At 33.8% G+C, this 71,376-nt stretch overlaps 6 protein-coding genes and 2 long non-coding RNA genes across 12 annotated transcripts in view; 4 read left to right on the top strand and 4 right to left on the bottom strand.

Moving 5' to 3' along the window:
* Nucleotides 1–4,231: 4,231 nt before the first annotated feature.
* Nucleotides 4,232–8,147, top strand: LOC107878726 (G-type lectin S-receptor-like serine/threonine-protein kinase At4g27290). Its single transcript, XM_016725822.2, has 7 exons — nt 4,232–5,758; nt 6,183–6,332; nt 6,443–6,603; nt 6,693–6,903; nt 7,076–7,313; nt 7,411–7,561; nt 7,672–8,147. The coding sequence occupies exons 1-7, from the start codon at nt 4,483–4,485 to the stop codon at nt 7,978–7,980; spliced, it is 2,496 nt and encodes an 831-aa protein (XP_016581308.2). The 5' UTR covers nt 4,232–4,482; the 3' UTR covers nt 7,981–8,147.
* A 2,774-nt stretch (nt 8,148–10,921) lies between these two features.
* On the bottom strand, nt 10,922–13,549 carry LOC124900133. Its single transcript, XR_007057896.1, has 2 exons — nt 12,912–13,549; nt 10,922–11,172 (listed from the first exon to the last, which is right to left on the bottom strand). It is a non-coding gene; the product is annotated as an uncharacterized LOC124900133 (long non-coding RNA).
* Nucleotides 13,550–32,169: 18,620 nt separating this feature from the next.
* Nucleotides 32,170–37,315, bottom strand: LOC107878725 (G-type lectin S-receptor-like serine/threonine-protein kinase At4g27290). 2 transcript variants are annotated; one of them, XM_016725821.2, is made up of 7 exons: nt 35,155–37,315; nt 34,567–34,707; nt 34,256–34,419; nt 33,499–33,706; nt 32,996–33,233; nt 32,740–32,884; nt 32,170–32,635 (listed from the first exon to the last, which is right to left on the bottom strand). In XM_016725821.2, exons 1-7 carry the CDS (start codon nt 36,434–36,436, stop codon nt 32,348–32,350), a joined length of 2,466 nt encoding a protein of 821 aa, XP_016581307.2. In that variant the 5' UTR covers nt 36,437–37,315; the 3' UTR covers nt 32,170–32,347. The 2 variants fall into 2 exon arrangements, with proteins under 2 accessions (XP_016581307.2, XP_047271572.1); XM_047415616.1 differs by lacking the exons at nt 33,499–33,706; nt 34,567–34,707; nt 35,155–37,315 and having other exon boundaries at nt 32,171–32,635; nt 34,256–34,388.
* Nucleotides 37,316–37,445: 130 nt separating this feature from the next.
* Nucleotides 37,446–41,573, bottom strand: LOC107878723 (G-type lectin S-receptor-like serine/threonine-protein kinase At4g27290). Its single transcript, XM_016725818.2, has 7 exons — nt 40,181–41,573; nt 39,601–39,741; nt 39,265–39,431; nt 38,736–38,943; nt 38,280–38,517; nt 38,018–38,168; nt 37,446–37,913 (listed from the first exon to the last, which is right to left on the bottom strand). Exons 1-7 carry the CDS (start codon nt 41,463–41,465, stop codon nt 37,620–37,622), a joined length of 2,484 nt encoding a protein of 827 aa, XP_016581304.2. The 5' UTR covers nt 41,466–41,573; the 3' UTR covers nt 37,446–37,619.
* Nucleotides 41,574–44,989: 3,416 nt separating this feature from the next.
* LOC107878724 (G-type lectin S-receptor-like serine/threonine-protein kinase At4g27290) lies at nt 44,990–50,665 on the top strand. 3 transcript variants are annotated; one of them, XM_047415617.1, is made up of 8 exons: nt 44,996–45,490; nt 45,685–46,600; nt 47,038–47,181; nt 47,320–47,483; nt 47,788–47,998; nt 48,195–48,432; nt 48,511–48,661; nt 48,762–49,225. In XM_047415617.1, the coding sequence occupies exons 1-8, from the start codon at nt 45,434–45,436 to the stop codon at nt 49,113–49,115; spliced, it is 2,235 nt and encodes a 744-aa protein (XP_047271573.1). In that variant the 5' UTR covers nt 44,996–45,433; the 3' UTR covers nt 49,116–49,225. The 3 variants fall into 3 exon arrangements, with proteins under 3 accessions (XP_016581306.2, XP_016581305.2, XP_047271573.1); XM_016725820.2 differs by lacking the exon at nt 48,762–49,225 and adding an exon at nt 50,412–50,665 and having other exon boundaries at nt 44,990–46,600; XM_016725819.2 differs by having other exon boundaries at nt 44,990–46,600.
* LOC107878722 (G-type lectin S-receptor-like serine/threonine-protein kinase At4g27290) lies at nt 49,737–53,749 on the bottom strand. The gene is made up of 7 exons (XM_016725817.2): nt 52,294–53,749; nt 51,900–52,043; nt 51,609–51,769; nt 51,075–51,285; nt 50,667–50,904; nt 50,432–50,582; nt 49,737–50,214 (listed from the first exon to the last, which is right to left on the bottom strand). Exons 1-7 carry the CDS (start codon nt 53,564–53,566, stop codon nt 49,906–49,908), a joined length of 2,487 nt encoding a protein of 828 aa, XP_016581303.2. The 5' UTR covers nt 53,567–53,749; the 3' UTR covers nt 49,737–49,905.
* Nucleotides 53,750–58,715: 4,966 nt separating this feature from the next.
* LOC124900132 lies at nt 58,716–62,052 on the top strand. Its single transcript, XR_007057895.1, has 2 exons — nt 58,716–58,886; nt 61,450–62,052. It is a non-coding gene; the product is annotated as an uncharacterized LOC124900132 (long non-coding RNA).
* Nucleotides 62,053–67,679: 5,627 nt separating this feature from the next.
* LOC107878720 (G-type lectin S-receptor-like serine/threonine-protein kinase At4g27290) overlaps nt 67,680–71,376 on the top strand; it is a 7,038-nt gene continuing 3,341 nt past the window's right edge. Inside the window, exon 1 of one of the 2 annotated variants that reach the window (XM_047415615.1) lies at nt 67,680–69,283. In XM_047415615.1, the coding sequence (XP_047271571.1) occupies nt 67,993–69,283 (1,291 nt within the window). In that variant the 5' untranslated portion in view covers nt 67,680–67,992. The remainder of the gene's footprint in view (nt 69,284–71,376) is intronic. The other variant, XM_016725814.2, reaches the window with a different exon arrangement.

Below are 71,376 nucleotides of genomic sequence, written 5' to 3'. Positions count from 1 at the left end.
ACCTTCTAACCAAATAATAATAATAATAATAATAGAGAAGAAAAATTCTACCTAAACTTTCATACTCCCTCCAATACATTTTAATGTTGACATTAAAAACATATTTTATAACAATAATTATTGTGATATTTGATTAAGTTCTGTTTAATTATAGTAATATTTGCTTAAATTAACTTTTCATATCTCGTCAAAACAAGTAAGTAATAAATGACAGTTTTTCCTTAAAAGATATTAATGCCTTCGTCTTTAAAGCAAACACTTATTTTGTAGTATTATCAAAAGCAATTATGCAGTATCAATAATGGAAGGACATTGACTTCATAAATTACTCCATCCGTTCATTTTTATTTATTTGGTCATTACACTAAAATGAGATTTTCATTTTTATTTATCCACTTTAGCACATCAAGATAAAAAAATATTTTTTTTTTCTATTTTATCCTTTACATTAACGACGCATTTTAAATCAATTCTTACCGTCTTACATCCATTAAAGACAGTACCCCAATTAATATCAATATCATAATAAACTACACACTTATTTATATTATTTCTCAAGGGAGTGCAAAGTTTATTGTAAACCACTAAAAGTGAACGAAGGAAATAAGCTAATTAGAGAAATCTAATAGTTTTATCTATGAGAGAGATGAATTAGTTAAAAAGTTAACTTTGCAGTAAATAATTAATTTGTAAGAATGTGAATTCTTTGACTTTTTCTCCATGTTTGATCTCTAATATCTCTATTGGATAATCCAACTATCACATTTTATATTTCTACTTTAGGTACCTAATTCATTTTTCTTCCTACAAAAGTCATGCAAATTGGGTGGCTAAAAGAAATAAAAACCCCACCCATACCTTTTTATTATTATTAATAAAAATATTACAGTATTTGTTTTTCAGTTGCTTTCAAAGATACCAAACCCAACTAAAAACGGAGTCTTGTAAATCTGAGAAAATCTCACAGGAGTCAATTAGATTTTCCACAACTCCCCACCCCCACCACCAAAAATAAAAAAGAAAAAAAATTACTTTGCTTTTTGTTTTATGTAGTTTTAAAAAAGGGATCAATTGGCAAATTAGTTCTTTAAGTAGTTAAAAACATATTTGCTCCCTTTATCCTAAAATAGCATGAACATCAATATGAATTTCTTTTCTAATAAAATCCGATTTTCGTATTAAAAAGTTACAATAAAATAATTTATAAATAATAGTATTTAAAAATATTTGAAAATTATTTGAAAAAAAAAAAAAAAGGTTCCCATATAAAATAAAATATAAGTCTATTATTTCAACGAAAACAACATAAAGTTCCATTGTTAATATATTCAAGTTCATGATTATCACTAAGGAGTGTGATGATATAAATAGAAATTTTTTACTATTAATTAAAGGTTTTGAATTTGAATTCTATAAATATATAGAAAAATGAAAAGAAATTTATTAAAAAATGCTTCTCCTAAAATAAATTCGACGTAATGTGAGTCTGAATTAATCCAACTGATAATTTTGAAATACCACATGATTAAAAGAAAAAATGATAAGACTTAGTGATATAGTCAAGATCTTTTATGTGCCTGCCCAATCAATAGGGTAATAGACCAAAGAAAACACGTGTTTGACCCAGTAAAACCTTTTCAATGAATAATAACTTGGTTACCAACATGGTCGTGGTACATTGGATGAAGCTGATCCATCCTTAACCAGAAATCGAGGGTTCAACTCTGAATATGGAGAAAACTCTGTTAGGAGCGCTGCCACCTTAGTGGCCCCTGCAACGTGCAATTTGAATTAATCGAAACTTCAATGCGAACATCGAAAATAGAATGGGAAACAAAAAAAAACTTGATTGATGAATGAATATCTTGGTATTTAAGTTTATGCAGATAATAACCATCGTGTGGTTCACAATAACTTGGCGTTAAAAGGCATTTTCTAAAAATAATTGAGATGTTTAAGATTGTAAGAGATAATTAATTATTTTTTGTTTAATTTATATAAATTGAAAAAAAAAAAACTGATCCAATCATGATTAAATAAAGTAATATTAGTCAATTTGAACCCTTAAAAGCAAATATGCTAAGTACTTCCGCCCGAATTTACTTGTCACATTTTAATCGGACACATTGGTATAATGACTTTGGCATATTATCTCTTATTAATTAACGTTTAGTATTTCCCGTTCCATATTAGTAGATAATCTTACTAAAAATAATCGTTCCATATTAGTTGATTCCTTATTAAATTAAGAAAACAATAATTAAATTTTTTCCATAATATCCATGCAGTTAATTCTTTTTGAAAGTGTCAAATTCACACTTATTTTGTAAATTTTTAAAGAAATTTTTTGAGGGGTAAACTAGTAAAATTACTATATTATTCATGATTTTTTTAATTACCGTACAAAATAAAATGTGTTCAACTAATATGAGATGATGGAAGTAATAAGTGTTGTAAATGATTTGAAGAATAAGTAACTAATGCTAACGGTAAAATATATTTTTTTTTTTAATCTTTTCTTGATTTGTGAAAGATAAGAAGTAAAAATGAAAATTAAATTAAAAAAATAGTGACAAGTATGAGTGTAATTTGAGACGAAGGAGTAAAGAATTGTCTTGATAGTTAAACTTAGAATTATAATTAATGTACTAAAATTCTGCCACTAGTCATCAAGCAAAAAGGTGAAAGCAACCCATTATTGTATTTGGAGCACATAAATAATTGAACCATATTATACTCGCCATTTTTCATTTATAAGACGTCTTGTTTGAATATTATATTTAAACAAGGAATAAAAAGACTTCACATCGTACTAAAGTATATTTACAATTTTTAATTTTTAATATATCATAATTTTTTTTGTGATTATAGAAGCACGTTTTTAAAATTAAAATAAGTTTTTTTTTTAAAAAAAATATAATGTTATATTTTTGTTCAACAGACTAAACATGATAGGCAGAAAGAGCACTACATCAAAGGAGTAAACATAAGGTAAGCAAAAATTTTTTCTTTCTTTTGGCCATAATTGACTAGAAGACTTCATTAAATAAAACAAAAGAAAAGTCTAGCCAATCATTTTGTTTTTGAATTAAAGAGGTATACTTAAAACTCCAAAGTGAAAGGACAACAATGTAGATGCAAACTCTTGTGTGACAAATTATTTAACCACCAAATATGATATTTCTTTCTTTTAATTTGTTTGTTTGAATTAGACGAACATAAAATTTAAGAAAATAAAGAGATATTTGATCATTAAAAAAAAAGAAAAAAGATTATTTGATGTATTAAAACTTTCGTTGTGTGCAGAATATAAAAAGGACTCCACCACATGGGTGTATTGTACATAACCTTATCTTGACAGTAAATATTTGATGATGTGGTCTGATAAATATCTTTTGATTATTCAGTCTTAACACATGTCACGTAAAAAGTTATAATTAAAAATCTATCAAAAAAACGAAAAGTAACAGTACTAAACTAAATTGGAGGGAGTGGTACATACTACTTCTATTTCAATTTATATGTTGTAGTTTCGATTTTGAAAGTTAAAATTTTGATTTTAATCAGGAATGAATATAAAATCTTTAAATTTTTAAAGTGAAATTCACATATATGAAAAATACGTAAATAAAAAATTATAATTCACAATATTAAAATTTTAAAAATATATTAAAAGACTTTTTGACTCTCGTAATTCGAACATGACCACATAAATTGAGATAGTTGGGGTAATAATACTTTCATTTAAACCAAAACAACAGAGATAAGTTCTGGTTGTTGAACTCTCATCAATTTCTTCCTTAGTCCACTGTTCACAAATGGCCAAAGTTACTTGGAATACAATAGCGTATACTAAAGTTCTCGCTATTAGTGATGGACCCAAGATTTAGGAGTTTTGGGTGTTCGGGAGGTTCAAACATGTATATTGATGCCTAGAGCATTAAGGTTCCGCTTGAAAATTAAACACCCGACTATCTTCTTGATTTACTGAGTGTTATTTCTAAATCTTACGTTAATTTTTATACACTTGTTATATAATTATGCCTAATTTGCCTTGAATTTAATGAATGCTGGAACACCAAGAAAATGGGCACAGATCCGCCCTTACCTGCAACGCAGTCTGATCATAAAAATCTATTGTATACAGCCTTGGTGTCCTGCATTTTTGAGAAAAACTGTTTTCACAATTTAAACCCGTGACTTTGTTAGAACTACCTTTTTACTCAAAAATTCAGAACCCAAGTACCCTTCTTTTGAGGGACATGTAGTAATCAACAGCTCCCAATAACCACACTATATTTGGCCAACTGTAATCATAGATATGGACAAGTGTGTCTAAATATCAAAATTGTGTTTGTGTCACAAAAATGAAGTCTTGCTCATTCATCAATCACACAGACTCCAAGAAACAGAACATATTGACTTGTAAACACTCACCCTTTTAATATTTTTATACAACCAAGAAATGAAAAAGTTATAGCCATGGAAAAAATTCTACTGCCCTTTTTCCTTATTTGTTTGTTAATTTTTCTTCCAAGGATTAATGGTCAAGCAGATACCATAACTACTACTAAGTTCATCAAAGATGGCGAAACTATTGTTTCATCTGATGGAACTTTTGAACTGGGATTCTTTAGTCCTGGAAATACGTCTAGTGATCGTTATGTTGGCATTTGGTACAAGCAAATATCTGTTATTACACCTGTTTGGGTTGCTAACAGGTTGGTTCCAGTAACTAATAAATCAGGAATCTTGAAGGTCATTCAGACAGGTGTTGTTGTTCTTGTTAATGATACTAATGCATCTGTTTGGTCGACGAATTCATCAAGAGTATCCGTGCATAATCCCGTTGCTCAGTTGCTGGACACGGGGAATTTTGTAGTGAGGGATGCTAACGATCCGAATCCAGAGAATTTTCTGTGGCAGAGCTTTGATTATCCGAGTGATACGTTGATTGCGAGTATGAAACTTGGGAGAGATTTGGTGACTGGGTTAGAGAGGTACCTTACTTCTTGGAGAAGTAGTGATGATCCTGCTCCCGGGGATTATACGTATCATTGCGATCCTACGGGTTATCCACAAGACCTTATGAGGAAGGGGAGTAATGTTATTTATAGAGCAGGGCCATGGAATGGTCTAAGGTGGAGTGGTGCACCTAACATGGTGAACAATTCGATTACTTCGTTTGGATTGGTAATGAACAATAAGGAAATTTATTACAAATATGAACTCGTGAACAAATCGGTTGTTTCAGCTTTAGTTGTAAAGCCTAATGGGAACACAATGCGTCAGATTTGGATCGCAAAGACTCAAGGTTGGGTTAATTACCATTCTGCAGATGCAGATGACTGTGACACTTACAAATTGTGTGGTGCATATGCTACTTGTACTATTTTGAGTGATCCTCTATGTCGATGTTTAGATAAATTCGAGCCAAAACAGCTGGATGATTGGAATAGGGCTGATTGGACGGGTGGTTGTGTTAGGAGACGTCCATTGAATTGCACTGGAGACGGATTTATTATGTATTCTGGTGTTAAACTGCCTGATACGCGATCTTCTTGGTTCAATGAAACTATGACCTTAGATGAATGCAGGACGGTTTGCTTAAGAAATTGTTCGTGTATGGGTTATACTAATCTGGATATACGCAATGGAGGAAGCGGTTGCTTGTTATGGATCGGGGAGCTGGTTGACATCAGACAGCTATCTCAATCAGGACAGGATATCTACATTAGGATGTCTGGTTCAGAAATAGGTAATATGCAATTTACTGACTCATGGTTTCTTATTACAGTTGTTCTTTGTCTTGAAAGATAGTGTTAATATCCTCGAGCTTTAAGACAGTACAATATCAAGAATGATGTATTGGATAGTTCAATAGTGTAATGCTCATTACAAGGAATTTAGATGTAAACTTTAAGGAGGTCGCGATAAAATTTATATCCTTTAGGTTGTCCTAAATATTATCCACAAGTAATGGAACCTTGATACTTAAATGCCATTAACTTGGCTCATCGGACGGGCAAACGATAATCCAACTCCGATCCACATTGTGGAGAATATCACTTACATGACCATCTTGTTTTCCAAGTCCGATCCATGGCACAGAAATTAAAAAGTTTATCGGAATTCTAATAGAAACAATTAGCTAAAAGAATTTTGAATGGAAAATGTTGCAGGTTCTGCTGGATCAAGTTCAACGGGAAAGAAATCTGTGATAGTTGCTGTTGCTTTGCCGCTATTGTTTGCATTGATTCTGCTAGGTTTAGGCGTTGGCCTGATTCTGTATAAACGGAGAAGGAGAGAGGATCCAGTGGTTACAACAAGGGGTAAGTGAACATATATCAATTTTATCTGTCGAAAAGTCAGAAGCATCTAACGGTTATTACTTCAAGCTTGTCGTTTGAACAAAGTATATGCTTGGTTGTTCGAATTGCAGGGAGATTAGGTGGTCTCAACAACAAGAATGATAACAATAATCAAAGTCACCATGAAGATTTTGAGCTACCACTTCTTGATTTACTTACATTAACCAATGCTACCGACAACTTTTCATTTGCAAACAAGATTGGAGAGGGTGGCTTTGGACAAGTTTACAAGGTAGTAACATTTTATCCTTGAGAGAACATCAAATCTCGAATCCATTTAATTTTCTTCGACTGAAGTGAAAGTCAGTTCTACTTTTACAGGGTGTGTTAGAAGGGGGCCAAGAAGTGGCAGTGAAGCGGCTATCAGAAACATCAAAGCAAGGACTTCACGAATTCAAGAATGAAGTTAACTGCATTGCAAAACTTCAGCATCGAAATCTTGTAAAGCTTCTGGGATGCTGCATTCAAGGAGAAGAGAAGATGTTGGTCTACGAATACCTGCCAAACAAGAGCCTGGATTTATATATTTTTGGTTAGTCTTTCACATTATGTGTAGCCATTTCTTTAAATGCAATCAATTGCTCTGAATGATATAAAACACCTCGTACTTAATGTTCAAGAAAGGATATTCGAATGTGATATCACAGAGTTTACATTCTTGTTTAGAAAAAAATTATGACAAGGTGCATGGAAACATTTGGCAGATGAAGAACGGAGCGCATTACTTGATTGGCCTAAGCGCTTCAACATTATCAATGGAGTTGCTCGAGGACTGATGTATCTTCATCAAGATTCGAGGCTCAGAATCATCCACCGAGACTTGAAAGCTAGCAATGTATTGCTTGATATTGAAATGAACCCAAAGATATCAGATTTTGGGATGGCTAGAAGTTTCGGAGGAGATGAGACAGGAGCCAATACACGCCGTGTTGTTGGAACATAGTAAGATTTAATCTTTGATTATACATGTATTTATGTACACACCAACACATTCATATCCCACATTATATATGTAATCATGTGATGTGTTTTATTGTAGTGGGTACATGTCCCCGGAATATGCAGTTGACGGGATATTCTCAGTGAAATCAGATGTCTTTAGCTTTGGGGTACTAGTACTAGAGATTGTAAGCGGAAAGAAGAACAGAAGATTTGTTCATCCTGACCATCACCTCAACCTTCTTGGACATGTAAGTACATGTGATCAACACGTTAAATTGCACTGATAGTGTAAACAGGCTTTGCGCTGTCAGTGTATGTAACTTAAATCCGTTGTTAATTGAGAGATCGTTATGTGCAGACATATATGCTACATAAGGAAGGAAGATCATTGGAACTCGTCGATCCAAAACTGGTGGACTCATGTAATATATCAGAAGTACTAAGATCAATCCATGTAGGTTTGTTATGTGTTCAACAAAATCCAGAAGACAGGCCAAGCATGTCAACTGTGATTATGCTGATGAGCAATGAAGGCATTTTGCCAGCAACAAAACATCCTGGTTTTTTCACAGAAAGGAAAATTGGAGAAGTTGATCAATTTTCTTGGAGTACACAAACACCAAGTTCTGTAAATGAAGTTACCATTACAATGTTGGATGCTAGATAGGGCATACATCATTTCTTAGAATTGTATTGAAATTCTCTCCTTTTTTTTAAAAAAAAATTATTTAATTAGAAAATTTTGTATAACGAAAACAATAACATAGGCAGTGTAATTCCATTCGTATTCTTTTGTGTTAATATATATATATATATATGTCTACGCTTCACACATTTTCCTACCAAAATTTCATTCAATTGTTTACTCCCTTCGTTCCAGTTAATGTCATTGATGTTGATTGACTTAGACATGAAGTTAAAGGAAAGGGAAAATTTCAGAAATAATAATTTTCTAGTTTTAATTATAACTTTTATTACAACAATTTCATAATTATAAAAAATAACAAATTGTATTTATATTTAAGTAAAATATTGCTATATAAATACATATACAAATATATATGTATTACTCATAAATATATATGCACAATTGAAAAATACATATTCTTTTAGGTAAAATATTGTTACTTTTGTTATAAGTTATAATTTTAAAAAAATATTATTATTTATTGTAATTATAGTTTTAAGAATGCTAGTTTCTGTAATTTTTCCTAAAGACGAATGAATTTTAAAATTTGTGGCGTAAAATACGTCATAGATATTGACAATCGGCAAACTTACAGGGACTATTTTGTCATTTTCTCTCTGGTTTTTGCTTGTCATGGTGACGTTAATCTCACGTCTTAAAAGAACACCAATGTTGTCTTTTGGAGATTAATTAATTTTTCGACTCTCACTTTGGTCAGTGAAGAATTTGATCCTCTTCTAGAAACACATGTTTATTTCTTTTATTTAAAAAAAAACAACATAGCTAGAATCTTCCCTGCTAATAATATTTCCATTTATTTTAAACATCAGATAATATTTTAAAATAAGTTACATAAAATAACACAAAAAAAAAGAGGACAAGTGTGATAGGATGGAGGACTCAATAACCATATGTGTCTTTTACTATTGTGGTTATCCTATCAAATTTTTAATTGATCAAATTTATTTATTATTTGCTATTATTGCTCATGTATGCTTGCATGTTCGTCCAAAGGCCAGCCAAATCATATTATATAATTATTAGAATAATTGTTTAACGTAGCAATGACGTTGCATTAGAAAGATTTGTTTTATTAGAAAGAGTGTCACCATGAACAGATGAACTAAAACTAGATAAAAGCCAAAAGACAGAGACAAAAGGTATAAAGAAAATTGTTTTATGACCCAAAAAAAAAAAAAAAAAACTGTTTTTTGATTATTTTTGTGTTGCCATAGTGATTATCTTGGTTATTTTTCTAGACGTTCAAACGTCACTGCTTACTCTAATTAAAATGATTGAATGTCAAGGGCTCAAGGCCAATTTGTGTTTCAACGAAAAAATATAGTCATAGGATCAAACTGTTTGTTCCCGCCCACTTCTTTTATTTCCGAATCTAACTTGCGACAAGTTCTATCAGCTTGTTCTCCCCTCTTCAATTCCTATTGAACAACATGATCGTTACTAGGGGTGTTCATGATTTGGTTTTTAACCAAATCAAACCGCGATCCAAACCAAATCGATTAAAAAAAATCGATATTTGGTTAGGATTGGTTTAGTTTTAAATTTAAAAAAAACGATAATAATTTGGTTTGGTTTGATTTTACTCTATAAATATATATATATATATATATATATATTAATTATTTATGTATTATTCATAAATACAATATAAATATTTGTTATATTTATATTTTAATCATGATTTAACTTTAGTCGTAACACATTAAGTCATGTCTTCATCCAGTTGATAGTACCTTATGAGATTCTAAATGAATTTCGCACTTTGAATGACAAATGATATTAATTGTGAAAATAATATCTTGTTATATATTGAAATTTATAGCTGAGATTCATTTAACTATAGACAATCACTAATTGTAACTTTTTTTTTTTAATCTTGTTGAGCAAGAAGTTTATGTGTTCACCTTTTGAGGGGTTTGTCATATCATTCTGTTAAATGTAGTTTTAAAATATTTTTTTAGAAGCGTTCATATGATGTTGTTCATAGCTTTGCCGAAGTATAACAATTAGTTGACATCTTAATTTCAAGGCTGAGATACAACACTCGGTTAACATCTCAGATGTTAGATTGATATTTTTTTTAAAAAAAATTCAACTTTTATCATTAGATAAAGTTATAAACTGAAAAAACCGAATAAAACCGAACTAAACCGACAAGAACCAAACCGACGGTTATTTTTTTGTTTGGTTTGGTTTGATTTTAGAAATTTTAAAACCGATTAAGTTGGTTTGATTATGATTTTGATCAATAACCGACCCAAACCGATCCATGAACACCCCTAATCGTGACCTATCATTTGTTCAATTTGATTGATTTGATATTTAATTAATTCTTTTATCTCTATGTTTCAAAAATTTTAAATGTAACTTTTGACAACATTGACTCAACTCTTGACCCTGCCTAGGACCAAACTTCTAATTCCAACCTTGACCTAGACCCGAGCCCAACCCCTGATTAGACTCCCAATTCGAATCCCCACCCAGGACGCGACTCCTGACTCAAAACTCGACTCTCGAACTCTCAATCCAAGATTTAAGACCAAAATCCCAATCCCAACTCAAGACCCAACTCCCAACAGAACTCCCCTACCTTGATCCAAGACTTGACTCTTGACCCGAAACTCAGAGAACTAATTTCAACTTGGGATCTGACCTCGGCACGAATATCAACCTTTACTCGGAATCACGAGTATAAAGCTTGAAGCATTTAGTAGTTTCCAACAATTAGGATTCAATTTTTTTTCCGAACTAACATTCAATTCAAGTCTGAACATTCTTGTAAACTAAAATGCATTGCGTAGGATTTTGATGGTAACTAAGATTTTATCTTTTTATGTTAGTTGTTAATATTTCTGATTTATGAGTATTTTCTTATTGGTTAAACCGAAAACTGAACCGTTAATGATAAAAAACTGATAAGAAAATATCGTATTGGTTGGTTATTGAATTTACATATTTAAAAATCGAAAATCGATGAACCGAACCAATAACATATAACCGATCGATGCACACCCTAGTCGGCACAAATTGGACGATAATGATGATGAGCCTGAGCCGCTGGTCCTTTGGGTTGAATCCGATGTAATTGACAAAGGGATCCACGATGATTTTGTAACGCTTGTATACAGGTCTTTTTCCTTTTTTCCTTCGCTGAAAAATCAAGAAACATAGAATTGATAACACAACATTTTCGCTAATCACACCTGTTATGATAGCAAGAAGGATATGCTATTTCTTTGGGGTTGAATTTGCTGGAATTTTAAACCGCAATTCAGAATTTGATCGATAATATCCTTTTTTTTAATCCATCTATTAAGCTTATGGGCTGAAGTATTTTAAAAAGGGATTATACACGTGCAATGTGTGGCGTCCTTGGTGGAATTTCGTTAGAAGGAGGGATATTTTTTAGCCAAATATTTAACGGAGGGACATTTTTGAGCCAAAAATCTAACGAGGGGTATTTTTGAGCTATTTCAGATAGTTCAGGGGTATTTTTGAACCTTTTCCGTATTAATTATGCTTTGAAAATATAAATTTAAGTAAATACATTTTGTTTAATCATTTAATGTTAAGGGTAGTATTGGAAGAACACAATAAAATTCTCATCAAAGGGACAACTAAATTGAAACAAATATTTTTGGAAAGAGGCCAACTAAAACAAAACGAAGGGAGTACTACACATGGTCAGCAAACCAAATGCTACCGGCAGCAACCTCGAGGTCCGATTATTTTTCTTCCATCAATGACGAAAAATTATATTATTTATACACTGTTAGAATTATTTCTATGTACATGATATGTAGTACTTAGATGTTGAACTCGTTTGACTTTTTAGCAAAAATTATAGGTCTGCGACTAACAACGGGTATGTTGTTAGTATATAGTAGAAGGACATTTAACTAACGATTAAAATGATGCTAGTTTGATTGAGAAAATACCTTATTGAAGTTTAAAAATAAAAAATAGTTTTAACGAATTTGATTTATTTTTCATAGTGTAGACACGTAATTTTTGATTCTACCTGAATTTTAATTTGTCTATCAATATTAAATATTTATATTTATATTAATATTTAACCATATATTATTTTGATTTTTATTTTTATTTTAAATAATATAAATTAAAAATATATATGTTTTCTTATATAAATTTTAATAAATAAATAATAATTTTAATATTATTTTATTATATTTATTTTTGTCTATTTATAAATTAATATTATACTTTATTAAATATAAAATTAATTAATTATTATTATTAGTTTATTTATTTATTATTACTGATATTTTCTATATATATAATAATTAATTAAAAAAATAATAAGAGGAATTTTTAAATTTTAAATTATTTTCCCCCCCTACCTTTATCTGATAATGACTAATTATTTCCCCCTTTAACGTAACCGTTTCCCCCAAAAAGTAGTTAAAGAGGGGACGAAAAAACAACGTACTTTTGACATCCTTCAAAAATCAGATATCAAAAAAAACATTAGAGAAAAAATCCAGATAGAAAAACTTCAAAAGATAAAAAACTGACAAAGTGTGAAATTGAAGTCAGGTTTTTGAATTTGAATTCGGTGACGATATTCAAGTTTTTTCTGCTTTATTTCATAAACAGGTTCTTGTTCGAATTTATGTTATTTATTGTATGATTTTTATAATAAAGCAAAACATGTTTAAGTTTGTGTTAATGACCTTATTATTTGATATGCAATATTATTTGTTTATTATATTGAATAAAAAAAATTAGATATAGCAATATATTCATATACATTGATATATGCCTGTACCTATAATTAGTGATGCAAATATAAAATTCATTAGCCTCACAGTTCATTCATATATCTTGACACACAGTAACAAAATATGCACATACACTAATCATCATACCTCATACAGGGGAGAAAAATAGATCTGTCTAGCGAAATGTATCGCCAAAACCATCGTCCCGTCAAGAAAACCAACCACCCATTACCCGCAATTTGTTGGAATCTCTCCGGGGCGAAACACGCCGGAAATCGTTACATGGGTGAGACGGATTTCGCCGGCGCCGCTTCCTTCACCGGAACGCCGCACCACTCCCTTTCCCTCTTCCCTTCCCGTCGCTGGAAAATCATCATCCCATTAAAACGAACCCATTTTCGCGTTTATTCCGGCTGATTCTTGTCGGAATCGCCACGCCAGCACCCCTAGATCCTGTCATTGTCTTTTCTTCCCCTTCCTCGCGTCGATCAACCCTCGCTCCCCTTTTCTCTCCCCCGCGCCACTACCGCCCAGATCTGGCCGGAATCTCACCGGCGAAGCTTCGCGCTGCCACTGCTGATTCCCTCTTTCCTTTACCCACTTTTCGAAGACACCAGTGAAACATCGACGCGCAGGTCAGCCAACAGAGGCTGCCTCCGGCGCTCTCTTCTGTTCTTGATGTCCATTATCCAGTTTACAGATGTTGGTACCTTCTTATTGAAAGAAGAGAGAGGGAATATTTTTTTTTTTTGTAGGAAAAGAAAGAAGAAAGAAAGAGGATTTAGGGATTTATGTGTATATATAATTTATTTTATACAGTATAGAACAAGATTAATATAATATGAATTATTTTATAGCTTTTTTTTACTATTATTATATTATTTTATTTTATTTTTGTTATTAATACAATTTTATTATTATTATATTATGTTTATTTGTCGTCATTAATAAGATTTTATTATTATTATATTATGTTTATTTGTCATCATTAATAAAATTTCATTATTTTTATTATTTTAATTAATTATTTTTTAATAAAATTGCTCTAAATCACTATTAGAATTAGATAGTGTAAACACCTAATTTTTGACCAAAACCTAATGTTTTACGTTATTTTTAGTGTTTAATATATATATGTATTTTATTTTTAGGTCTAAGTTAGATATTTCAATTTTATTTTAATTTAACAAAGTTTGTTTTAAAAATTTTGAAAACTACAAAAATAGAGTCACATTTTAAAATAAGTTTTTATTTTGTTGTTTATTTATATATTTTAGGAAAAAGAAAATTTTCTAAATTATATTGATTTTTTTCTTTTAACTTTTAATAAATAATCTAATGATTGTAGTATTATTTTAATCATATTTTTAAGACTAGTTATTAACTTATTAGTTTTAAATAGATTTTAATCATTTTTATTTTATTTAAAATATTAATAATAATAATAATAATAATAAAAAGAAAAAAGAGACCTAAACTATCCAAACCATCCCACAATTCCCACTTCCACTCAACCTCTCCCCCATTTCCTCCATACAAACACACGATACATACCCATATACATATATACGTACACTTTATATAAACACGGACAAAGCAACAACAGGAAAAAAAAAAACAACTACTCCCTCCTTACAACTTTCAGAAAATCAACAACAATTACAACAACACCCAAAAAATTCCTCACGTCCCAAACTTTGAGGTTTGTTCGTGATTTATGGTTTGTGGCTTTTGAACGTTAGCTATTAAAAAGTAAAGTGTCGCAAGAGGTAACCCTCGATCTTTCCATGTAATTTAGTTTCACAACACAATTGTATGAGACTTGATTCAATTATTACGAAGCAGTTCAAATTGTGTATGGGTCTAACTTTTTATTATCCGTTTCTGCTGTTCAGATTTTTATATCATTAATTAATAATTAATATTTCTAGTTTAAGTACCAATAATTGCTTATAATAGCTTTTGATGTGTGGATACTAACTTATAATTATTGGTTTGGAGTTTACTGTCTATATATCTTCAAATGGTATATCTGTGTATGCTGCATGGGATTTGGTTTATTTTTATTGTAGTTTTTTATTGTAAATGCATGACCACTTTACCCCAAGGAAAGGTACATCATAATAGTTTAGTACTTTGAAATAAGGGGTGTGAATTATATGAAAAGCTGCATATTTTGATAACTTTCTCCCGTAAGTATTTATATATATATATATATATATATTTCGATGTTCAGTTTTGTTTGACAATTTGACATTTCCTACTGTGGTGAGCTCCTAGTAAAAGAAAAGATGCGAGTTAGATTGCAAATCAACTTTTAAAATCTATTATCCGAAAAGAAAAAATATTTTTCACAAAATTTATCGAAGTTGAATTTAATTGAAAAGGATAGAATTAAAGCTTGCTTAAATGCTCATTTAGGTTTGGAGAAAATAGATGCGATCCATAAATGCCACAAAGGCATGAGAAATATATCAAAATTCGTGGTATGATCGGAAAGTACTGCTACCGGCAAGCCACACATTAATATAATTAAAAATATATTTAAAAGAATTCAAAAGCGGGATAGAAGTCACTTTTGGGCCAACAAATATTATATATCTAAAAGATTAATTTAAGCCAGACGTAAGTCATTAAAGCGACCGTGCTAGAACCACGGGACTCGAGGGGTGCCTAACACCTTCCCCTTGGTCAACAGGATTCCTTATCCGGATTCCTAGGTCGCAGACCAAAAAAATAAAAAAAATAAAGAGTCATTTCCTTTTGAATAGGGATTCAATAAGGTGACTTGGAACACCCAAACTCAATTCCAAGTGGCGACTCTATAAACAAAATAATCCCTTTTCAAAACGTCACTTTAATTGGAAAAACCCATTTTCTCTAAAACCAACTCCCTAGTGGGGTCGGATGCGGTGAAAAATAGGGGTGTGACAGATGGCGACTCTGCTGGGGAGATCGCTAGAATTCGAGCTTTTATATTGACTTAATTGGCTTTATTTAATTTTGATATTGTATATTGTTGGCCTAAATGTGTTATTTGCCTACATGTTCAACTGCTTTGATATTATTTGAATTGCATTATAAACTGTCTTCTTTCGCACACCCCTCTGAGTCTTCTAAGATACTGTGTATTCGGAGATGCGGTATACGCTCCCGAGCTTGAGATACCAGAGATGTGGCAACGCTCCTGGGAAGGATTCTGTAGTCACCCATGATTTAGGATGGGAAGGGACCAACAGTGAGGCCGGAAAGCCCTGCTACCGGTAGAGCTGTCCCTAGCCGACTCGAGTTGTCCGCTCGTTTCATTGACAGTCTAGATACGTAACTCCACCAGGTTAAACCTAACATAACTGGAACTTAGACATGGCTATCCCTAATAGACTGCGTTTTATTTGTATCACGTGTATTTTTGACTTAGTGGGGCTCGACCCTGGGGCCGGGTCCGTCTAGGTCAGGTGTCACCTTTTGATACCATCATGTACATTTTATGTGCTACTTGTTGCATTATAGGAAATGCCATATCGAATGTGGACCGGCTTTTAAGTGAATTAATTGATTTAAAAAAAAAGGGGTTAAATAAAAATTTTTAAGGGTTTATTTTGGAAAATATATAATATTTTTACCTGGAACTTTTCTGAAAAGATTAAGTGGTTTTAACGTCGTGGTCTCGTTATGTCCATTTTCTTTGGTTTTAAAATCTTTCTTAGGAATACATAGAGCCCATTTTTGTCAAACACAATTAAAATTTTGTTAAATAATTTGGTCCACTATTTTGTTTTAATAATTTAATTATTTCTGATATGTCTGGTTCAAACGTCATCAAATTTTGTCTCTACTCTAGCATGTTTTAGAAGACTTGGATACTTCCCGTTTTGTCAGTTATTGTTTTTTTATGCGTTTTGAAATCTTTTTCCATGTCGTTCCGTCAACTTCTTTCGAAAATTATTTTTATCTTACTTTAGGATGTTTAAAATAGAATTCTTATTTGCCATCATTATCCTATAGGGCAATATGAACTCAGTCGGAAGGAGTGACAAGAGGCCGAGAGATGATGAAGTACCCCATTTCATGGTGTTGGATAAAGTTCCAAAGCTATTGCGGATATGGTATAACAATATGACTGACTATGAACAGGGAGAAGTATATAAACACTTGAGATTTTTAAGGAGTCTGTTGAGTGTTGAACCACGAAGAGACGTGATAGAATCTTTGGTACAGTTTTGGGATCCTTCAAACAACGTATTCCAATTCTCCGACTTTGAGCTCACTCCCACACTGGAGGAAATAGGAGCATTTATTGGAAAGGGAAAGAACCTTCACCGAGGAGAACCCATGATACCGAAGCATGTCACTTCCGAAAGATTTTTCGAGCTATTGCACATAAAAGAGAAGAACATAGGAGGCTGCCTAGAAAATGAATGGGTTCGTCTAGAATTTTTGTACGAAAGATATAGTCAGGAAAGGAGATTCGAGTTGTTTAGATCAGAACTTAACAATGGGAGGTGCTACCAAACCTGGAAAAAGCACAGTTTTGAAGCATTCATAGTGGCTTTTTTGGGAATCATGGTATTTCCAAAGAGAGGAGGAAAAATCAGCACCAATCTGGCTGCGTTTATTACCGCTTTTGAGAAGAATCCTAAGGTCACCCTCGTGCCCATGATTTTGGCAGACATTTATCGGGCCCTGACGATGTGCAAAAAAGGAGCGGACTATTTTGAAGGATGTAACATTCTATTGCAGTTATGGATGCTCGAGCATGTTCGATATCATCAATTTGTTGTGGATTTTCGAGTCGAATGGAATGATTATATCAATGGCCATGAGAAGAGGATGGAGGACCAAAACTTTCCAGAAGGAATAGGAGCTTGGAAGGAGTACTTGGAGGGGTTAACGGCGGACAAGATAGTGTGGAATTATCATTGGTTCCCCTCAAAAGAGGTGATATATATGTCTACTTTCCGACCCTTCATCGTTCTAATGGGTCTCCGAGGTGTTCAGCCCTACGTGCCACTAAGAGTCATGCGACAATTCGGTCGACGTCAGCATATACCGCCAGTCGAGGATATGAAAGAGTTCATGTACGAATTCCTCCCTGACATCTCTTTAAGGAAGACTAAGATACTTAAGATTTGGGGAGGATGTGTACTTTCAGGTTTCGATCACATGGTGGAAGACCGCGACAAGGGCGAGGTAGACTATTGGTATCTGTCATGGTTTCATGACCAGTCTCCTCCTAAAGCTATGCCAGAAAGGTCAGCCAGAGAGCCAATGGATCGAGAAGCGGAGATCGAAGTCAGAATTAAGCAGGCTCGATGAGAGGTAGAAGAGAACTATCAGTCTACTTAGAAGAGAACTATCAGTCTACTCTGCACGTCTTAAATAATAATTTGGAAAGGGCTAGAGAAGAATTGGTTCACCATGAGGCGAGATTTGAGGCCAAAATTAGGTCGGCTCGTAAGGAGATTGAGAGAGAGAACCGTGTTGCCATGCATGCCCTACAAGAAGACCTGGATATTGCCACCGGTGCCATGGAGCAGCAATCGAGTGATTTTGAGAAAGAGAAGGCCTTGCTGACAAGTACACAGTCAAAGCTTTGGGCTCAGCTAAAAGCTTCCATGGAATGGGAAAGAGAAATAGCGAGACGCTTCACGACTTTTCAGAAGGAAGTTGAAGTTGAGAAAATCCAGTGGATGACCGAACGACAGGCGCTTCACCATCAGATCGATGACCTTCATGAACAAGAAGGAGACCTAAAGCATACCGTCCGCACTACGCATCATTGGGTGCAAAACTGCCATAAGAGTATGATCGAGGCCAGGGAAGAAGTACTTCAGCTCAGTGAAACCTTGATTATTGTTTATGCTAAGTATCTTCACCGAGGTGATGAAAATCTGGGCCGTCAGGCACGTTCTCTCGCTCCGCATCTGCCAAAAGCATTATCCAGGATCTACTCAAGTGTTAGGGAAGATTAAGTTGCAAGACATCTTTGGAAGGCATCTTGATGATAATTATTAAAGACCTTATTTTCTTAGAGTTAGTTTCTTTATAGGTTTTTAGTATTATTTCGAGTCTGTTCCAGTTTTAGATAATTTTAGTTTCCTTTCATTAAAGCTTTGTTTTAAGAACAGTTGGAAATGTATGAAAAATTTTGCATTTGTCTCAAGTTTTTATTCTCTTTATTTCTGAATATATACATATGTTTACTATATCCATGAACTACGTGATGATCTGATTCATGTAAAGCATGATACGTAGGCAACCCTCTGCGGGTGCGATCAAATATTTTTTCAAGTTTCAAGTAACAATTTTAAGATGCTGGCGTTAAATAATGAGGAAAAAAAATTAATTCACCAAAGCCGGGATGAAACAAGAGGGTTTTCCTAAGTCCATTTCAGGAAGGAAATTACTTAGGTGCATGACATTTGAGTTAGTTATGAATATATCAATATTTTTAAAAGCTCTAAATCCTAACATAGTTGTTTCTGTTTCATAAGAGAGAGAGAGAGAGAGAATAAGGTGGTTGGTTATGGTTAAGCTGGCCTCTCACCCGTACAACACAAGGTATAAAGGAAAAAGGAAGATGACTCGAAAAGATGGAACAGAATCTGACAATGAAGAAGGTCGAGATCAGTTAGTTCCATGAGAGTTCGCATCTTTGGAGGAGAATAGGTTATTGAAGCAACAAATTGCAGAAATGTATCAAGCCTGGGTGAATGGACAAGCCCCGTCTTCCTCGATTCCTGGCATTTCAGATGCAAATCATCCCAGTTCTACTCAAGCCCAAGTCAACGATCCACTTTATCCGCCTGGATTTGGTCCATGCGCTAATGTGTCTAGCGGTCCTGGCACATCCACCATGCGTCCTGCAAATCCATCATTCACGAACAATCCGCTTTTTATTCCGGCCGTGACAACTAATATAAATCCTCCATCAATGATACAGAAGCCTATCAATGAGCTAAATCATGATCAAGTCTATCCTTCTGAATTGGCATTCAAACCCATAAATTCATATCAGCCCACTCATCAGCCTGAGTCTCATATCATGATTGAGAAGGCTATTATGAATGAAGAACGAGAAGAGATAGCTAGAAAAGTGAGGAGTCTGGAGCAGAGTATGAGAAACATACAAGGATCGGGAGGACACAAAAGCATCTCTTTCAAAGACCTGTGTATGTTCCCTAATGTTCATTGGCCAATAGGGTTCAAGACCCCAAAATTCGACAAATATAGTGGTCATGGTGACCCAGTGGCCCACTTAAAAAGGTATTGCAATCAACTTAGAGGAGCAGGAGGGAAAGAGGAGCTGCTTATGGCCTATTTCGGAGAAAGTCTGACGGGAATAGCCTTCGAATGGTTTATCGATCAAGACATCTCCCATTGGCACGTTTGGGATGATATGGCTTAAGATTTTGTACAACAATTTCAATATAATCTCGATATTATCCCTGACCGCACTTCTCTCGCTAATATGAAGAAAAAACCAACTAAAAGTTTTCGAGAGTTTGCCATAAAATGGAAAGAACAGGCATCTAGAGTCAAACCGCCACTGAAGGACCAGGAATTGATTGATGTTTTTCTCCAAACTCAAGAGTCCGATTATTTTCATCATTTACTAGCCGCGATTGGTAAACCTTTCGCCGAAGTAATAAAAATTGGGGAAATGGTGAAGAATGGCATCAAATCAGGAAAAATCATGAGCCAAACCGCCCTCAGGGCCACTACACACGTCATTCAAGTGGATCTAGTAGTTTCGGAAATCGGAAAAAGAAGGAGGAAGGATCTATGATGGCATCAGGACCGGACAATGCCCAAAGGGGACGGAACTCCCCTTATGTTCACGTCCAAAAGGGACAACCCAGCCCTCCTCAACATTATTATACACCTCAACCTACTGTTCTTAATGCTCAAGCGTATGCCCGACCTCTTTAGCGTCCACAATGGCGGGCACTTGCGCTACAAGGTTTTCGTCCACGGCAGCCAAATTTACAAGCCCCTCGTAATCCGTATGTTCAGGCAGACTATACAAGAGAACAGAGGCCAAGGGAAAACTTCACCCCAATTGGAGAATCGTATACGAGCCTGTTGCGGAGATTGGTCAAATTAGGATGGATTGAACCTGTTTTGCCTTTCAAAGTGGATCCGAATGCAAGTTGGTTTGATCCTAATGCAAGGTGTGAGTACCATTCAAACGTCCAAGGTCACAGTACCGAAAATTGTTGAAATCTGAAGAGAGCCATTGAAAAGTTAATCGAAAGCAAGGCAATCGTAATACAAAAAGAAGAAGCACCGAATGTCACCGACAATCCACTTCCTAATCACAGTAAAACACACGTCGTGGGGATGATTTTTAACGATAGAGATTACAGGCCAACAAGCCAAGCAATGATGAAAATAGGTACCTCGAAGGAGAACCCGAGTGAAGCACTGAAGTATATGCAAAGAGAACCACTGATCGTGAAAGGAGCGAGTTCCATTATAAAACCCCAAGATTCAGAAAAGATGGTATTGTATGTTCCTGCAAAGCTAAAGGGAATAGCACAAGATGGGCCAAAACTATATGTTTCGAGTGGTCCCGCATGGTTCGACCAACAGCGCAACAACATGAGAAAGATAACAGAACCAATTGTCATAAGACACGCAGCACAGCTCCCAGTGACAAGCTTGAAAACCATCCCATGGAACTACAACAAAACCACGGTGATGTACCAAGGAAAAGAGGTCATGGAAGAAACAAACGAAACAAGGGGTTTGACTCGATCAGGAAGATGCTATGTTCCAGAAGAATTAAGGAGACCAAAACAGTTTGAAGATAGTCAAGGGCCAATGAAAAAACCTGTCACAAACGAAGAGGCTGAGGAATTTCTGAAGAAAATGAAAACCCAAGACTATTCCATTGTCGATCAATTGAGGAAAACCCCGGCTCAAATCTCATTATTATCCTTGCTGCTACATTCTAAAGAACATTTTCAGGCATTGATTAAGTTGTTGAATGAAGCATACGTCCCGAAGGAAACTACGGTATGTCAAATAGAAAGGATGGTTCGTAGAATATTTGAAGCAAATAAAATCACTTTCACTGATGATGAGTTACCCACAGAAGGTTCTAGTCACAACAAGGCTTTGTATCTGACTATAAAATGCGAAGGATATTACATAAAAAGGGTAATGATCGATGGAGGTTCAGGAGTAGATATCTGTCCTCTCTCTACTTTGCAAAAATTAAAAATCATCCCAGATAGGATTCGGTCCAATAATGTATGTGTTCGGGCTTTTGATGGTGCAAAATGAGACACAATTGGTGAGGTAGATCTTGCTTTGGTTATTGGACCAGTTGAGTTTACGATCACCTTTCAAGTAATAGACATGGATACTTCCTACAACCTACTTTTAGGAAGACCATGGATCCATACGTCCAGAGCCATACCTTCTACTTTGCATCAAGTAGTTAAGTTTAAACACGACAATCAGGAAATCATTGTACATGGAGAGGATGACCTTCCCATACATTGAGATCCTTCTGTACCCTGTATCAAAACAAAAGGGGGTTGTGAATCTTTCATTTATCAAGCCTTTGAAATTGTGATGGCTGATCAAGTCGTGGAAGGCACGCCGATTTCAGGGCCTCATCTCTCTTCTACTTCAATCATGGTGGCTAGCCAAATGCTACAAAATGGTTATGAACCGGGAAAAGGATTAGGGGTTTCGCTGCAAGGAATTATAAACCCAGTAGATCCATGTGGTAGCCACAACTCCTTTGGCTTATGCTTTAAGCCTACCGCGGCAGATAGAAAATGGGCAAAAAGAGCAGAAGAAGAAGGCTTGGAAATTGACAAGTCCGGTTCCACACATTAGCCAATCTTTCACGAAAGCTCAAAAGGAAGAAAATCAATACCCATACGCTAACAAGGATGTGGATGAAATATGTCAAGGTTTCAAGGAAATGTTTTATGAAATAAACATGGTTCAGATGGGTGAAGGCCCTAGCCATGCAGATGTGCAGTTCGTCGGGCCAAATATCAAGCTCACTAACTGGGAAGCCACTCCTCTCCCCACAAGGAAGGAGTCTTGGTAGTTTATTTTGTTGTTTCATTTTTCTTTCTTTTGTATTTTGGACTATTCTCAGGGTTGTAGTCCACATAGTTTAGTTGCTCTACTTTCATGTTAACCCTCCTATCCTTTTCGATTCAACTAAATGAAATTCAAGTTTTCTAGTAAATTTGCCTTTTCTTCCCTCTTTTAATTTTTATTTTCTTTATCTTATTTCAGTTATGTTAATACTGGCTTCGATAACATGCCATGTACGTGGAGTTCACATTTAGATCCTAAAAATTTGTCTAATCTCGAATCAGCAAACCAAACGGTAGATGAATACGATGAAGGTGAAGCTGATAAGGAAGTCAAAAAAGGATTGGATCAATTTGAGGATAAGCCCAAACCCAATTTAAATGACACTGAGATAATAAATTTGGGAACTGGTGAGGAGGTTAGAGAAACAAAAATAAGTATTCATACGGATCACAATATCAGGAATGATATTGTTCAGATTTTGATCGAGTATAAGGATGTCTTTGTTTGGTCTAATGATGATACGCCGGGTCTAAGCACGGATTTGGTAGTCCACAAACTGCCTACATACCCTGATTTTTCACCGGTCCAGCAAAAGCAAAGAAAGTTTAAAACTGACGTGAGCGATAAAATCAAAGAGGAAATCATGAAGCAATTGAATACGAACGTGATCAGGGTCGCTCATTACACCACATGGTTGGCTAATGTGGTGCCCGTACCGAAGAAAGATGCCAAAATCAAAGTTTGTGTTGATTATAGGGATTTGAACAAAGCAAGCCCTAAAGATAACTTTCCGCTACCCAATATTCATATCCTTGTTGATAATTGTGCTAAACATGAGATCCAATCTTTCGTGGATTGTTATGCCGGATATCACCAGATCTTGATGGATGAAACAGATGCAGAAAAGATTGCTTTCACCACCCCGTGGGGTACTTATTGCTACAGGGTCATGCCGTTTGGTTTAAACAATGTGGGAGCTACGTACATGAGAGCTATGACTACTATTTTTCATGACATGATGCACAAGGAAGTAGAAGTATATGTTGATGATGTCATTATCAAGTCCAAGACACGAGTCGATCATGTATATGACTTGAGAAAATTCTTTGAAAGATTGCGAAAGTATAATCTTAAGCTCAATCCAGCCAAGTGTACATTTGGAGTTCCATCCGGAAAACTTTTGGGTTTCATAATTAGCCGCAGAGGCATTGAATTGGACCCCTCCAAGGTAAAATCCATTCGAGAATTGCCGCTTCCGAAGAATAAAACTGAGGTCATGAGTTTTCTTGGAAGGCTGAATTATATAAGCAGATTCATCGCTCAGCTCAGCACTACATGTGAACCGATATTTAAGTTGCTAAAAAAGGATGCTTCTATCCAATGGACAGACGAATGTCAAGAATCATTTGATAAGATTAAAGAATATTTGGCAAATCCTCCAGTACTGGTCCTACCGGAACATGGTAGGCCTTTATTTCTATATCTGTCAGTGATGGACAATTCTTTTGGTTGTGTTTTAGGACAGCATGATATCACAGGCAAAAAGGAACAAGCAATCTATTATTTAAGCAAAAAGTTCACGAGTTACGAGGTAAAATATACTCTTTTAGAAAAGACATGTTGCGCCCTAACTTGGATTGCTCAGAAGTTGAAGCACTATCTTTCGTCCTACACAACCTACCTCATATCTCGAATGGATCCTTTAAAGTATATTTTTCAAAAACCTATGCCCACAGGCAGATTGGCGAAGTGGCAAATTTTACTTACAGAATTCGACATTGTGTATGTTACTCGTACCGCTATGAAAGCGCAAGCATTGGCCGATCATTTGGCAGAGAACCCAGTTGACAATGATTATGAGCCTTTGCGAAGTTACTTTCCTGATGAAGAGATAAATTTAATTGAGGAAGAAGTTCAAGATGATATGTATGCGTGGAAATTATATTTTGATGGGGCAGTCAATGTCAAAGGAGTAGGAATTGGGGCGGTTCTGTCTCACCGATCGGGCATCCTCATCCCGCCACAGGACGACTCCGTTTCTTTTGTACTAATAACACAGCAGAATATGAAGCTTGCATCGTGGGGTTAAATATGGCAATAAATTTGGATGTACACAAGCTAGTGGTGTTGGGAGATTCCGACTTACTCATTCGACAAATTCAAGGTGAATGGGAAACGAAAGATATCAAGCTCATTCCATACAAACAGTTCTTAGAGGACCTTAGCAAAAAGTTCAAGTCTATCGAGTTTAGATATATTCCCAAATCCCATAATGAGCTGGCTGATGCCCTGGCTACCCTAGCTTCTATGCTCCCATACCCAGGAAATAGGCATATCGACCCATTAGAGATACAAATACGAGATCAACATGGTTATTGCAATATAATTAATGCAAAACCAGATAATGAACCCTGGTACTATGATGTCAAACGCTTCCTAAAGTCAAAAGAATATCCAATACACGCCAATGCAGATCAAAAAAGGACTATTGGGCGACTTACTAATGGTTTCTTCTTAAGTGGGGAGATTCTGTACAAACGAACCCCAAACTTGAACTTGTTGAGATGTGTTAATATTCAGGAAGCTGAAAGAATCATGAATGAGGTACATTTGGGGGTATGTGGTTCGCATATGAATGGCTATGTTTTAGCGAAGAAGATTATGCGGGCAGGATATTATTGGTTAACTATGGAGCGAGATTGCTTTCGCTTTGTTCGCAAGAGTTATCAGTGTCAAATTCATGGTGATTTGATTCACTCGCCACTTTTAGAGCTGCATCCTATGTCTGCTCCTTGGCCATTCATTGCTTGGGGCATGGATGTAATCGGTTCAATAGAACCAAAAGCTTCTAATGGACATCGATTCATACTGGTCGCTATTGACTATTTCACCAAATGGGTAGAAGCCGCTACTTTCAAATCAGTCACGAAGAAAATAGTAGTGGATTTTGTTCATTCGAACATCATATGTCGTTTTGGTATACCAAAGTCCATTATCACAGATAATGCAACCAATCTCAATAGTCATCTAATGAAGGAGGTTTGTGAGCAATTCAAGATCGTGCATCATCATTCTACCCCTTACCGTCCTAAAGCAAATGGAGCTGTTGAAGCAGCAAACAAGAATATTAAAAAGATTCTTTGGAAAATGGTCCAAGGATCTCGACAGTGGTATGAGAAATTACTGTTTGCTCTTTTAGGATATCGTACAACTATCCGTACATCGACTGGCGCAACTCCTTATTTACTAGTCTATGGGACTGAAGCTGTGATACCCGCAGAAGTCGAAATTCCCTCGCTTCGAATCATTAGTGAAGCCGAAATTGACGATACTGAATGGGTCAAGTCTAGACTAGAACAATTATCGTTAATAGATGAAAAAAGATTGACGGCAGTTTGCTTTGGTCAATTATACCAGCAGAGGATGGCGCGAGCTTACAATAAAAAGGTACATCCTAGAAAATTCGAGGCCAGCCAACTTGTTGTAAAATGCATCCTTCCACACCAAGAAGAGGCTAAAGGAAAGTTTGCTCCAAACTGGCAAGGTCCATACATAGTTAAACAAGTATTATCAAATGGAGCTTTGCAACTTGCGGATCTGGACGGAAAATGGACAGAAAAAGCTATCAATGCCGATTCAGTCAAAAGATATTATATTTGACACACTTGTGCTTAACATTCTCGAGTTGAGATGACGAAAGGCCATCATTCTACTTAACTAAATGTCATTAATCCCTTGTCAGCCCTTCGAGCCTTATTTACCTTTCCTTGCTTAGCCTCTTTGGAGTCAAAAAAAAAAAAACTTGCGGGTGAAAAACCATGGAGGCACCCATAAGATGATTAAAAAAAAAAAAAAGATAATGCGTTAGCATTGAACTACGTTCGACCTGATTCCTAAATGGATACATAGGCAGCCCTATCTTAGGGTTCGATCCGACAAAAGGAAAAAAAAATCTTGGTATTTAAAAAAAATGAGATATATATCCTATTGTCACTTTTATATGGCTCTCAAGTTGTAATTTATCCTAAAAATTCTTTTCCTTTTGTCCCTTAAAGGCCTTCCGATCAATTTGTGAGAATGTCAAGCCTTGTGTGCTGTATATATAGGTGAAAACCCATGGAGGCACCATAAGAGAAAAAAAAAATCTTATTGGTGAAAACCCTTAGGGGCGCCATAAGACAATGATGAACGAGACAATCGAAATTAGAGAGGTCAATTGAGAAAATCCCAGAAGGAATGACTTTAGTCAAACAAAGTTTATCATGACAGGACAAAGATCAAGAAGGATGATTTGATTTGATTGAAAGATGCAGCCTAATTCGAGATTAGACAGTTTTGAAGGATCAAACATCTACTCCAAATTATGTGTCATGCGTTATTGAAGTCAATAGACACCTCCAAATAAGCTTTCTTACTTTACTGGTAGAAATACCTTCTATTCAAACATAATTCTTTTATTTCTTCTTTTGGTTTTTCCTTATTTCATCTTTACACGCTCTGTTTTTTTTTATGGGTAAGTCTTGCACCAAATGCAAAATAAAGAAAAACGCGCAAAATTGACCATGGCTCCCAGTGAAATTAAGCAGAGATTATTGGGCGTTCACCACCTTGACAAGGACAGAGAGCCAGTTAAGATAAGTGTTACGAGTGAAGCATTTGAAAATGAAGATTAGAATCGTACTGAAACAAACAAAGATTCAACATAATTTGAAAGACGAAGATTCAAGCTGGCCAACTAATTAGTTTAATCAACCGTATCAAGTTGGGGCAAGGATAAGGCAAACCTCCAAGGGATTCAAGGCCACAAACCAACTACCAAGTTTAAAACTCACAGTTTTTTTTCTCTCTCTTTGCTTGAACAGGGGCAAAGCAATCTTGTGAAGTTTAGTGAAAAAAAATAAGTATAGCAAAGTTAAGTTTTCTTGAATTTTCTCTTTTTGTTATACCCCTATAATTCTAAATTCGAATCAATATAATTATAATAGTAATAATAATAAAACCCCTCATATTCGAGACTGGGGCATTTTTTTTTCTTTTCTAAAAAAAAAAAATCCTAATCTTTATTCGTCTTCATAGGGCGCCATCCCCTAGTTGATATCTTATCTCGTCTTCATAGGGCGTCATCCCCTAGTTGACATCTTATTCGTCTTCATAGGGCGCCATCACCTAGTTGACATCTTATCTTATCTTTATAGGGCGCCGTCCCCTAGTTGACATTTTAGGAAATAAACCTTCCTATTTTTCTTCTTTATGTCTTCATAGGGTATGACAATCCCTAGTCATATTTTTAGAAGCAAAAATCCTAATTCTTTTTCATGCATTCATTAGGCATAACTTCCTTTGGTTGCATTATTAAGAATAGGGTTCTTATTTTATCGCGCTCCTAGCCTAAATTTCTATCCATTTATTTATTTATTTATTTATTTTTAAACTAGTTTATAGTTTTTCTAATAACTCACAAAATTTTCCTAATGTAAACTGGGACAGAAAATTTTGTTTGTTTTGTTTCGTCTTCTTTGATGGCTTGCAGGTTTTCTACAAAGCACATGTTTATCCAAGAATGGAATTTCATCTCCGGTTAAAATATAGAAGAATGATCAGTTTGAAGATAGTTAGAGTTAGCTTTGCATCCATAGCGACCCAATATCTCAAGAGACATCTTTTTAGCTTCTGATCAGGAGAACAAGCATCCAAAGTATTCTATGAACTGTTCTTTGGTAGAGTATCAATGACTCAATCCAAGTTTCAAGTTCAAGTCTCAAGTCTTAATTTCAAGATCAAATTTTGAGATCAAAGTACCCACCAGAAGAAGGTGAGACAATAACTGAAGATCCAAGAGGAAGATCGGAAGCAAGAGGATCAAGACAAATAGAATAGATAGGATCTTGTACTTTTATTTTCAGTTTCATTTTTTTTGATGTAATAAAAGGAGCAACGAACCGAAAACTCGACGAGACCACAACTCGACTCTCCAACTCATCCATTCATTCCATTGTTACACCCATTTGAATTACACGTGACCTGATCTCTTATAATCCGAGATATATAGGATGCCCAAAGCCAGGGCTCGGTCACACCTCTTTCCTACTTATTTACGTATTACTTTTGAATAAATGGTTAGGCCAAAAATTAGTCATGTTCACTTGTTTGCTTGAAAATTCTCCATATTTGCAAGCAAAGAGGGGCATTCTGTAAACACCTAATTTTTGACCAAAACCTTATGTTTTACGTCATTTTTAGTGTTTAATATATATATGTATTTTATTTTTAGGTCTAAGTTAGATATTTCAATTTTATCTTAGTTTAACAAAGTTTGTTTTAAAAATTTTGAAAACTACAAAAATAGAGTCACATTTTTAAATAAGTTTTTATTTTGTTGTTTATTTATATATTTTAGGAAAAAGAAAATTTTCTAAATTATATTGGTTTTCTTCTTTTAACTTTTAATAAATAATCTAATGATTGTAGTATTATTTTAATCATATTTCTAAGACTAGTTATTAACTTATTAGTTTTAAATAGATTTTAATCATTTTTATTTTATTTAAAATATTAATAATAATAATAATAATAATAATAAAAAGAAAAAAGAGACCTAAACTACCCAAACCACCCCATAATTCCCACTTCCACTCAACCTCTCCCCCATTTCCTCCACACAAACACACGATACATACCTATATACATATATGCGTACACTTTATATAAACACGGACAAAGCAACAACAGAAAAAAAAAAAAAAAAAAAAACAACTACTCCCTCCTTACAACTTTCAGAAAATCAACAACAATTACAACAACACCCAAAAAATTCCTCACGTCCCAAACTTTGAGGTTTGTTCGTAGTTTATGGTTTGTGGCTTTTGAACGTTAGCTATTAAAAAGTAAAGTGTCGCAAGAGGTAACCCTCGATCTTTCCATGTAATTTAGTTTCACAACACAATTGTATGAGACTTGATTCAATTATTACGAAGTAGTTCAAATTGTATATGGGTCTAACTTGTTATTATCCGTTTCTGCTGTTCAGATTTTTATATCATTAATTAATAATTAATATTTCTAGTTTAAGTACCAATAATTGCTTATAATAGCTTTTGATGTGTGGATACTAACTTATAATTATTGGTTTGGAGTTTACTGTCTATGTATCTTCAAATGGTATATCTGTGTATGCTGCATGAGATTTGGTTTATTTTTATTGTAGTTTTTTATTGTAAATGCATGACCACTTTACCCCAAGGAAAGGTACATCATAATAGTTTAGTACTTTGAAATAAGGGGTGTGAATTATATGAAAAGCTGCATATTTTGATAACTTTCTCCCGTAAGTATTTATATATATATATATATATATATTTCGATGTTCAGTTTTGTTTGACAATTTGACATTTCCTACTGTGGTGAGCTCCTAGTAAAAGAAAAGATGCGAGTTAGATTGCAAATCAACTTTTAAAATCTATTATCCGAAAAGAAAAAATATTTTTCACAAAATTTATCGAAGTTGAATTTAATTGAAAAGGATAGAATTAAAGCTTGCTTAAATGCTCATTTAGGTTTGGAGAAAATAGATGCGATCCATAAATGCCACAAAGGCATGAGAAATATATCAAAATTCGTGGTATGATCGGAAAGTACTGCTACCGGCAAGCCACACATTAATATAATTAAAAATATATTTAAAAGAATTCAAAAGCGGGATAGAAGTCACTTTTGGGCCAACAAATATTATATATCCAAAAGATTAATTTAAGCCAGACGTAAGTCAGTAAAGCGACCGTGCTAGAACCACGGGACTCGAGGGGTGCCTAACACCTTCCCCTCGGTCAACAGGATTCCTTATCCGGATTCCTAGGTCGCAGACCAAAAAAATAAAAAAATAAAGAGTCATTTCCTTTTGAATAGGGATTCAATAAGGTGACTTGGAACACCCAAACTCAATTCCAAGTGGCGACTCTGTAAATAAAATAATCCCTTTTCAAAACGTCACTTTAATTGGAAAAACCCATTTTCTCTAAAACCAACTCCCTAGCGGGGTCGGATGCAGTGAAAAATAGGGGTGTGATAGATAGAACTTTTAGTAAGAACGTCTTAAATATTAGATAAATTTTAGACGCGTTTATAATATTTATCTCGATTAAGAATGCGGTGTACGCATCTTTTTGAGACCTTTAAAAATAATTCGAGGATGCAATATTGCACTTCGACAAAGTTCGTCTTAAAATTAATTTTCACCAGTTTAATACAAGAGTTTTAAATAGTTTTAGTATACTAAAATGAGCGATTTTAGGGCCTACTAACATAATTATCAAAATAGTTTAAGTCAAGATAAGTTAATAAAAGCGACCGTGCTAGAACCACGGGACTCGAGGGGTGCCTCACACCTTCCCCTCGGCCAATAGAATTCCTTACTCGGCCTTCTGTTTTCGCAGACAATAACAAAGAGTCATTTCGTTTTGATTAGGGATTCAAAAAGGTAACTTGGAACACCATAACTCGATTCCAAGTGGCGACTCTGAAATTAAAATAATCTCTATTCAAAACCGTCACTTTAATTGAAAAAACCCTTCGGCCTCGAAGCCTCGGCCAAAAAAGGGGTGTGGCACATAGTTCGAGTGGTATAAAATCGGAGTGAAAGAACATTTTTGAGCATTTTAAACTATATAGTATAAATTGGGACAGATGAAGTATTCTAGAGGGAAAAAAAATGGATTTTAGTGACATATAAAATGCGTGCAGAAGTACTCTGACTAAGACAATGTGGTGATAGATTGAACAGTTTTTAGGGACTCGAAACTTCATCATAATTATGAAACTTGTGCTAGGATTTGAGATTATTGTTCTTGAACTTGATTAATGTGACCACTCTCTTAATAATCCCACATCGCTCTATCTCTACGAGGTAGGAGTAGTGTCGTCGTACCCTCTATCCTCCGTAGACCCCACTTGTGGGATTACTCATGGATTTAATCGAGGTGCACAAAAGCTGGTCCAGGCACCACAGTTATATAAAAAAAAAAGAAACCATGACTCAACCTATATTGCAAGTTACAAAAAAGAAAGTAAATTACTTGATTAAACAAAGTGATGCCATAGTATTTACTGTTAAATATACAACAACAAATTCAGTGTATTCCCACTTAGTGGGGTCTGGGGGGTAAGATGTATGCAGTCCATACCTCTACCTCTGATGAAGTAGAAAGGCTGTTTCCGAAAGACCCCCGGCTCAAGTCACGAGATATCACACAAACACATAGTACAGCACAGAAGCAGATGACATAACATAGATACGGCACCCATAAGGAATATAAAACAGAGTAAAGCAGGAATGCAGGAATATAAAGCAGAGGATTACTGTTAAATATGATGAGACAAAAAAATTAAATGAGATTGAGAAATTTACATATGTTTGATATAATTGACACACCAAATATATTTTACCACATTTCTACAAAGAATTAAAGAAAAGTTTTTTACAATTGCAAGTTTGTTATAAGCAAGTGAACCAACATGTCTTATTGTGCAACCAATATAGTGATGGGGGTCTCAGTATGGCTTAACGAGAGTTCACCATCAGGTGCATCTCTTTCAATGTAGAAACCTGGCCGTTTAGCCTTTGGCAATACACCTTCGTTGTTTAACATCATAACCACAGTGGACATACTTGGACGATCTTCTGGACATTCTTGGACACATAACAGACCAACACAAATTGATCGTTCCACGTGGGGTGTTGAACAAGAATTCCTTAGGTATTCATCAAGTAGTTCTATTGACCTACCTTCCTTATAGAGTTTCCATGCCTGCAGGTTACAAGATTATTAGCAGTGACTAGCTTTGCAGATATATGTTTCTATAGATAATGTAACACCATAGGATAACTGAAGTAAAAATAATCAAATCTTACATGTCCAAGTAGGTTGTGGTCTGGATGGGAGAATCTTCTGTTGCTTTTCCCGCTCACAATCTCCAATATTAAGATACCAAAGCTAAATACATCTGATTTTACTGAGTATCTCCCATGCAATGCATATTCCGGTGAGAGATACCCGCTGCATAGAAATGTAAACAAACAATACAATTACTAACGCTGGAAAATGTACCTAACATCTCAAGACTCTTCTTAGGTTCAAATTTCTAGCTACCCAGTGGAATTTTCTTACTATGTTCCAACAACTCGGTTTGTCTTGGCTCCAATGTCATTCTCTTCACATAGTTTTGCTATGCCAAAGTCTGATATCTTTGGATTCATGTCCTTGTCTAACAAGATGTTGTTAGCTTTCAGGTCTCTGTGGATTATTCTCAATTGAGAATCTTGATGCAGATACATAAGTCCCCGAGCTATACCATTGATAATGTGAAATCGCTTAGGCCAGTCTAAAACCTTGCTCTGTGCGTCATCTGCCCAAATAATGTTGGGTCATTAACACACTAAGTAGGTATAGTGTAAAGCAGTATTAAAACTAAAACAAAATTAGTCCCTTGACTTGCTGGGAAAATTATTAGGCACGTATGGTGTTGGGGTCTTAGTTCTCTCCGTACATATTTTTTTCACACTTAAACGAGGCTTCTGAGGTTGGAAGAAAATCAGTATACTCCTATAGGCGTCAGTTCACTGAAATACAATTACTATAGAAATGCACAATATTGGATTGAGAAGTTGTACCAAATATAAATGAATCAAGACTCCCATTTGGCAAGTACTCATAGATCAACATTTTCTCTTCCCCTTCAATGCAGCAACCAAGAATCTTCACCAGATTCCTGTGTTTAAGTTTGACATTATATATAACTTCATTCGTGAACTCAGTTTCTCCTTGTGTGGAAGTTCTAGACAGCCGCTTGACTGCTATTTCCTGTCCTTCAAGTATGCCCTAAACATAATAATCTCTATATGTTAAATGTGCACTGACCAAATTGCAGTTATAAGTTCCTTCTATTTTCAGTTTATCCATATGACAATCTTCTTTAAAACGATGAAGTCTATAAGAAATATTCACCCTTTTGATGGGGGGAATAACTTGTCACCATGGAAAAGAGGAATAAATAAATGACTATAAACATGAAATGACTCCTCTTCTTAAACAAACATCTATCCAGAGGGTAATGGGTTACTCCTTCAGCATGTTCTTGAAAATACTAAAGGCCCTCGACTGAGTAACTAGGGCTAATTGTCGAGCAAAACTTATTCGGAAAAGCTAAGATAGTGGTTCTTGGATATATTCTGAGAATGTTTAGATATGTAGAAGTTCATGAATCTGTAGGCCTATTCCCACCTTTCTTCCCTTAGCTATTGTATAGGTCTCCTTTTGGTTTCACAAAGCAAAGGTTTATGTCATTACACCTTTGACCATACATACAAGTCCTATATTGTATCTACAGATGAAGCATTAGTCTGAAGGACCAGGCGGAAGTGTGCATACCTTATAAACAGGTCCAAAACCACCCTCTCCAATCTGTCTGTCGATTGAGAAGTTATTGGTAGCCTTTGCTATAGTAGATAAGTCAAACAGTGGTATTTCAAATTCTTCAGAGCAATTGCCACTGTTGTAATTCATCTTGTAATTGCCACTGCATCCTGACCTTCCTGCCAAAACCAAACGGCATAAGTTTTCTTGTAAGAATACTAAATGAAGTGTATGTTGTTTACGTTAGAATATCAGACAACTATGAAAGTTCTCCTCATTGTCTATTTTGCTTGGATGCCGAGGAAAAAAAAGGGTATCCAGCTTACCTTTCCGTTTAAGCACTAAAGCCTTCTTCCTTCTTCTATGGATGATCAGCAAACCAAGGAATACCAACATCAAACCAACTGATAATGGTAGAATCCAGAAAAGTACTTTTCCTTTCTTTACATCTGATTGCTCCAAACTATCTGCAAGTATCATTTCAACAAATGTGAATAATAAATTGCAACCTCTCTTATCCATCGGAGATGATTTTTATTTTCAGTTATAAAAGATTCTGCAAGCCTTTGGAGTACTTGCACGTCATTTTCAGTTTGTTGATATTGAGTTGTCAAGGTGCCTGAACTCCTTGTGTAATGCTAGTCATATCAACCGCTTGTTCTATAGAAACTAAGTGCTTATCAACTAGTTTCAAAAAATTTACTGGGGTCTAACTCGTCATTATGCTTATTGATTCTGCTTATAAATTCAGACCAACTTCATTCTAATAGCTTTCCGTTCTATTATGATTTGTTAGTTCCTGGCTATATATGGTAGGAGTTGGCAGTCTGCTTTATTCAAAGTGCTTGCAACATTAAATTCCTCCACCATCTTCAGGTAATCGATCAAAAATATTTAAGTAGAAACAAGCCAACCTGATTCAGAAGCAGCCATTCTAATGTAGATATCTTGCCCTCCGTTGGGTCCTTGCCGAATGTCAAGCAGATCCTGGAACCACAATAAGCATCCACTTCCTCCATTGAGTATGTCAGAATTGGAGTAAGCCATACAAGAGCAATTCTTGGCGCAGATATTCTTGCATTCTTCCAGTGTGATAGTCACATTGGACCAGGAATTCCGCGTATCTGGCAATTTAACATGTGAATACTTCAAAAATACGTCTCCTTGAAGGCAATTTAGTTCAGTTCTCCGAGCACAACCACCTGACCAATCTGTCCTCTTCCAAGCGTCACTATTGTTGGGCACAAATTTGTCTAAGCATCCACATTCTGGAGAATCTTGACTATTGCAGCTACCATATGCACCACACAACTTATACATATCACAGCTATCACCGGGTATTAAGAGGAAAGGGACCCATCCTTGGTCTCCGTCACTCCAAGTCCAAACCTGTAAGACTCCATTGTAACTTAATGTCAACCTCACGCGAACTGAAGATTTGAGCTTATATCCAAAATATACCTCCGTCTTACTTGAATATACTCCATATGTATAGAAAGGACCTTCTCTTGAGTTTTGTGTCCCACTGAAAGAGCGGCCATTCCACGGCCCAGAACGATATACAACATTTGAGCCTTTCTTCAGGATATTTTGTGGGAAACCCGAAGGATCACAGTGATATGTAGAATCACCCGGAGCTGGATCGTCCTCATTCTTCCATGATGACAAATACACCTCTCTGCCAGTTACAAAGTTTTTGCCAAGCTTCATGCCTGCTAATAGCGTATCAGTTGGGTGGTCAAAGCTCTGCCATAGGATATTCCCGGGGCTATCATCACCAGCTTCTTTGACAACAAAATTTCCAGAATCCAGCAACTGCGCAACAGGATTCTGCAAGGATCTTGAGGTATTAGTCGACCACACAACATTGTTAGTACCGTTGAAAAGGACAAGAATTCCTGGCTTGATTACTTTCAAGATACCCGATCCACTGATCAAAGGAGCTTCTCTGTTGGCAATCCACACAACTGTCCTAACAGATATGTTCTTGTACCACATGCCCACATAGCGATTTTCCGAATTACCAGGACTGAAGAATCCCATTTCGAATGTTCCTCCAGTTGAAGCAATATTGGCATCGCCATCTCTCAGAAAATAGGTCGTAGTAATAGTATCCGTTGCACTTAAACAGAAATGTATGGAATACAAACACGGGAGCAACGATAAGTAAAACCTTTCCCTTAGTAATGCCTTCATTTTGAGATATAAAATTTATCTATGCCAAATGCAGCATAGTTTTGACAGTTGGACTTGTTTGCGGTCAGTGAATCGTATAAGAAACTGTACAAAGGTGGAAGGACTTTAAGTAGTATTAGGAAAGCCCCCACTTGAGTTTTCTAACATATGAAAGTATTATGTGGAAGGAGTCAAAGGTCTAGCAAAACTTTAGCTTTTTATAGAGGCTGCTTATTAAAGGCTGGCTGCTTATTGAAAAAATCATGGCTGCTTCAGGTTTTGCCTTTTGAGTGTATAGTTTATGAATAATTTAGTAAAAGGCCTTTATGTTCTGAGAATTATCCATGTGAAATGCATCATTTTGAATCAAACATGAGGAAAATGTTGTTGCAGTTCAAATATAATGGGGTCTTCACAGGTTGCTATAAGATCTGGTTGGATAACTGAGACTAAAGGGAGGCTGATCAGGAATTAATAAATATCATAGGAGGTTAGTAATTCTTGACTTGTGAGTTGTGAGCATGAAAGAATTAGAAAACATTTTTACACCTGGTTAGACATTGTAACAATTTTATGTGGGGAAACTTAGTAACTTACAACAACAGCATACCAAGTGTAATTCCACAAGCGGGGGTCTGGGAAGGGCAGAATGTGCGCAACAGACTAAACCTTTGCAGGGTAGAGAATCTGTTTCCGATAGAATTTCTGCATCTTCTTGATTCTTTTAATGATCTCACTTGCTTCATAAAAATGCTCTTGAACTTGATTAATGTGACCACTCTCTTACTAATCTAATAGTGTTCTTTTAACAAATTGATTGCAGCGTCAACATTTGCTTAATATAAATATCACGACTCGACTTATGTTGGTAGTTACTAATCAGAAGCAAATTACTCTTACTAATCATTGCATCTCATTCTATGTAAAAACCTAGCCGTTTAGCTGTTGGCAATATACCTTCATTGTTTAACATCATAACTGCAGAAGTCATGGCTGCTTATGAGGAAACAAATCAATCGAAATCGAGAAGTAACAGCCAATCAGTAAGCTTTAATATTTACATATATTTTGAGTCAGTTTTACATGTTGATACTTCAATAAGGCAAAGGCATATGCAGATAACGTTCACCACATTTCTACAAAGAATTAAAGAAAAGGTTATTCAAACTGCTCCCTTGTTGGAAGCAAGTGAACCTATATTTTCTTATCGGGGAGCTAATATTGTGATGGGGGTCTCAGTCACTGTACAGTGTGGATATAATTTGCTATCCGGTGTATCTCTTTCTATGTAAAAACCTGGCCGTTTAGCCTGTGGCAATACACCTTCATTGTTTAACATCATAACCGCAGAAGACATACTTGGACGATCTTCTGGACATTGTTGGACACATAATAGACCAACACATATTGATCGTTCCACTTCGGGTATTGAACAAGAATCACCTAGGTATTCATCAAGTAGTTCTGTTGACCTACCTTCTTTATAGAGTTTCCATGCCTGTAGATTACAGGATTATTAGCACTGACTAGCTTAGCAGATATCTGTTACTAGTTTTAACATAACACCAAAGGGTAAGTAAAATACAACTAATCAAATCTTACATGTCCAAGTAGATTAAGGTTGTGATCTGGATGAGAGAATCTTCTGTTGCTTTTCCCACTCATGATTTCCAATATTATGATACCGAAGCTAAATACATCTGATTTTACTGAGTATCTCCCGTGCAATGCATATTCCGGTGAGAGGTATCCGCTGCATAGAAATGTAAACAAACAATAGAATTACTAACTCTGGAAAACGTATCTAACATCTCAAGACTCTTGTTAGGTTCAAATTTCTAGCTATCCAGTACAATTTTCTTACTATGTTCCAACAACTCGGTTTGTCTTGGCACCAATGTTACTTTCTTCACATATTTTTGCTATGCCGAAGTCTGATATCTTTGGATTCATGTCCTTGTCTAACAAGATGTTGTTAGCTTTCAAGTCTCTGTGGATTATTCTCAATTGAGAATCTTGATGCAGATACACAAGTCCCCGAGCTATACCATTGATAATGTGAAATCGCTTAGGCCAGTCTAATACTTTTCTCTGTGCGTCATCTGCCAAAATAATGTTGGTTCATTAACACACTAAGTAGGTAAATAAAATCAGTTCTCCATTGCTTTGTTGGAAAAATAATACCAAGAATGTTATTATTAGGCTCTTATACAGCTGGAGTCTTAGTTTTCTCCTTACATAATTTTTTTCCTGCTTTATGGGGCTATAGACGTTGGAAGAAAATCACTGAAATGCAAAATATTGGATTGAGAAGCAGTACCAAATATAAATGAATCAAGACTCCCATTTGGCAAGTACTCATAGATCAACATTTTTTCTTCCCCTTCAATGCAGCAACCAAGAATCTTCACCAGGTTCCTGTGCTGAAGTTTGGCAATATATACAACTTCATTTTTGAACTCATTTTCTCCTTGCGTGGAAGTTCTAGACAGCCGCTTGACAGCAATTTCCTGTCCTTCAAGTAAGCCCTAACATCACAATCTCTGCATGTTAATATTTTCAATACCTAAGAACAATGGTTGTTTCCATAGACCATAGTTTTATTACCTAACTTGATCAAAATCTCCACTCACTATCAAGGTTTGAGATGTTGAAGACAAAGATAATTATATTCATGAACAACATACGAAGGTGTAATACCAATCTGATCCCTTAGCTACTTATTATATAAGTTTCCTTTTGAATTCACAAAGCAATGCTTATGTCATTTCTCTTTCGATCATACAACTCCTATATTGTATCCAAAGATGAAGCTTTACTATAAAGGACGAGGTCTTAAGTGTGTATACCTTGTAAACAGGTCCAAAGCCCCCCTCTCCAATCTGGTTGTCAATTGAAAAGTTATTGGTAGCCTTTGCTATGGTAGATAAGTCTACCAATGGTATTTCAAATTCTTCAGAGCAATTGCCACTGTAGTAATTCATCTTGTAATTTCCATTGCATCCCGGGGACCTTCCTGCCAAAACCAAATGACATAATTTTTCTTATAAGAAAAATCAAATGAAGTGAACGTTGTTTAAGTTGCAATTATCAGACAACTAAGTTCTTTTTAGTATTATTTAAATGTCTATTCCCTTAATTGTGTTACACTTAGATTTCAAGAGTAAAAAAGGTATCTAGCTTACCTTTGTTTTTAACCTCTAAAGCCTTCTTCCTTCTTCTATAGTAGATCATCAGACCAAGGAATACCAGAACCAAACCAACTGATAATGGTAGGATCCAGAAAAGTACTTCTCTTGTCTTTCCATCTGATTGTTCCAAACTATCTGCAAGTATCATTCAACAAAGACAAATAATAAATTTCAATCTCTATCCAATCCTTTGGGGAGTACTACATGTCATTTGTAATTTGTTGATATTGAGTTGTAAAGGTTCTAGAATTCATTGCGTTACGCAAGTCATATCAACTGCTTGTTCCATAGAAACCTAAGTGCTTACCTATTAGAGTTCCAAAAAAGTGAATGAGGTCTAAACAGTCATATGCTTGTGGATTCAGCTTATAAATTCAGATCAACTTCTCTCTAAATAGGAGCTTTCCGTTCTACTATAAGTTGTTTAGTTCCTGGCTATAGGAGTTTGCAATTGATAATATTAGATGTTTTCGGCACAAAACTACATTCTGCTTCATTCAAAGTGCCTGCAAGCCCAAATCCTTTAGGATCTTTAGGTAATCTATCAAAAATCTTTAAGTAGCAACAAGCAAACCTGATTCAGAAGCAGCCATTCTAATGTAGATATCTTGCCCTCCGTTGGTTCCCTTCCGAAGGTCAAGCAGATCCTGGAACCACAATAGGCATCCACTTCCTCCATTGCGTATGTCAGAATTTGAGTAAGCTATACAAGAGCAATTTTTAAAGCAGATATCCTTGCATTCTTCTAGTGTCATTGTCACGTTGGACCAGGAGTTCCATGTGTCTGGCAATTTGATATGCGAATACTTCAAAAATACGTCTCCTTTATGGCAATTCAGTTCAGTTCTCCGAACACAGCCACCTGACCAATCCGCCTTCTTCCAAGCGCCACTATTGTTGGGCACAAATTTGTCAAAGCATCCACATACCGGAGAATCTTGACTGTTGCAGCTACCATATGCGCCACACAAGTTATACAAATCACAGTTATCTGCCGGTATTAAGATTAAAGGCACCCAACCTTGTTTTCTGTCACCCAAAATCCATATCTGTAGGACTCCACTGTGACTCAATGTCAACCTCACTAGAACTGAAGATGTGAGCTTATATACAAAATACACCTCCGTCTTACTTGAATATACTCCATATGTATAGTATGTACCTTCTCTTGAGTTTTGTGTGCCACTGAAATATCGACCATTCCACGGTCCAGAGCTATATACAACAATCGACCCCTTCTTCACGATATTCTGTGGGTAACCAGAAGGATCACAGTGGTATGTATAATCACCTCTGGCAGGATCCTCCTCATTCCTCCATGACGACAAGTACACCTCTCTACCAGTTACTAAGTTCTTACCAATCTTCATGTCCGCTAATAGCGTATCAGTTGGGTGATCAAAGCTCTGCCACAGGATATGCCCGGGGCTATCATCACCAGCTTCTTTGACAACAAGATTTCCAGAATCTAGCAACTGCGCCACAGGATTCTCCACATATCTCGACGTATTAGTTGACCACAAAATATTGTTAGTACCATTGAAAAGGACAAGAACTCCTGGCTCGATCACTTTCAAGATACCTGTTCCACTGATCAAAGGAGCTTCTCTGTTGGCAACCCACACAACTGTCCTAACAGATACGTTCTTGTACCACATTCCTACATAGCGATTCTCCGAATTACCTGGACTGAAGAACCCCAGTTCGAATATTCCACCGGGTGAAGTAATATTAGCATCACCATCTTTCAGAAAATGGGTTGTAGTTATGGTATCTGTAGCGCCAAAGCTTGGGTGTATGTAATACAAACACGAGAGCAAAGATAAGTAGAAACTTTCCCTTAGTAAGAATACCTTCATGCTTTGATGCAGACAGTGAAACCTATAAGAAGAAAACTGAACAAACGACTGGTTAAAAAGCTACCACATGAGCTTTTTATCAAATGAAAGTATTATACGAAAGTAGTCTAATGGAGGTTGACTTGTAGTTAGGAAATAATGTGGGAAAGTTCTTTTTTATTTTCCACAAGGTGTCCATTACCAGCATTGAAATCCGATTGATTTAGATTCATATTAGGTAACGTTTTCTATTAAGGATTTTTTCATACAAAGGCTCGAAACTGAGACCTCTGATTAAGGAAAAAACAGTCCATCCACCCCATCACATACTTTAGCGGTATTCCCAATCGGTTAAAACTTACGCGCACCGGGTGTATATATCAAGTTAATACATGTATAACATGTGTTTGAATTTAGAGTTTATGTTAGTTAATTAACAAGTAATTTACTAAATTTAATCAAATTATCATGTTAAAAAAACATTAATTTGATGTATACACTGGGTGCATGTAAGTTTTTAGCAGTGAAGTAAACAGAATTCTAACGATATCTGGTCAGAAATTGATTTGAATAGTTTTAGTTTATTAAATGTTACATCTCAAGGATTCATCATGCATATGCTTACACAACTTTCGTATAAAAAGTTGATGTGATGAAATTTACTATCTTTAATCGTATTGATAAAAGTAAATATGTGTGTATATGATTGACTTTTTGAAGTAAGAAATCAAACAAAATATTATCGATTTTATTTTTCAAATTAAAAATCAAACTATGCGTAACTAAGTTCTTTCGTGTCAAATTTTTTTAAGTTGATTTGATTTAATTTGAGTTTGATTAGATATTTTGATTTTTTTCTTAAACCCCCCTAACAACACATCCCCGTTTCGTTTTCACGAGACTGATCAAACATTTTAGACCCCATATATTTACTTTTTTTTTACTATATTTCCCCCTTAATTCCACTCAAGATTGAAAATCCAAGCATCTATTTTATTATATTTCAAAGTGAATTTATAGGTTGATATTTAAAATTAATATAAATTTAATGATTACATATAAAGCTATAGATGCCTACTTTTTATATTATTACTAACTAAAAAAAATGGAAAACGGACGTGGCAAGGTCACTTGGTCAAATTATTACCTCTTAAATAGTCATTTTCAAACTAATGTCATTGTATGGCCACTCGATCATAGTATTTTTATGAAATGACCTTCAATGTGGGTTGGGGTGGATAAAAAGGCCTGCCTTTCTTAAGTAAATAAATAAATAAAATTGTATATTGTATAGTTATTGTATAAAATATGTATTTGTATAAGATATATATATATATATAAACTGTATAGTTATTGTTTAAAGTCATATCTGAACAATAATTATAGCTAAAAGCTGTATAAAATATGTCTAGAAATTATATAATTATTATATAAAAAATGAATTAGTATACAATACATTTAGAAATTATATCATTGTTGTATAAATTATGTATATAAATGATTATTGTAGTTAAAAACTTAGATAAGATGTGTGTAGAAATGATATAATTATTGTTATGATTCGTGTAGAAACAGTATCATTGTTTGTACATAATATGCATACGTGTAGGATGTATATAAAAATTATAAATCTGTATTTGATATCAGATATTATATTTGATTGATAAAAAAAAGAAGATCAACAATTATAATGTTACAAAATTGCATTTGATTATTAAAAAAATACACTAAATAGAAGATTTTTTATTTTTTTTTGAAAAAAAGAAGTTGCGAAAAGAAGCAATGGAAAAAAGAGCAGCAATTTTTTTTTTTTAAAGAACAGCTAAAAGATTATTAAAAAAACAAAAAGAGAAAAGACCAAAATGACTATATTTAGAAATGCAAAATGAATGGCCACTTGGTGACAATTCTTTTTGTCGAGTGGCCATTTTTTTTAATTCTCCTTAATAAACATGTGAAAGAATACTTTACTTTGACGCATAATTATTTGAATATTTAAATAACAATGGTGCATTCTTTTTCAATGAATATTTTATTAGGCCATTCATACCTAATCTCAACTACTAATGGAATATGACTCTTGCTAGGGCCATCAAATGGTATAATTATTAGTGTGAAGATTTTCACAAATAGGACTTCTCCCTGCCCCTATGCAAATTGGCTTCATTTTTAAATGTTTTGCAAAAATAAATTCGCAATTAGAATTAGGTAAAGAATTTTTCAATAATTAGCTTCAACTCAAAATTTCAAACCTCTAGTAGACCTGCTTTATCTTATTCAACAACTTTTCTAAAGCTCTAACAAAAACCATTAATTCTTGTTCTTTAATTTTCTTCGATCAAATTAATTCAAATAATTGGGTATAGGTAAATTAAGTTAAATGGAATATTACCTTTAACTCACTCAATTTTAACTACAAATAAACACTTGAATCTTTAATTTTCTATAATATATACATCTCAATTTTTAAAAAGCTTTACTGTACGATCATTATTTATTGGAAGAAGATGGAGAAGAAAAAGAAGGGAGTAGAATGAGAAGTTTTTATGAAAATTTATATTTGCACAATTTTTTTTTCAATTAAGTCAAAAATATTTCTCAAAATTAAATATCATTCCTTAAAAGGCCATTTTAGAAAGTTCTTGTCTTCATCAATGATATAACCATTTAGCCCAATTGTGTGACACAACACAATTTGTGTCCAGAAGGCTAATTGTTGGAAGACAAAGTACCAAAATTGGGACTTGGGAAGTCACGTGTATCTAATAGATTTGGTTCTTCCAAAATACCATAAGTTGGAAGAAATAATCAAAACAATCGTCTATCCAACTGATTCAATTAAATTCTATATATATTATATGTGTAATCTATGTATAATATGTGTATGATCGTGTATAATTAATATATATATCGACTAGAAATGTAAATAGTAAATCTTTATGGCTAGAAATTTGGATAAGGATTAGGAGATCTCTGAGATAAAAACACTTAAAGATTTCTTCTCGTCTATCATAGTCTTGGTAGATGGAGTTCTGATACCCGTTGATGGTGAGTTCCTGATACCTATTGATGGTGAGAGGTGACAAGTATCCCATAGAATTAGTCGAGATGTGTGTAAGTTGGCTTGTCGAAGATGCGCACAAGCTAACTTATTGAGATTTGCACAAGCTGACCCGGACATTAATAAGCGCTATTAAAGAGTGTCATGATCAAGACAACCACATGCTGTTATTAATTTATCTATATAGAGATGTGTCCAAAGTATATATAATACTTTCATGTGTTAGAAAGAAGAACCATTTTGACTACTTTTCACGTTCTTCAAGTGCTCAACTTATTATTTAAAAATACAAGGCACAAATATCCCCCTCAAATTATAATCGAACCTAAATTTTACGAAAACTCTATTACCCTTAAATAATTTTTTTTGGTAATTTTGTGCTTCTTTGTGCTGACTTAGTAGATATGTCAGCAAAAAAAACAGAAAAATAAGTTTAGAAAGATAATAATACCGTAAAGCAATTTCAGGTATAGTTGAGGGGTTACTTGTGTCTTACCCCTTAGTTAAAACAATTCCAAAGTTGGAAACACTTAACTAAGAGTCCATCCTCCTGTCCTATAGCCAGGCAATAATTGCATAGATCCATTATACAAAAGATGCTTCAATTATTTGTTCTCATCTTGTTCTTCCCACTTCCATGGCTTAATAGGAGCATTGACAATTACATATTTGGCTAACAAATATCCTTCTGCAAACAAGTCAAAGTGCTGGCCACTATGCTGCACTTTGATATATGAAATGATAGGACTGTTAATGAGAAAGATTTGCTACGCCCTGTGAAATAGAGAAGAAAGATTCATTAGATTTCGTAGCATGAATGCGTTACAAAGGAAATGTTTTTACCTATTATTGCTGTTGTATTTGTATTCCACTCATCACACTTTTGGTGCTACAGATAGTAAAATAACGAGGACTCAGTTTCTTAAGGATGGCGATTATATTGCTTCACATGGTGGAAGCTTCGAAATGGGGTTCTTCAGTACAGGTAATTCTAAAAATCGGTACGTAGGTATGTGGTACAAGAACATATCTGTTAGGACAGTGGTGTGGGTTGCTAACAGAGATGCTCCTTTGACTAGTGGATCAGGTGTCTTGAAAGTAATAAAGCCGGGAGTTCTTGTTCTTCTGAATCGTACTAACAATGTTGTGTGGTCAACTAACACATCGAGATCCGTGCAGAGTCCCGTTGCACAGTTGATGGATTCTGGAAATCTTGTTGTGAAAGAGGCTGGTGATGATAACCCGGAAAATTTCCTCTGGCAGAGCTTTGATCACGCGACTGATACGCTTTTACCAGGCATGAAACTCGGTTGGAACTTTGTGACTGGCAGAGAGGTGTATTTGTCATCATGGAAGAATGAGGAGGATCCAGCTACCGGTGATTATACATATCGTTGTGATCCTTCTGGATATCCACAGAACATCTTGAAGAAGGGCTCAGATCTTAAGTATCGCTCTGGACCGTGGAATGGTCTTCGTTTTAGTGGGGCGATAAGTTCAAGAGAAAGTCCTTTCTATACATTTGGGATATTTTCAAGTAAGACAGAGGTGTATTTTGGATATAAGCTCACATCTTCAGTTACCACAAGGTTGACACTAAATCAGAATGGTGTATTACAGCGCTGGACTTGGGGTGACCGTGTACAGAATTGGATCCCTTACCTTGCAATACCTACAGACAACTGTGATGTTTACAAACTGTGTGGTGCATATGGTAGCTGCAACAGTCAAAATTCTCCTGTATGTGGATGCTTGGACAAATTTGTGCCAAAACACAAAGAAGATTGGCAGAAGGCAGACTGGTCAAGTGGCTGTGTTCGAAAGACTGAACTAAACTGCCTCCAGGGAGATGTATTTTTAAAGTATTCGCATATCAAATTACCAGACACACGGAATTCCTGGTCCAATGTCACTATGACACTAGAAGAATGCAAGAATATGTGCTTAAGAAACTGCTCTTGTATGGCTTACTCAAATATTGACATACGCAATGGAGGAAGTGGATGCTTATTGTGGTTCCATGAATTGCTTGACATTCGGCAGCTATTTAAAGAAGGGCAAGATATCTATATAAGAATAGCTTCCTCTGAATTAGGTAAGTTTGTTGCTGAGACACATTTAACAACGATTTGTGATTGGTTACTTTACTGTGCTTATGCTTGTAAGTATGTAGTAGTAGAACTAAATTTCAAACTCTTATATCGCTAGGAACTAAAACTTTAGTAGAACAAAAGGCTATTTCTTGTAACTACTTGATAGGTACTTAGTTTTCTGTAGAACAAGCTGGTGATATATTGCATCAGTCAGCTAAAAATCCAAGACGAAACTAAAGAGGAATTTAGTTGGAAAAACTCATTGAGAACTAAAATGTCTGCTGAACATCTAAGAAATGTCAACGAATTAAAAATGATGTGCAGTTTCACTTTCTAGCAGATTCATTATAACTCAATATCAATTATCAACTCCTCCAAGTGACTAACAGGTAGAAACACAGTTAGTCTATTGATTACTTTGTTGGAATGGACTTTGCAGATAGTCTGGAGAAATCAGATGGAAAGACGGGAAGAGTACTATATTGGATCCTGCCTTTATCAGTTGGTTTAGTTCTGGTAATTATCCTTAGCATGCTGATATTTCACAGAAGAAGGAAGGCGGCGTTAAAGCTTAAAAAGAAAGGTAAGATAAGCTAGATAGGTCACTTGTTACCTGATCTTTGAGCAAAATAGAGGAACTGAAATTCAATTAGAAATGAAGAACTGCTTATCAGTCTCGTCCTTGCTGCTTAACACAATTTACTTAACTTTCATTTGGCAGGAAAATGGGAGTGCAGTGGCAATTTCAAGATGGATTACGCCAGTGGTTGTTGCACTGAAGAATTTGAGATACCGCTGTTTGACTTATCTACCATAATGAACGCTACCAATAACTTTTCAGTTAATCGAAAGATTGGAGAGGGGGGCTTTGGTCCTGTTTATAAGGTAACAACACTTGTAGCATGGCACATTTATACAAGAAAAATCCAACTTAGTACCCAACTAATACAGCATGGTTTAGATGACTGACATAAACCTCTTAATACTCCAGAACAAAGCCTTCATCCTAAGGATATGTTGGGATGAGTTTGAGCTAAACTAAACTTTACTAATTCTCATAATTGCTCTATTCCTTTTTTATTTGGAACCATAGCTTATTTTGCACCTTATAGTTCCAAATTAGATTTCCTTTTCGTTGAGCAGGAAGATATTTATAGAATATTTAACCTGCAGATATTGTGATGTTCAGGGAATACTTGAACAAGGACAAGAAATAGCTGTCAAGCGGCTGTCTAAAACATCCAAGCAAGGCGAAGTCGAGTTCAAGAACGAAGTGGTATATATTTCCAAACTTCAGCATAGAAATCTTGTGAAGATTCTTGGATGCTGCATTGAAGGAGAAGAAAAATTGTTGATATATGAGTACTTGCCAAACGGAAGTCTTGATTCATTTATATTCGGTAACAAACTCCAAAACCAATACTGTGTATACTGAATTATCTTCTCCCAGTTTTGAATCCCCCATCAATTAAGAAAACCGCATGAAAGTAGGGGACTAAGATCTCACCTTTATTAGAGCTTAATAATAATGCACATGGTAGCCAAATAAGGGAATGAACTGATTAGTCAAGTAGTGACACAACAAAAATTTGGCAGGTAACGGACAAAGCAGGATATTAGACTGGCCTAAGCGTTTTCACATTATCAATGGGATTGCTCGGGGACTTGTGTATCTACATCAAGATTCTCAGCTGAGGATAATTCATAGAGACCTGAAAGCTAACAACATTTTGCTAGACAATGACATGAACCCAAAAATATCAGATTTTGGTATAGCAAGATGTTATGAAGAGGACGAGCATGCAGCCAGGACAAACCGAATTATTGGAACATAGTAAGAATCTAGTACTGAGATAGTTAAGGTATATTTTCCAGCATTAGTAACTATATGTTTTGTGTACATTTTCTGCAGCGGGTACCTCTCACCAGAATATGCATTATACGGGGTATACTCAGTAAAATCAGATGTGTTCAGCTTTGGTATCTTATTACTGGAAATTGTTAGTGGAAAAAGCAACAGAAAATTCTCTCCTTCAGACCTTAACCTTAGTCTAATCGGACATGTAAGATTTTCATGTACTTTGTTTTATTTATCCATTAGCGTTAGCAACTAACAAGTATCTGGTAAAGCTAGTCATGCTAAGAAGCTTGTAAAATCGTCAGGCATGGGAACTCTACAAGGAAGGTAGGTCAATAGAACTACTTGATGAACGCCTACGTGATTCTTGTTTTGCACCTCAAGAGGTGGTACGATCAATCTGTGTTGGTCTATTATGTGTCCAACAACGTCCAGATGATCGTCCAAGTATGTCTTCCGTGGTTATAATGTTAAACAATGAAGGTCCGGTGCCTCAGGCTAAAGAACCAGCCTTTTACATAAAAGGAGATGCGTCGGATACTGAATTATTTTCTGCCCAATTTGCACATAGTACAACACTGACACCCCGTTTGAATATTAGGCGACAGACAGAGAATACTAGTTCACTTTTTAAAGCAATTTCTTTTGTAGCAATGTAGCTAAGCTTGCATTCTAACAAATTATAGCTAACCCTTACTCTCAGAATGTATATTTGACATTTTATCGACACATTACATATCATGCCCGAGCAAATTATTATCTTATCATATGTACATTGTTCATATTATGCTACGTGCTAGAGTATATTTTACTCTGCCAATGCGTTACTAATTCCAGTAGAACAAAAGCACAACAAATCTGCGTGTGCAGAGAACTCCATCAGAATGTAGAACAAGATACAGGTTACGTAAACACCTATTTTGACAATAGCATTGGCCTCAAGGAATACTCAGACTACACTGAGTTTGTTGTTTCTGCTGCTATTGTAAATGCATAATATATACACAACCATGCCCTTTAACTAGGCTTCAGCTGACATTTACGCCATCCAACTTTGGGTGTGCACAAGTTGGCATCTAAACTTGTATAAAGTTGAACAAGTAGGCACACACTTACTATCTGGCATCTACACACACAAATTGCCACGTAGTTGCCACATAGGATGTATTTCCGAGTGCAACAATAAGCACTCTATTTTGTTGAAAAGATAGTTATACTTTTAGCAATAGAGCTCAACATCGCACTTTACTAATTAGAGATGGATGGCGCCACGCAGAGTATAAAGAAGGTTTTCTCTTTTAATCAAAGAAAGAAGTCGCAAAGAGAGACCACATGAGTTACTGGGGTGTTTACACGGGCCTTTGCTTCTTCGTGTGTTTACTTCATATTTTGAACCCCTTTTGGCTTTTGTGAAAATCCTAGCTCCGCCGCCGACTATGGACATGCTTCCTATCGAGCATTCAACAATGTGATGGTAACTTCGTTTATAGAACTTGGTGCTTGTGTACTCCAAGAAAATTGATCAACATCTTCAACTTTCCTTTCAGTGAAGAAACCAGGATGTTTAGCTGTTGGCAAAATGCCTTCATTGCTCAGCATCATAATCACAGTAGACATACTTGGCCTGTCCTCTGGATTCTGTTGAACACATAACAATCCCACATGGACTGATCTTAGTACTTCTGATATATTACATGAGTCTACCAGATTTGGATCTACAAGTTCCAATGTCCTTCCTTCATTATGACGCATCCATGCCTGCATATAACGATCACTCCATTAACAAAGGATTTAAGTTATACACACTAACAAGTTTAACGTGTAATAGTAGGTTAGTTAATCATTTTTACAAGGTTACTCTTTAACGGGCGCTTATAGTAGATATTTACATGTAACTATTGTCAGCGAATAAAATTTAAATGCATTAACAAATACTTTGTGTGTCTTTTTTCCAGTTAGGAGTTACTGTACTTACATGTCCAAGAAGGTTGAGGTGGTGGTCTGGATGAACAAACCGTCGATTTTTCTTTCCACTCACAATCTCTAGTACTAATACCCCAAAGCTAAAGACATCTGATTTCACTGAGAATATCCCCTCGACTGCATATTCCGGGGACATGTAACCACTGCAATAAAGGAACCACAGGATTATATAATGCAGCATGTGCAATTGTTAGTGACTATATATATAATAAAAAATTAAATCTTACTATGTTCCAACAACACGGCGTGTATTGGCTCCTGTCTCATCTCCTCTGAAACTTCTAGCCATCCCAAAATCTGATATTTTTGGGTTCATTTCAGTATCAAGTAAGACATTGCTAGCTTTCAAGTCTCTGTGGATGATTCTGAGCCTAGAATCTTGATGAAGATACATCAGTCCTCGAGCAATTCCATTGATAATGTTGAAGCGCTTAGGCCAGTCAAGTAATTTGCTCCTTTCTTCATCTGCCAAATGTTTTCAACTTATTACTATAAGGTTTCTCTGACAATGAATCAACTGAAATCACATTGAAAGTTCCATCTTGAACATTAGCATTTTAAGTATAGGTGTTCTGTCTCTCATAACAATTGATTGCATTGAAAGAAATGAACGCAAACTAGATGTGAAGACCAACCAAATATATATAATTCCAGGCTTTTGTTTGGCAAGTACTCGTACACCAGCATCTTCTCTTCTCCTTGAATGCAGCATCCTAGAAGCTTTACAAGATTCCGATGCTGAAGTTTTGCGATGCAGTTAACTTCATTCTTGAACTCGTGAAGTCCTTGCTCTGATGTTTCTGAAAGCCGCTTCACTGCTACTTCTCGTCCACCTTCTAATACACCCTGTAAAAGTAGCAGTCCTGTTGGAAGTTCGGTGGAGTAAATAGTCATTTTTATCCTATTACTCCACTCAGATTATTATTTAGGCAACATCTTCTTGCACATATCATTTCTCTTTAGAGGAGATGATGCTAAAAACTATTAAACGTACCAATAACTTGAACATAGAACACAATCTATCACTACTTTGCAGCAGAAAAAGGAAAATGTTCTCCCGTGGTTAAATTGAAGGTTGATATTCCAAGTATAACAAAGAAATCAAATGGATTTGAGGTCTCAATGCGCTCGCGATTATCATTACTTGAGTCAGAGGAAAATGTTTCTACCTTGTAAACTTGTCCAAAGCCACCCTCTCCAATCTTGTTCGCAAATGAAAAGTTGTCAGTAGCATTGGTTAATGTTAATAAGTCAAAAACTGGTAGCTCAAAATCTTCATGACGACTTTGATTACTGTTATCATTGTTGTTTCTGTGACCACCTAACTTCCCTGCCATTTGAACATACAAGTAGACCTTGTTCAGACGACGGGCTTGAAAAGACATACTAGTTGTATACAGAACTAATGACCATTAGCTGCTTCCAGTTATACAATAGATAGGATTGGTACTTCCACTTACCCGTTATTTCGATCACTGGGTCTTCTCTCCTTTTTTGTTTATAAAGAATTAGGCTTACACCTAAACCTAACAGAATCAATGCAACCAATAGCGGCAAAGCTATCGCAAGTATGATAGTTTTCTTTCCCTTTGATCCAGCAGAACCTGCAATATTTCCCATCGAAATATTATAGTAGGTAGTTGTTTCGAATAATGTTAGAAGTTCTTTTCTGTTATGTTTATTTCGACAAAAACATGATGGTTCTAGAAGTCTATTCTCCACCGAAAGGATTTGGATTACCTTTTCCCCTCATATGAACTGAGTTAAAGCCATTGAAGTACCAAGTTAGTTCAAGGCAATTAAGGAAAACAACTGCCATACAATAAAACCATCCATCAGTAAATTGCATATTACCTATGTCTGAAGCAGACATCCTAATGTAGATATCCTGTCCTGATGCAGATAGCTGTCTGATGTCAACCATCTCCCCGATCCATAGCAAACACCCGCTTCCTCCATTGCGTATGTCCAGATTAGCATAACCCGTACACGAACAATTTCTCAAGCAAAATTCCTTGCATTCGTCTAGTTTCATTGTCTCATTGAACCAGGAATTTCGTGTATCAGGCAGTTTTACACCAGAATACATAAGAAATCCATCTCCAGTGCAATTCAGTGGATGTCTCCGGACACAACCACTCGACCAGTCAGACCTCTTCCAATCATCCGGATGTTTTGGCTCGAATTTATCTAAACACTGACAAAAAGGATCACTCAGCATGTTGCAAGTACCATATGCACCACATAATTTGTAAGTGTCACAGTCATCTGCATCTGCTGAGTGGTAATTTACCCATCCCTGAACCTTTCCAATCCAAATGACACGCATTGCTTTCCCATAAGGCTTTACCACGAAAGTCGAAATAACAGATTTGTTCACCATTTCGTATTCGTAATAAATCTCCCTACTGTCCATGACCATTCCAAAAGAGATGATAGAGTTGTTCACCATGTTGGGTGCACCACTCCACCTTATACCATTCCATGGCCCTGCTCTAAAAGTCACATTAGGCCCTTTTCTCATAAGGTTTTGTGGATAACCAGTAGGATCACAGTGGTAACTATAGTCCCCCGGAGCAGGATCATCGTTGCTTCTCCAGGAAGTAAGGTACCTTTCTAATCCAGTCGCCAAGTCCGTTCCAAGTTTCATACCTGCCAGCAATGTATCACTAGGATAATCAAAGCTTTGCCAAAGGAAATTTTCTGGATTCGGATCGTTGGCATCTCTCACCACAAAATTCCCCGTATCCAGCAACTGAGCAACGGGGTTTTGCACGGATACTCTTGATGAGTTTGTTGACCAAACAGTTGCATTAGTAACATTAACAAGAACAACAACACCTGTCTCGATAACTTTCAGGACTCCTGATTTATCAGTAAGTGGAACCAGCCTATTAGCAACCCAAACAGGTGTAGTAACAGAAGTTTTCTTGTACCATATTCCAACATATCGATTTGTAGAAGTATCTCCCGGACTGAAGAATCCCAACTCGAAAGTTCCATCAGACGAAACAATAGTATCACCATCTTTGATGTATTGCGTTGTAGTTATTGTATTCACTCGACACTTAATTATTTGAAGAAAACTGAAAGAGCAAAGAAGTAGAATGAATGGAAATGCATCCATTGCTATAACTGGGTTGCATGCTTCTTCAAAATTGTTAAAAAGAGTCTAACTGTATAGGGTGGGTAATTAAGACACATCTAACATGTCTCTTCTCTTGTTTGTATGGTTGTTAACTACTGTATTGAATTATACTTGTGCTGTTAATTTAAATAGAACATTTATTGTGTAGTATCATTAAATCTTAGATAACGATCAAAAATCTCATTTTATATTCGATTTAGTGTGATCAGGTCGTTAACATACTTTTTTCTCATTTTGTCTTTACTTAAACCTATTTTATCTTTTACTTATTCTATAGTAACTCTACCTCGTACCCTACTTTTTTTTTTGTAGGTTTATCCTGTTTTATATATTAACATGTCTTTTAACTTGGCTTTAACTCACATCTATGAGTTCCAATTTGGACGTGCACAAGTAGACACTCAAACTTATATAAAATTGAACAAGTAGACACACACGTTCTATATGGCCGGCCTAATACAGATAGGATTTCATGTAGTATACGAATGGACCACGTAGGACGCTACATAGGATGCATGTTGCTAATTCTTTAACGTTATAGTTTAAGGGCCCGTTTAACCGTGAAATTTTTTTTCTATTTTTCGAAAAATTTTTCCAGAGTTGGAAATTGTGGTGTTTGGCCATGAAAATTCGAAAAATAATTCCGAAATTTTTTTCTGAAAAGAAAAAACTAGTTTTTGGTGTTTTCACAATTTTTCAATTCCAACTTTTATTATTATTACATATATAACCCCAATCTTTTAAATTTTTACATAAAACACTCCTCAACACTTAATTACATGAATAATATTACTTTTTCAATATTACGTATATAACAGTTTTAAAAAATAGGATAATTATAATTTCAATCTTAATGCTATCCTAATTAATATATATCGTTTTTCTCTCTCATTATTATTTTTCTCCCTTATTTAAGACATTATTTACTGCTAATAATCCTAATTACTATAATATAATAATAATAATAATAATAATAATAATTTTTTTATTGTGATAAAGACGTTTAAGGAATTATAGTCGTGTAATTAAAGAATGGATAATCGTTTTCTATATTTATGGAATTAATAAAATTGTAGCAGATTAGTTTACCACTGCCACAAATTATTCTCATTTTTAATTTATATATATATATATATATATATATATATATATATATATATATTATATTGTGTACATCTTTATTATATAAATATATAAAGTATTAAAAAATATACTAAGCATATTTATAACATAAATATACAAAGTATGTTATATATGAAGTTTATACCATGTATATATATCATATACACACATATATAAATATACAAAGTATAAAGAAACATACTAAGTATATTTAAATATTTATGGTATATGATATAATATACCATAAATATGCAAAGTATGTTTTACATAGAAATAATTTATTCATACACAGTAAAATCTTTCATGTATTAAAAATGAAAGAAATAAATTAGCGGCAACTTAAAATTTAATAACAACTCATCATTTCCTATTTTTTAGGAACGAAAAATAAAGGAAATAAATTAAATAAATTTCTAAAAAAATAAATTTGTTTGAAAGATTATATTTGTTACCTAAAAAATAGGAAGCAGTGATCTGTTAATACATTTTTTATTTTAGTTGGGTGATTTTGATAGTTTGTAAAAGTTGGGACATAAAATCATATTAAATTTTTTTTTTTTGAAAAAGTCATTTTTTTTTAAAAAAAAGACATGACCAATTTCATCAACTCCAGAAAATTTTAATTTTCATGGTCAAACGGCTACTAAGTGTCTATCTATGCGTACTCAAAGTTAAATAACACTAATAAAGGTTGAAGCTAAATTAAAAAACACATTTATTTATTATATGTAACAACAAAAAAAAACACAATATATCTAAACATTATATTCATTAACACAATAACCATCTAAACAGAGTCGTCTTGGAGACGCCGAAGACTTCATTTTTGCAGGTCAATGAGTTTAGGCAACAAAATGGCGTGGCAAATTTTCTGCCAAAGAATGGAAGTTATAAGATTCATGCATGATGTTAACATTTGGAAGCCAAAACTTTTATTATCTCCGTTTCAATTTATTTGCACCTATTTATTTATAATCTAAAATAAATCTTACATATCTTCAGAGATTATAAGTAGTCATTTGGCCTTGACCAGAAAAAAAGAAAAAAAAAACTAGTCATTTAGCCATAGAATTTTTTTTTTTTTTTTTTTTAAATTATTTCATTTTAGTAAAAAAAAAATGAAAGATCATGAATTTTTCAACTCCAACTCCAAAAAATTACTTGAAAAAGTAAAAACAAATTTTTAATTATTTTCACTTTTATCACTCATACTTTTCTCACAAAATTTTAAAAAACAACTTTAATTTATACTATCAAATTAAAATGACTAACTTTAGTGGGGTTACCTCAAAAGCAGGGCATTTTGGTCGTAATATTTTGGTAAACGTCAACTTCTTACCTTGCCAGGTCATATAGTAGACTTGTTGCTACAAAATCAAATAACTAGACTACATACGTGACAAAGCTAACGAAGTAATTCAAGGCTCGTTTGTACACGGGATCATCAGTATAATAATTCTGAATAAAATTTGGAATTAACTTTATTTTATGTTTGATACGAGATATTAGCTAATCCATAACTATATTATCCCACCAATTGTATTAAAATGATGAATACTATCAGTCTATCACAAATGATGAGATAAAATAATTTTATGAGATATCTTATTTATCTCTTCTCGTTTACCTGATGACCCCGAAAAGTTCAACACCAATCTTATATTTTTCTTTAATTTTGTCGTTGGTATCACACATTTTGTGGTGTGGTAGTGGAGTACAATTTGATAGGATAGAAAAATTGAGAATTCAGTGTTTCCTTCAATTGTCATGCGTAAATTAAACTAAACGTCTCATAAACGAAATTGACCAAGTGGAATTTCATCGAATCTTCCTTTCAATAAAGTTGCATTCCTCCCTCTCCATTTTATGTAGCACTTTTTTTCTATTATTAGACTATTTCAATGAGAATGCTATCTTTTTATAGTTAAAAATAATAAGTTTTCTTTTTATATTTAATGAAATAATTTATAGGAAGATAATTATCTAAAATTTGTTTTAAATCACAAATTTAAGAAATTTACCTTTTTTTCTTAAATTTTCTGTTAAGTCAAAAGAATGTCACATAAATTGTGACAGATAGAAGAAATATTATGATTCGATGGACGATAAATAAAATATAAAAATATAAAAGGATCAAAAACACACTTAAACTACTCGAAATAGGTCATTTTTATCCACAATCTAATTTTGGTGGCCATTATACCCCTCAACACCACACCTTTAATTTAATACAATATAATTGTTGACATGGAGCTTGTTAATCTAGAGCTGGTTGGAAAAGTTAGTAATTTAGAAAAGAGAATTAAGAAAATGAGAATTGTCAATTTTTTCACATGTTGGAAAACTACGTCATCAATTATATTGTATTTAAATAGGTGTGACAACATGCATGCATGGAAGGAAGATTAATAATTTGATATAAGCCATATTCTAATATATATTCTAATATATGGAAGAGGCTTGGAAGCTGGAGTCGGTCGTTATGCCTACTTCATCTCTGATTTTACCATATCACTCTTAATTAATTATTATATATTATTTAGATATTAGAAAATTAATAATATTTTACAAAAATATAAAATAGATATTTATGACATGTCTGCTTCAGCTGTTTCAACCGTAATTTTACTATTTTATTCCTAATTAATTATTATAGGTTATTTAAGTATTAAGCAGTGATTTTACTATATCACCCTTAATTAATTATTATATGTCATCTAAGTGTTAAAAATTAATAATATTTAACAAAAAATAAAATACACATTTATGACATGTCTGCTTCAATTGCTTCAACCGTAATTTTATTATTTCATCCCTAATCAATTACTATAAGTCATTTAAGTATTAAAAAAATAATAATATTTAATAAAAAAGATAAAATAAACAAAAAAAAAATGATAAACAAACTATTGAAGTTTTAAATTAATTTGACATTTTATATAAGACCTGTCTAAATTTTTTTCACAACTATTTTTTATATTAATTCTGTTATACCACTTCTAATAAGTTATTTCCTAATTGATTATTATATGTCATTTACGTATTAAAAAATTAATAATATTTAATAAAAAAAAAAAGTAAAATAGACATTTATGACATGTTTGCTTCAGTTGTTTCAACCGTAATTTTACTATTTTATCCCTAATTAATTATTATGAGTCAATTAAATATTAAAAAAATATTTAATAAAAAAAAGATAAATTAATTGTTGATGTTTTAAATCAACTTGACATCTTATATGAGGCCCGCTTAAATTTTTTTGACAACTATATTTTATAGTAATTTTATTGTATCACTTCTAATAAGTTATTATGAGTCATTTAATACATGTCTACTTCAGGAATTCAATCGTGATATTTGATTGACTCTCAAAATTATATCAGTGTCACTTAAATTGAAATAGAAAAAAAAGTATTATAAATTTCAGTAATTAAAAATTTAAATTATTCTCAAAATATAATAGACTATCAATGCTACAAAACTTTGGACAAGAAGAGTATTATAAATTATAATGGCTAACAATTTAAAATAGTAAATTATAATGTCAAAAAACTATTATAAATTACAATATCTAACAACTTAAAATATCTAAAAAAATATTTAAAAGATAATTAATTATCAAAATTTTATTTATATCATATAAATTGAGACTAAAAAATAACGCACGGCCTTCGATATCTAGTAAGTGTAGAGGTGATCTCAAAATTAAACTAGGGTAAAATTTGTTTTTTTTTTTAAAAAAAAAATAGTTTAAAGGTACTTTCTAGCCAATAAAAATAAGAACAATAATTGAGTTAATATGTTCAAAAGAAAGCTATAATAATTAAAAAGATAGTAATTACGTGAAAACTGTTAAGAGATATTAGATTTAGTGTGAATGTCTTCCCCCATTTTTAACAATGTCTTCTTCCCCTATTTTCAACAATGAAGACTTTCCCCCTTTTTAATTTTCAACATTGTATAAAATTGATCAATTCTAATTGATTACAGTGTAGGCAAATTTGCCTATAAAAGGCATGCATATATTTCCATTTCTGATAGAGGAGAACAATATGCATATATTTCCATTTCTGATAGAGGAGAACAATACACAATAAAAGTCTTGCAATCTGTTTCTTTGTTTCTTCCGTTATGTTATTTCATAACACGTTATTAGCACGAGACTCAGTGAAATAAGGTGAGATTATAAATCTAAAGGATTTCAAGATTAGTAATTCCTTATGTTATTTGTTTCGGTGGACATTCACCAAAAGGTGGGATATGAAATTTCACCGTAAAATTTAACTCTAACAATTTAATTAAGTTTGAAGGATTCAATGATATGGTTGTGCAAAGGTATAACCAAAGAATTGATTAAATACGTGAGGTAGGTATCAAAGGCCATATTTTTTGTCATATGTTTGTCTTTAAAGATGCTTAATTATTTACAAATTTTATGTATTTTGTTTGTTTAAAGGAAAGAGTATTTAAAGGTTCATTATGAATTTTGTTGTATAATTTGATATATTATGTCATTGATTATAAGACGGTAGATTCAAGTTTCATCTTATTAAAAGGATAAAACATTGGGTTAGAATCCCGATGAGCCATGATAAGATATTGAGTTTAAATCCCATCAATTTATGTCTAAGACGTCTTTATATGGATAAGGCATTGAGATTGGATGTCAATGCGCCATATTGATGATATTATGATGGCTAAGGCCAAATAATGTGTATTTCATGAAAAGTCATGAAACATGTACCATTAAATATGCTCCATTTTATGAATTGAATGTGGTAGCAGTGCATAATATGTCTGAAAGAAGACAAATAAAAAAACACAAGTGATTAAATTTATGAATATGAATATAGGCATACCAAGGATAAAATCTTTTGTTACACTATATGCACGCCTCATGAAGGAGCAATATTTTGAAAGAAATTCTAAGTTATCATAATTTGATAGGCTTAAGACATCATTATATGCACGCCTCATGAAGGAGCAATATTTTAATTTTTTTATTTTTTTTCTTTTAAAAAAAGCGACCACATGTGGTCTCTTTTAAATTTTAAAAAATCAAAATAATTATTTCAATAATTTTAATATTAATTATTATTTATTTTACAAATAAAAACTAAAAAATAAAAAACAAAATCGACCACTTGTGGTCTTTTTTAAAAAAAATATAATTAAAGAATATTTATAAAAACCGACCACTTCTGATCGGTTTTTAAAAATTCCTTTTTAATTTATTTTAAAAAATCGACCACTAGTGATCGGTTTTAAATTTCAAAAATAAAAAAGAAAAAATTTTAAAAACCGAACACAGGTGGTCGATTTTTTAATTAAAATAAAAAAATAATTTAAAAAAGATCACTTGGGGTCGGTTTTTGAAATTACACTGATCACACGTAGTTGATAACCAGTATAATAATAATAAAAATCAATCATTCTTAAATTTTGTGAAAAAATTACACTAAAAAATATTTCAAATAAAATAAACAAATTACGTTAAACATAATCTTTATCTTTTACTTATTTTTCAATATATAAAATAATTTTTTTCCTTTGTATATACGTTAAATGACGTTAAACATGCATAATCTTCGTATAATGATCGCATATGTGTATATGTATATCATAACGTTGAGATAATGATATTATGTTACTATTCCAGTCATAATGCTATTACCGTTAAAATATCTTTATATATATATATATGTATGTATGTATATATCATGTAGTGATCGATTGATGAACGATGTAATCAAAACCTAGTATATTAAGCTAATCAAATATAATTAATCGATCACTCATCTGAGTATGTATAAGAAACACATCGCATTATATTATTGGATAATATACTTGTGTGCGTATGTGATATATATAGTACGTATTTAGAAATTGATATAGTCGATAGTGTGCATATGTGTGTGTTTGTATAGGTGTATATATATATATATATATATTCATATTATACAGTGAAGGTATATTAATGACATAAGATAATGTAATCGATAATTCATCCGAGTATTTGTGAAATATGTTGTATATTATTATGGGGTAGTAAAATCGTGTATTTGATGTTTATAGTACGTATTTGAAAGTTGATAGACAATTAAATATATGTATATAAATGTATATCTCGTGTAGTGACGTATGCAGTGATCGAAAACTAGATAATTGAATGTATATATCAAAATATTTTGAATAATACATTCATATATATGATACTATTGAGGATTGAAGTAATAATATAATGTACATTGATGTGATATTAACGTAAGTTAGTCAAAATAATCGATAACTCATCAAAGTATGTATATGAAATATGTAGCATTATATTATGGGGTAATATACTCGTGTACGTATATATAGTACGTATTTAGGACTTGATATATATATATATATATATATATATATATATATTAGATTGTGTGTATATGTGTGTGTATGAATAGGTATATTTATATAATATATATACATATTATGTAGTGAAGGTATAATGACATAAAAAACTAGCAGAATCTATCAAAAAATAATGAATACCTTGATTTGAAACGATTGAAGTAATATACTGTACGTTGATATGATATTAATGTAATCTAGTCAAATTAACGATAACTCATCAAAGTATATATACGAAATACGTTGCATCATATTATGTTGTCTATTATTATGGGGTAGTAAAATCGTGTATGTGATGTATACAGTATGTATTTGAAAGCTGATAGCCAATCGAATATATTTATATGTAGGTATATTTTGTGTAGGTTCAGAGACACGAGTTCGAGATCCAGAGCAGCAGTAGTATTCTAGCTTCCAGTACCCAGCAGTTAGAGTTTTAGCAGTGAGTCCTCATTCTCCGAGGATATGATATTATTTTATCATTTCAATATTTAGTTTCTTTCAGTAGTGGAGTTAGTTGGGGACATGTCCCATCAACTCCTTATTCAGACAGTAGAGGATTTCAGACTAGATGCAGACTAGAGTTCCGAGCACCAGGCTTGGGGCATTACACTGTCGAAGAATGTCGACGAAAAAACGATTGGCCAAAATGGCAAGAGGCGATTCAATTTGAATTGACTCACTTGCTACACGAGAGACTTTTGACTTGCAGTCCAAACCTCAAATGATGTAAAACTAGTTGGCTATAAATGGGTCTTCGAACGTAAAAGTAATGAGAAAAATAAAATTGAAAGATACAAGACATGCCTTGTTGCACAAGGATTCTCTTAAAGACCCGGTATTGACTATGAAGAAACATATTCACCTATCATGGATGCAAGAACGTTTCGATACCTCATCGATCTATCTGTACATGAAAATCTTGAAATCCATCTAATGAATATGGTTACAGCTTATCTTTATGGTTCACTTGATAACGATATTTACATGAAAATCCCAGAAGGATTAAAATTGCCTGAAACATATAGTTCAAAGTCTCGAAAATTATATTCAATCAGATTATAAAGATCATTGTACTATCTAAAACAATCAGGACGTAGGTGGTATAATCGCCTAAGTGAGTACTTGAAGAACGAAGGATACATAAATGATATTACTTATCCTTGTATTTTCATTAAGAAAAGGGCGTTGGGATTTGTTATACTCATCGTTTATGTGGATTATATAAATCTCATCGGGACTCCAAAAGAGGTCCAAAAGACAATCGAATATCTAAAGAAAGAATTCGAAATGGAAGATCTTGGAAAGACAAAACTTTGTCTTGGTCTGCAAATTGAACATTTAGCAGACGGAGTCTTCATCCACCAAACTGCCTATACCCAGAAGGTTTTGAAACATTTTTACATGGACAAAGCATATCCATTAAGTACTCCAATGGTTGTTTGATCACTTGATGTAAGTGAAGATCCATTCCGACCTCTGGAAGAGGGTGAAGAGATTCCTGGTCCCGAAGTACCATAGCTCAGTGCTATTGATGCACTTATGTACCTCGCTAATGCTACAAGGTCGGATATAACATTTTCTATTAATTTGCTAGCGTGGTATAGTTCTTCTCCTACGCGAAGACACTAGAATAGAGTTAAGCATATATTGAGGTACCTAAAAGGAACTATTGATATGGGTCTGTTTTATACTAACAAAGCTAGTCCAGATCTTGTTGGTTATGTAGATGCAGGTTATTTATCTGACCCACATAAAGCATGATCCCGAACAGGCTATGTGTTTACATATGGAGGTATTGCAATATCATGACGATCGACAAAGCAGTCCATCGTTGCTACTTCTTCTAATCATGCTGAGATAATAGCAATCCATAAAGCAAGTAGAGAATGCATATGCCTGAGATCAGTAATACATTCCATCAAAGAGAGATGTGGCCTGAAGCTTGATATCAAGGTACCTACTGTCATATTTGAAGATAATGCAGCATGCATGGCTCAACTAAAAGGAGGCTTTATAAAGGGAGATAGAATGAAGCACATTTTGCCAAAGTTACTCTTCACGCACGACCTTCAGAAGAATGGTGATATTGATGTGCAATAGATCCTCTCCAGTGACAATACAGCAGATTTGTTCACCAAATCTTTACCAACTTCAACCTTTGAGAAGATGGTATACAGGATTGAGATGTGAAGACTAAACCGGTTGAATCGGGGTCTTCATTAGGGGAGTAAGAATACACGTTGTACTCTTTTTTTCTTAACTAAGGTTTTTATTCCACTGAATTTTTCCTGGCAAGGTTTTTAATGAGGTATCACTCAAATGCGTATTCAATAATTTTTCTTTACATGAACATCTAAGGAGGAGTGTTATAAAATGGAGTCCATGACTAAATAATTAAGGACATATGACACACCATTAATAAAAGTAGCAAAGTGTGCCATCATTACTTCTTCGTTGAATGTATATCCATTTATGAATTCTGGCTATAAAAACCTTCTACGTGAAAGGAATTGATATATATATAAAATAAGAACATATTTCCATACACTCCAATTTGCTTTCTTTATTCTAATTTTATATTAATTAGTAGGGAAAATTGGTAAAGGCTCTTAAAAGTCGTTGCAACAATTAGTAAAATTACTATTTTTTCCCAATCAATAAAATTGATCCATTGTGATAGATTGACGAAAATAATACCAATATAATATTACAAAGAATAGAACATTCTTGGGTTTTTAGGGGAAAAATGTTGATTTTTCACCATTAATGTCCCACAAACCAATAGGACGAATCTAGAATACGTGTTACTTGTAAACATAATCTTTTTGGTTCAAACCTGTAGTTGCCTTAAGAAAAAATTAATGTGAACATATATCTTAATTTATTATATTTACACAAATCTCTATCCGTATAAAGTAATTATTAAAATCTCAATTAATTATGTATTTTTATTGAATGTATCGAGAAGCTAACTATGTATCTCAACAGACCCCAAATCAAAAAATATATATCGGGAGCTAATTATGTATCTTTACAAGGAATGAATGTATCTTCGTTGGACGTATTATATATCTCGGCAGATTCAAAATTAGAAAAAATGTATTAGGAGCTAATTATGTATCTTTACAAAGGAAAAAAAATTATCTTCATTGTATGTATCCGGAGCTAATTATGTATCTCAGCAGACCTAAAATCGATGTTTTCAGTAATTATGCAACTTTCGAAGTGTACTGTAACTAAACTCTAAACTGTCGAAATTTATATTGTTTGCCCTCGCCTGAAGAAAAACTAGAAGTCCAATTTCATAAGCTTCGAATCCTACACTGCATCTTGTGTGAGGCCATAAACCCATAACCATGCCACTATTAGTTTAAGCATATGATACAAGAAAATAATGTACAAAGAGAAAAATTTGATTGGAATTCGAAGCAATAAGCTTTATTGTTTGACTAACCTACCATAGCAAAGGCTACCAATAAAAAAAAAAGGCAGCCCGGTGTACTAAAGCTATCGCTGTGCGCGGTGTTCGGAGAAGAGTCCATCACAAGCTAAGGGTGTATCGTACGCAGTCTTACCTTACATTTTTGTCAGAGACGATTTCCAAGACTGAACACGATAAAGTATTTCTACCAATAACTTCTCAATAAACAGAGATTGGAGAGGGGGGCTTTGGACCTGTTTACAAGGTACAAATAATTTAGACCTGTGGGCAGTTTTATACACGAAATACACCAATTTATGCCCAAGAGATATATATCATACCAAGTATTGGCTTGCCCAAAAGATGGATCATACCAATTTATGCCCAGTTATCGTGACCCATAAGCCAATCATAAAATTGGCTCATTGATATTGGGTTATTAGATAAACAATTAGTGTGTCGATTCAAATTTTATAATTAATGATTTATTGGTGTAGAGTGGATTACTCAATTTTCTTGTTGGATAACTCGTTAAGAGTTAATATACTTACATTTTATCCTTACATATATAAAGTACTCCGCATATTGTTAACATTTGACCTTAATACCCCATTAACTCTTTTGATATTCTACCACTCCTTCTTGGTCTTTGTTTTGGTGGTTCTCGAGTTATTTTGTTTGTCTTTTCTTCTGGTGGATACTCTAAGGTCTTGAACTATTCATATATTCTTTCTTTTTATTCAATCTTTTCTTTTTTGTGTTAAATCTTTTGATTTTTTTATTTTTTATTTTTTATGTTTATCTATTTATCTTTCTTTCTGGTAAGTTACCGACTTATGATCCTCTTAGATTCTTCCTCTTTTCTTTTTGTTTTTGCGAAGGTTAGCTGATGCATCATGTGATAACCTCCTAATAAATGCTAGCATGTTACCAAATCGATCGACATCTTATTGGATGACTAGAGAATTAGTACATTTAATAATTAATAACTTATAAGTCAAATCGTTGAGTATAATTATCTATCCAATCTTTTCAATAGGCAGACCTGACGAATATACTTTTTAAAAATTGTGAATATATATACATGTGTCTAACAAATGATGCATATTACCTTTTCATTACAAACTTATATCTACTTAATTAAAAAAAAAAATAAACAATCCTTTCACTAGTTTTTTAGTTCCATAAAAATCATGTGACATTAGAAAAATTACCTCACCCATTTTTACTCATTCAGACCCCACTCAAATGAAAAAAAAACCTCAGTCCCTCTTTTACTCGTCATAAAATGAATTTAGATCGAATAGAATAAATGAGGCATTAATTTTTTTTATTTTTTTGTTAGCGTGGATCTAAAAAAAATTGTGAGCTATGCATTTTGGAATTAACTTGAAATTTTAAAGTGATGTGACATTTTTGAAATTGAAAAACTAATTTTAGATTAATTCTTTTTAAAAAAAATTCAGTTTTTTTTTTAAATTCAAATAATAATAGTATAAATGCATCACTTTATTAACGAGGGATATATTTGTTTTAAAATAGCAAATTTAAGAGGTAGCCTTTCCCTTTCCCCAATAAGTTATTATTATTATTATTATTATTATTATTATTTTTAAAATGTTAGACCAAAATATATTTTTTAAAATTTAGCAATTGATTTTGAAGGTCGGGACTTCGTAGCACTTAATTAGTGCTAATTAATCCAAATTGAGCCTTTCATGATCCGTCTAATAAAAAAAAAGGTAAACTTGTTTTCTTATTTATAAAAGAAAGAAAGAGCTAGAAGACCATTTTGGGTTGTTTGGTAGCATATATTAGAGAATTTAAGATATGTATTAGTCATATATTTCATATATTGGTTATACACCACCAAAATTATTTGGTGTATAACTAATCAAATCATGATATTAGCAATACAAACATTAATACATGATAATCATAGTTAAAGTTAGAACCGCCCTTAATGTACCATACTAAATAGTGAATAATAAATAATTACAACACAACTAATTTCAATATTATTAATCTCAACATTAATATATCTAATTTAATAGTATTTTTGTACACTGCCAAGCAACCTCTACCTTTTTAGAAAACCAACTGTATTTCCAACACTCCAAGGATGCAGTATATATATAATAAAAGTTAGAAGAAGCTCGTATAAAGCACGGACACAATATCTATCTTAAATTAATATTATAACAACAATTATATCAATTAATGTCATTTTTGAATTTTAAAATTTAAATAAATTTATTTTTCAGAGTAATTTTTGCATATATTCTTAAAATATTTTAAATTATCAATTATTGTGTTTTATTATTCAAATATATGTGTTTATTTCAAAAATTTAAGTCATGATTAAAATTAAACTCTACAAATGTATAAATTAATAAAGACTTTGAAAAAACAAAATTCGATGGGCTTGTATTACTTTTTTTCAGATAATACGAACTTAATATATGCTATTTTTTATTACAATTTATGCGACACAAGTAGAATTTGTAATTTCCAAATAATATATGTTACTCTCCTTGTCCAAATTTTTGTTTCATTGATAGTTAATTATATTTTTACAATAATTTAAGCTTTTAATTATTGTGATTTATAAAACTTTTTGTTCTATTCCAATTTAAGTGGCATAATGCTTAATGACCATAATAAGGCAAAGTAAACATGTCTTAAATGACTTACAACAACTAATTAGAAGTGATATAACAAAATTATTATAAAAAATATTTGCGAATTTTTTTTAAGTGAACCTCGTATAAAACATGAACTTAATTTAAAATATCAAGAGTTAACTTACCATTTTATATCTATTTTACTTTTTTTATATTAAATATTATTTTTTAAAATATTTAAATAACATAATAATAAATTAGTATGATATTTATTAAAATTACGATTGAAGCAGCTGAAACAGACATATCATAAATGTTCATTTAACTTTTTTTATTAAATATTATTAATTTTATTATATAAATACCTTATAATAATTAATTAGGAGTGATATAATAAAATTACGGAAAATATATCATAGCTTCAGCCGCCCAAATAGTTGCCCAAATTAAAAAACAGAAAATATACTCGCCAATATTTACCGAAGGGATCATAAGTTTTTTAAAGCCTTTTCATAAGTCGCGTGTCAATTTGTTGACTTAGAGGGCTTTTTTGAAAAATGATTTTTTTTTAATGTTTATTTAATTTCAACTTTTCAACATGCTAACACAGATTAATGATTTTTGATATATTTGATATATAATCATAAAGATTCAAATATGTTTTTTTTTTTAATTATATGAAATTAAGTGTCAAGTTAAAATAGGCTAAGCTAAACAAATTGAAACACACAATCAAAAATTCACAAACGTAAGTGGAAATGAAAACAAGTAGTCATGTCATCTATATTATTATTCCTCTTTATGCAGTATAGTGATGGTAGGACTTTGATAGGGAATTACAAAGCATGAAGCACTTATTTAAGGAAGATGTTTTTTCTTACATATTCATCATGCTCATCTTCTTGTCTTCCATCTGCCGATGTTTTGGTGTTACGTCAGATGCAATAACTACGGCCCATTTTCTCAAAGATGGCGAGGACAACGTTGTTGTTTCAGGTGGTGGAATCTACGAACTGGGATTCTTCAGTCCAGGCAATTCCAAAAATCGATACGTGGGTATGTGGTACAAGAACATACCTGTTAGGAAAGTTGTGTGGGTAGCCAACAGAGAAGCACCTCTGACCAGTAGAGCTGGTATCTTGAAGGTCGTTGAGCCAGGCATTCTTGTCCTTGTCAATGGAACTAATAATGTTGTGTGGTCAACTAATACATCGAGATCTGTGCAGAATCCCATTGCACAGTTGCTGGATTCCGGGAATCTTGTTGTGAAACAAGCTGGTGATGAGAATTTCCTTTGGCAGAGTTTTGATCACCCAACTAATAGAGTTTTTGCAGGCGTGAAGCTCGGTTGGAACTTTGTAACAGGCAGAGAGGTGTACCTGTCGTCATGGAAGAATGAAGAGGATCCAGCTCCCGGTGATTATACATATCGTTGTGATCCTACTGGATATCCACAGAACTTCCTGAAGAAGGGCTCAAATGTGATATATCGCTCTGGACCATGGAATGGTCTTGGCTTTGGTGGGCTAACAAACTCAAGATATGGTACTTTCTATAGATATGAAATAGTCTCAACTAATACAGAGGTGTACTTTCGAACTTACCTCACACCTAAAGTTATCGCAATGTTGATACTAAATCCAAACGGCATCCTACAACTTTTGACTTGGGTTGATGGAGAACAGGCTTGGGTCCCTTTCTTCATAATACCAGGAGATAACTGTGATACATATAACTTGTGTGGCTCATATGGTAGCTGCAACAGTAATGATTTTCCCGTGTTATGTGGATGCTTGGACAAATTTGTGCCAAAGAATAGTGAAGCTTGGAACAAGGCAGACTGGTCAGGTGGATGTGTTCGGAGAACTCAACTAAATTGCTCTCAAGGAGACGTATTTCTGAAGTATTCACAACTCAAAGTTCCAGACACACGGAAATCCTGGTCCAATGTGACTATGACACTAGAAGAATGCAAGAATATCTGCTCTAAAAATTGCTCTTGTATGGCTTACTCAAATACCGACATACGCGACGGAGGAAGTGGATGCTTATTGTGGTTCAACGATCTGCTTGACATTCGGCAGGTACCCAAAGGAGGGCTAGATATCTACATTAGAGTCGCTGCTTCTGATTCAGGTTTGGTTATTGCTATTTAGTGGCTTTTTTTGGATTACCTGAAGCCTGGATATAGTAAAAGAATTTACTGTTGTAGCCATTTTGAATAAAGCAGAGATCAAGTATTGTGCCTATGCCTCTAAACTATCTAGTACTATTAACTGCAAACTTCTGCCTGATGTCTACGTACCAAGGAACTAACAAATTTTAGTTGAGCTAAAAGCTACTCCTAATAATTTACAGTAAAGTAGCCTGAATTCTTAAGACGAATTTATAAGCATAATGACTGGCTACAACCCAGTCGCCTTCTTTGAACTAACTGATAATCATTTAATTTTCTAGAGAACAAAGTGATTGATGTGTAGCTGTTAGGTTTAAGGTGTATGTGAATGAAAAATGGTGGAGAGAAGGGAGACACGAAAGTTCACTCATTTCTGCCATATTGGTGGGAGAAGGGAACTTGAGAGTGTTTTTAATAGGAAACACTTACTCCATAAAGTAAGTGAGACAAGAAATAAGAGATGCCTTTGAGCTATTGTTTTGGGCATCCAAACGTGTCTTTACGCTATCCGAAAAAATTCAAAACTTACCCGGGATGTACTAGGACCTTGCCCCATCCTACTTGAAAATTGGAAAATGGAGGTCGGAAAGTCGTCAAATAAATCCCCGAAGTTCGGAGGTCTAAAATGAGATTAAGTGTTGAACACTTAGCAAAAATTTTCTAAGTGTTAGAGCTTGAAAAGCCTAACGAGCTGAATTTTAGACTTAGGATTTTATGGGGTATTACAACTATTGCGGCGATTCACTGGAAACTAAGGAGTGCCATTTGGCCTTTCACCGCAACGTGGTGCTGCTCGTATTGAGCTACTGTTTTCACTAAATGTGCCATAACTTCTCACTCGAATATCGGATTTGGGCGAAATTGGTATCGTTAGAAAGCTGACTAAATTTCCTACACTTTGGCAAGTGTTAAACTGAAAAATTCTAAGTATTCTGAAAGTTCTATATAAGAATTCTCGTGTACTGAGAGCTGAACTGAGCTGGAAAAATACGGGGTATTACAACAAATAAGCCCCCACTAAGGTATCCCTTCCCAACAAAGTCTCCTCCGTGAAAGATAATTATTTTATCAGCTTCAAAAACAAGTTTAAGACCTACTTTATTGAGAAGTGCTCAAGAAACTAAGTTTTTACAGAGCGAGGGAACATACAGTACATTGTTTAGGGATAATATTTTTTCAGAAGTTAATTTAAGTAAAAATTTTCCTTTACCCAAAACTTCAGCAGTAATGGAGTTACCCATGTAGACACACTTGCCATTGGTGGATTCCTCAAAGTCTTGGAATAATTCTTTGTTGGCCCAAAAATATCTTGAAGCGCTTGTGTCCATCACCCAATTAGTCTTGTTAGCTATCAGATTTGCCTCGACGATTACTACAGTAATTACTTAATCACCCTCAGTAAAATGAGCATGGACATCATCTTCTCCTCTCTGTTTTGACTTTTGTCCTTTTCTTAAATAACATTAAACAACCCTGTGGCCAAGTTTTCTGCAGACAAAATAAGGCCATATTATTTTTTTAATTTGACTCTCTGGCTTGTTGAAATTATTTTTCTTCTTCACTTGTTTCTTATTTTGGACATTCTTTTGTTTGCTTCATACTTGTCTTTTGCAATAGTACCAGAAGATTCCACAAAGTTAGCTTTAGAGGAATTAAGAGAAAGAGCTGCCATCTTATCTTTAAGACGATTTGCCTCCTATGTTCTCATGTAACTGATAAGTTCATGAAGAGTTAAATTCTTTTTCTTATGTTTCAATTGATTTCTGTAATCACTCCAGGATGGTGGAAATTTTTCAAGCAGAACATTCGCCTGAAGAATCTCACACATCTTCATGCCCTCATTGAGAACATCAATAGTTAAATTTTCATATTCATGGACTTGTTCCATGATTGATTTAGTGTCAACCATTTGAAATTTAATCTATTATTTGACAACATATTTTTTCTTTCCTGCATCATCGCTACCATATTTTTTTTCTAAACTGTCCCATATTTCTTTAGCAGATTTAAATTTAACAAATAAATCAAACAAATTATTAGTCATATAGTTCAA

The sequence above is a fragment of the Capsicum annuum genome, chromosome 7 (assembly GCF_002878395.1).
Source record: "Capsicum annuum cultivar UCD-10X-F1 chromosome 7, UCD10Xv1.1, whole genome shotgun sequence".
In the NCBI taxonomy this organism is placed as follows: domain Eukaryota; kingdom Viridiplantae; phylum Streptophyta; class Magnoliopsida; order Solanales; family Solanaceae; genus Capsicum; species Capsicum annuum.
Note: the sequence above shows the minus strand (reverse complement) of the source record. Positions and strands in the feature narration are given on the sequence as shown.

What these genes read in the sequence shown, in the direction of transcription:
- LOC107878723 (XM_016725818.2), bottom strand. Translation starts at nt 41,465, where the DNA reads ATGAAGGTATTCTTACTAAGGGAAAGTTTCTACTTATCTTTGCTCTCG. An exon ending in AACCGAGTTGTTGGAACATA is followed by an intron (nt 38,169 to 38,279) that starts GTAAGAAAATTG and finishes ATTTCTATGCAG; the next exon opens with CGGATACCTCTCACCGGAAT. An exon ending in ACCTTAATCTACTTGGACAT is followed by an intron (nt 37,914 to 38,017) that starts GTAAGATTTGAT and finishes TGTAATCTACAG; the next exon opens with GCATGGAAACTCTATAAAGA.
- LOC107878725 (XM_016725821.2), bottom strand. Translation starts at nt 36,436, where the DNA reads ATGAAGGCATTACTAAGGGAAAGGTTTTACTTATCGTTGCTCCCGTGT. An exon ending in AATGGCTGCTTCTGAATCAG is followed by an intron (nt 34,708 to 35,154) that starts GTTGGCTTGTTT and finishes TGATACTTGCAG; the next exon opens with ATAGTTTGGAGCAATCAGAT. An exon ending in AACCGAGTTGTTGGAACATA is followed by an intron (nt 32,885 to 32,995) that starts GTAAGAAAATTC and finishes ATTTCTATGCAG; the next exon opens with CGGGTATCTCTCACCGGAAT.
- LOC107878724 (XM_016725819.2), top strand. Translation starts at nt 45,319, where the DNA reads ATGAATGCGTTACAAAGGAAATGTTTTTACCTATTATTGCTGTTGTAT. An exon ending in AATAGCTTCCTCTGAATTAG is followed by an intron (nt 46,601 to 47,037) that starts GTAAGTTTGTTG and finishes TGGACTTTGCAG; the next exon opens with ATAGTCTGGAGAAATCAGAT. An exon ending in GCTTTGGTCCTGTTTATAAG is followed by an intron (nt 47,484 to 47,787) that starts GTAACAACACTT and finishes TGTGATGTTCAG; the next exon opens with GGAATACTTGAACAAGGACA.
- LOC107878726 (XM_016725822.2), top strand. Translation starts at nt 4,483, where the DNA reads ATGGAAAAAATTCTACTGCCCTTTTTCCTTATTTGTTTGTTAATTTTT. An exon ending in GCTTTGGACAAGTTTACAAG is followed by an intron (nt 6,604 to 6,692) that starts GTAGTAACATTT and finishes CTACTTTTACAG; the next exon opens with GGTGTGTTAGAAGGGGGCCA. An exon ending in CCTGGATTTATATATTTTTG is followed by an intron (nt 6,904 to 7,075) that starts GTTAGTCTTTCA and finishes AACATTTGGCAG; the next exon opens with ATGAAGAACGGAGCGCATTA.
- LOC107878722 (XM_016725817.2), bottom strand. Translation starts at nt 53,566, where the DNA reads ATGGATGCATTTCCATTCATTCTACTTCTTTGCTCTTTCAGTTTTCTT. An exon ending in GATGTCTGCTTCAGACATAG is followed by an intron (nt 52,044 to 52,293) that starts GTAATATGCAAT and finishes GAAATATTGCAG; the next exon opens with GTTCTGCTGGATCAAAGGGA. An exon ending in CGCCGTGTTGTTGGAACATA is followed by an intron (nt 50,583 to 50,666) that starts GTAAGATTTAAT and finishes CCTTTATTGCAG; the next exon opens with TGGTTACATGTCCCCGGAAT.